Source organism: Panthera pardus, unplaced genomic scaffold (assembly GCF_024362965.1).
Source record: "Panthera pardus isolate Hobbes unplaced genomic scaffold, ASM2436296v1 HiC_scaffold_13, whole genome shotgun sequence".
NCBI classification, from domain to species: domain Eukaryota; kingdom Metazoa; phylum Chordata; class Mammalia; order Carnivora; family Felidae; genus Panthera; species Panthera pardus.
In genome coordinates this window covers 141,040,766-141,101,713 of record NW_026526688.1, presented here as the reverse complement: position 1 = coordinate 141,101,713, position 60,948 = coordinate 141,040,766, and the positions used below count along the sequence as shown (strand labels likewise).

The following is a 60,948-nucleotide window of genomic DNA, read 5'->3' as shown; positions in this document are numbered from 1 at the left end:
ATATTTCTACCTGTCCCCAGGAACTGAATATTGGATGTAGGAGCTTCTCTAGTTGTCCTTGTTCCATTTGACAAAGCTTGGCCGTGTTGGAAGCTCCCAACCTCTCCTCAACACCTCTCTGTACCCTGCTAAGATGGGGTAGGTTACTGTTCAGAATTATCCCCTGCCCACCCCATCCATCCCACCCAATAGAATTGGCCATCTTATTTGTCCAATAGGTTGTTAGAAGTCATGATACAAGCAAGGGCTTCAGAAGTGTCTGTGCAGTCGAGTGTGTCCTCTTGTACTCTGACATGGCCAAAAGACCTTCCTCCAGGAAGTTGTTCCCCTGCCCTAGCCTGGACCCAGAATGAACACAGGGAGCAGAGCCATCTCAGCCGTCCTGCAGTTCTGAGAAAATAAATGACTTCTTTTAAGCCCCTGAATTTCAGGATGGTTGGTTATATAGCATTATGGTGGTAGTAGCTGCTACATTTGCCCACCCTCTTATAATTTTTCACAATGTCCCATTTAAAAACTAATCTTTGAAGTAATCTAGTCTGTAATGCTATTCACACCTTCTCCCAGGAACCTCCTGCTCCTTGTACCCAACATTCTAGTGTTTTCTCTCTTTCCTTTCCTCATTTCATTTTCAAATGATAATGTCATCAACCCAAACACCTGTGAACAAGAAGCTATGTACAATAATGTTCACCAAAGAATTATTCATGGTAGAAAAATATTGAAACAATGTAATGTCCATCCTCAGAAGAATGATGAATCAACCATGATAAAGTCATAAAATGAAATACCATACACCAGTTAAAATGAATGCCTAGCTACTAGAGTAGCTAGCCTTGAACGAAAGAGCCAGTGGAAGTATATACATCACCATATCATTTATTTAAGTTGAAAAGCCTGCTATATAGTGTTCTATAATACTTACAGCTATATCAACATTTTGAAACAAGTATAACAACATGCAAAAAAATAATAACAGTTTATTGTTGGGTTATCTCTGGAGAAAGAGGGAGGCAAATGGATCGGAAGGAGCACAAAAGGAACATCAATTGTATCCACTTATCTTTTAAAATATCTCAAAAACATTCTCAATGAATACAACATAACGTTTAAGCTTTGATAAATCTGGGTGATGAGTACACAGGTAGTCAATATTATTATAATATAATTTATTCTTGTTGGTATCTTTAAAATATTTCACAATTAAAAATTTTATATAGTAATTTTTTAAGTTTATTTTCAGAGAGAGAGAGAGAGAGAGAGAGAGAGAGAGAGAGAACGAGTGGGGGAGGGGCAGAGAGAGAGAAAATCCCAAGCAGAATCTGCATTGTCAGCGCAGAGTTCGACATGAGCTCAAACTCACGAACCATGAGATCATGACCCAAGCTGAAATCAAGAGTGAGCTCCTTAACTGACTAAGCCACCTGGATGCCCCTATATAGTAACTTTTTCAGAGGAAACTATGGGAGTTGTTGTAAGCTGCTTGCTACGGTCTGAATGTTGGGTTCCTCTCAAAACTAGTACGTCAAAATCCAACCTCCCAAAGCAATGGAATTAGGAGGTGGGACCTTTGGGGTGATTAGGTCATGAGGGCAGAGCTGTCATTCATGGGATTTGTGCCCTATATTTGTGCCCCAGAGAGCTCTCTTGCCCTTTTGGCCATGTGAGGCACAACAAGAAGACAACTGTCTACAAACTAGGAAGGGGGCCCTCACCAGACATGAAACCTGCCAGAGCCTTGGTCTTGGACTTCCCAGCCTCCAGAACTGTGAGAAATAAGTATCTTTGTTTTTATAAGCCACACAGTATATGGTAGCCTGTTATAGCAGCCCGAACAGACTAAGATACTGCTCTTCTTGACTGTTCCTACCTCAGGCTGTTCCCGGCCCTCTTGGTCATTGTCTAATGCTGCCTCTTGAACAAATCCCAGAATTGGCTCCACCCTAGCGTGGCACCTGCTTCTCCCTGGGAAAGGGTGCCTGTTCTACCCTGACCTCCATCCTTGGCTTTTGCCCTCAGGCCTTTGCTGTAAAGTCCTGCTCTTTCAGGGGCGTTTCACTAAAGGCAAAGAGACTAAAGACTGTGAAATCCCACTGGGAAGAGCCAAAACCGCCACACTGCCCTCATTCCACCTCTCATTAACTTCATTTGAAGTCCAAATGGCAGAGGATCTAGAGTCTCCCTGTAGGATTTTAATTTTCTCTTCTCTCTTTTGATTCACAGTTTATGGAACCTGCATAACTGCCTTTTTAGAGGATGAGTTGGATCCCTAGACCAGTCTCCCTCGAACACGTTCAGTGCTTCCCCACTACTAAGTTGTGCCCAAACACTCGAAGTGTGTCATTCAAGATTCAGCCCTGCCCAGAGGAAAGGTACATAAGCACTGAGGCCAGCGCTGAGTCCCAGTTATGACACTTTTTACTCCAGTGGCTCTGGATAAATCACTTGGCTTTTCTAAGCTTCAGTTGCCTCTGTTGCAAATTGTGATAAAAATAGCACCTCCTAGAGTTGCCTTGAAATAAAAGAGGAGTTGCCATCAGGCACTTAGTCCAATGCCTGATACCCAATCAACCGGTAGCTTCTAGTGTTCTGTACTACATTCTTCAACACCCAACTCACGATTCCCTCAATTCAACCAGGGCCTTCATTTTTAGCCTCCTTTGTTTGTTTTGTTGTTCCTAATGCCTAGAATGCCCTTCTACCTTCCTATCTCCCAAGTCTGTGTTTCTAATCCTCATACTAGAGAGCCAATAAGCTTAGCAGAGGGATAATACAATTCCCCGGGTTCAAAAATGAAGTTCTATCGTTTCCTCCTTGTGTGACTTGCTTAAATCACTTAATCTCTCTGTCTAGGTTTCCTCATTTATAAAATGGGGGACAGTAACAGTACAGGTATCTCCTGATTTTCCAAAGTTCCTGTGAGGCCACTTCGCTTTCACCAAATACCGACATCCTTAGTACCTGTTTTTCCTAACTGAAAAGAAAGGGAAAAAGGCAAAACCAAAAACAGGGGCAGAATCTGGGAGCACTCAAAAGCTTTTCCATATAAATTAATGGTGATGGCTTCTTCACTTCCTGCCATTTTGGCTTAGGGAGGGTTTCGCAGGAACACTACTTCCAAATACCTGGGAAACCGGTATCTACCCTATAGGGCCGTTGAAAGATTGGTATTAGGGCATCCTCCTAAAGAATTTAGAACAGTGCCCGGCCAAAGTCCATGCTAGAGAAATGTTATGGGCTGGCACTGGTGTGGAGTGTTCGCCCTCCGTTCCAGGCCTGAGCTTCTTGGGAGCCGGGACAGTGTAATCTTTGAATCCACGCGCCTCGAACGAAATAAGCACTGCAATCAATCTGCAGAGTTTAACGCAAGAGAAGGGGACGTGGAAACCGAGGAAACGGGTCTCTGTGTGAGGGTGTTGGGAGACGAGGGCGGGAAAGCGTGGCCACCCCGGAAAGCGGAGAGCTGCGGCGCCACGGTGCAGAGGTGGAGCCCCGGCGGCCGCGGGGCGCGGCTGGCTTTTCCCAGGGCCTCCGGCGGCGGTCAGGTGGGGCCCGGAGGCCGGGGGAGGGGCGGGAGGAAGGGGTGCGGTCGCGGTCGCAGACCCAGCGGACGCGGAGCACCGGCGGCCGGGCGCACTCCCTCTCGCGGTTCTCCCGCACCCCGGGTCCCCGCGGCCCCGCTTCAGGTAAGTTCAGCCTCCCCGCGCGTCGCGCGCGGCTGCTCGGCAGCTGGGAGATGTGGGCGCGGGGGCCGATTCCCCGCGAGCGCAGCCCACGCCGCATACCAGCGGGCCGCGGGGGTGCGGGGCCTGAGAGGCTTCAGGGAAGAGAGTCCACGACTCCCATTTCAAATTGGAGGAAACTGAGGCCCAGAGGAGCAACCATGGGGGTGTCCCGGGGAGTCACCCAGCTGTGGTGAGGGCGGGGCGCAAACCGACCCCCAGCTGGCCCTGCGCCCTGGACCCTTCAGGTTCCATCACAGCTAGCAGCTTACGGATCCAGCTGGCCATCTCGGCCTCCCAAGTCCCAAACGTGTTGGGGACAGAAAAAGAGCAGGGAGTCACAAATGTCCTGTGGGTCCCTGGGGGCTCAGGAGGGGCTGGCTCGAGCTCCATTCTGAGGACTTGGAACCCCACCCATCCCTGTGAGCAGTTTCTCCTCTTTAAGTTAAGCCATTTATCCTACTACACTTAATTATTTTTAGGTGGTAGAAGAAAAGTACATTTAGCTATTAAGTATTGGGAATCGGAGGAATTTGCTTTTCCTTGAAAAGACTCACCTTTTTCTTTGATTGCAACAGAGTCCATTTCACGGCTCATGAATCATCTTGCTGGCATTTAACTCGGCAGGTGGGGAATCTGACTCCTAGATTGCAAATGACCGTATATAGGAAACTGTGGTTTGTGCAAGGTCCCAGGGGCTCTGGGTCCCTGATGGCTCCTCTGGCTGCTGATAAGGAGTTACATACACAGCCAGACTTAAATTCTTTCCCAGGATTTGTGTTCTACACAAGTCTACCATCAGGGAGAGCTACATTTACAACTTGTTTTATCAACATCGTAAAAACTGTAACTCATTATAATGTTATTCTGCAAAGATATTACCATTGGCTTCATGAAGGCAGAAAATTTCAGACTGATGAGAAAGGGAATTTAAAGATGTAAAGAAAACCAGAATCTTGTTCTCAGAGCTATGGTGGTTGTGTAGAGCAATCTGTTGAGAAATAGGAATTGGGGATGAAGTAGAGGAAATGAGGGAGGTACTCTAATCCCTTTCTGAAAAGCATCATTAAAGTTCTGTTGTTAGGTCACATGGCCTCCAGTATGGAGTGATTTCTTAAAACTTCAATCAGTAATAATTGTTAATAATTTACAATTCCCAGATTGTACTGGATCAACACATATTGAACATCAGCTTTGACAGTGTTTGGGATAGGCACTTGGGGAAGGCAGAAGCATGGAAGTTAACTTCATACCTTTGGAGTGTCACTGTCTAGATTGAGGAGGGGAACACTCACTTGCTGTGTGACTGGACCATTGTTGTACCTTCTCTGTGCCCCAGCTTCTTTAAATGCAAAGTGGATAGTATTAATGACACATAGCTCCTTAGATTATTGAGGTTTATATTAAATCATTCATTCATTCATTCAATAAGTGCTTTTTGGGGGTGCCCGGGTGGCTCAGTCGGTTAAGTGTCCAACTTCAGTTCAGGTCATTATCTCGTGGTTCGTGGGTTTGAGCCCCACATCAGGCTCTGTGCTGAATGCTTGCTCGGAGCCTGGAGCCTGCTTCAGATTCTGCTCTCTCTGTCCCTCCTCTGCTTGTGCTCTGTCTCATTCTGTCTCTCAAAAATAAATAAATGTAAATTAAAAAAAAAAAAAGTACTTTTTTAGTGCCATCCATGCCCCAGGGAACAAATATGACAAAAAGCCTTGCAGAACTGACCTAGTGCTTTTTATATTACCTGGCACATAGTAAGAACTCAAAATGCTAGCTGATATTATAATACATATTACTTCATTCTGTGCTAGCAGCCCTCCTCTTTTTACAGATGAGGAAACTGAAGCTCAAAGAAATTGAGTTTTAAGATACAAAATCAGGGGATGCCTGGGTGGCTTAAGTTAAGCATCCAACTCTTGTTCTCAGCTCAGGTCTTGATCTCAGGGTCGTGAGTTCAAGCCCCATGTTGGGCTCCATGCTGGGCATTGAGCCTACTTAAAAAAAAAAAAAAAAAAAAAGAGGCAAAATCAGAACTAGGACACCTTGTATCCACTGTGTATACAGAGGGATGCAGTGTTAGACCTGGTAAGTAGAGGGCCCATTGCCCTAGGCTACAGAGCGCCTGAGAAAATCAGGCTAAATATTTCCAGGAACTAATAGTGTTGATTTCCTATGAACTTTGTTCTGGAGCTATCTTTAAATTTTTAGATTATTTTGTTCCCAGGATCAGTGGGAGCAACTTGTATTTCTAAATCAACCATGGAGATATACCAGCATGTTTGAATAATGTCTACATATGAAAAGTGCATGGGTTCCCAAACAGGGCTCCACCAAAGAATTGCCCTTTTCACCTCTGGGCCCTACCAGGAACCAGACTGCCTTCTTAAAGAGCAGGCATGTCTGTTTATAACAGGCTGTAGGCTTGGAGCCTTGTAAAATGTAAATGGAGATATCACAATCAAGCACGAAGAATCAAAGTGAAGCCAGCTAGAATTTGTTGACCATTTCTTTTTCTGCTGCTGTTCCTTATGATGGTATGGATTCTGGTTAAAAGAACTCAGCAATCAACATAGTTCTATTGGATTTTTAAATGAGTCAAGAATTTGCTTTCCAGGAAACATATGTATAAACCTCTCAAGTGTAGAGATTTTCTTTTTTCTGGCTTGTTTTGACCCCTACCCAGATCCAGCACAATCCCTTGTATATAGTAGGTGCTCAGCAAATGTTTGTTTAGCAAATAAGGTACTTGATGCTAGAGACACATCATCTTACTGAGATGGTTTCTCTTTGAATGTTGACTTCTGGTTTGCGGATTAAAGATTAAGGGTTATTCTGAGATTATTGTGTTCTGAATCCCAGATTTATTCTGTTTAGTAATTTTTTTTCTTTTAATAGTTTAGTGTGATCTCAATTCAAGCAAAAGTGGGATATCATGGCCTCTATCTGGGTAAGTAAAAACCAAGCCCTCATAACTTATCCTAGTCAAATCAAAATAGAGAAAGTCAAGTCAAAATATTAGTAAAAATGTTTTGAAAGTTGATAAAATGTTCATTGGAAAATATAACATGCCAAAAAAGCTAGAGGATGTCTAAAAATAATAAAATATAAAAATGTATTTGTAGAAGTACATAATTAAAATTATTTTTGATGATACCAAATTAGAGATCAATAACAGTAGATTTCATCTGTGATTTGGGAATTTATTATATGGTAAATATAATGGTTCATATCAGAGAGGAAAAGATAGCTTATTCAATACATAATGTTAGGAAAAGTTCTAGCCATTTGGGAAAACAGTAAATCTGTATTCCTTCTCCCTTCTTACATTAAAAAGAATTTCAGATGGATAAAACACTGAAATGAAAGAGACAAGATATGGGTGAATTTTAAAAATAATCTTGGAGGGCCATCTGGGTGGCTCAGTCAATTAACGTGTGACTCTTCATGTTGGCTCAGGTCATGATCTCAAGGTTTGTGAGATTGAGCCCCGTGTTGGCAACACAGAGCCTGCTTGGGATTCGCCCTCTTTCCCTCTCTCTCTCTGCCCCTCCCCTGTGTGTGTGATCTCTCTCTTACTCAAAGTACATACACATTTAATAAATAAGTAAATAAAAATAAAAATAATCTTGGAGTAGGAAAGGCAGTTACAACTATGACACAAACCAAAAGCCTAAAAGAAATACATTGATCTACTTAACTGCATGTAAACTTATGGTTTACATGCAAACAACACTATTAATAGAGTCAGAAGACAACCACAGGGGAATAATATTTACAGGATAACAGACAAAAAACTTATTTCCTTAACATAACAATTACTTGAATAGGGGTGCCTGGGTGACTCAGTCAGTTGAGTGTCTGACTTTGGCTCAGATCATGATCTCATGGTTCGTGGGTTCGAGCCCAACGTTGTTGGGCTCTGTGCTGACAGCTCAGAGCCTGGAGCATGCTTCCGATTCTGTGTCTCCTTCTCTCTCTTCCCCTCCCCTGCTCGAGCTCTGTCTCTGTCTCTCAAAAATAAATAAATGTTTAAAAAATTGTTTAATTACTTGAAAAAATCAATAAAAAAAACTCAATGGAAAAATTTGTAAGGGACATGAATAGGACATGAAAAGAATTACAGATGTAATACACGAAAATATATGAAAAGATGCTATCTCTCACTAGGAAATAAAGAAATGTAAACAACACAATGAGAAACCATCTCTACCTAAGTATTGGTAGAGGCGAGGAAAACATATAGTAAGACCAATGTCGGAGAGTATGTCGATAAGACAAGTACTCTCATACTCTGATCATGGGAGATTAAACCTGGCACACTTTTCGATGGTATTTTGGTGATATCTATCAGTGTTTAAATGCACACCCTCTTTAACCCAGTTATTCCACTTCTGGGTACTTATCCTATAGATATACTTACATAAGGCTGAAAAAAATACAGGCTAAAAGACATTCATTTGTATTCATGAAAATATGCAGGCAGCATAAATGGCCATGGGGTATGAAGTGAGTAAGTGACTCATTTGTAACTTACAGCCATTTTTAGGTGATCATTAAAAAGAATGGGAAAAAAGGGGGTCCGGTCTTTATATATTGACGTAAGAAAATGTCCAAAGAGGAGTGCCTGGGTTATTCAGTTGGCTGAGTGTCAGACTCTTGATTTTGGCTCAGGTCTCGATCCCAGTGTCGTAGGATCAAGCCCTGCATCAGGCTCTGCCACTGACAGCGTGGAGCCTACTTGGGATTCTCTTTCTGTCTTTCTCTCTTATGGGGCGTCTGTGTGGCTCTGTTGGTTACTCTTGATTTCGACTCAGGCCATGATCTCATGGTTTGCGGGATCAAGCTTCGTGTTGTCATGCTCTGTGCTGACAGCACATGGAGCCTTCTTGGGACTGTCTCTCTCCCTCTCTCTCTGCCCCTACCCCCCTCTCAAAATGAATAAATAAACATTAGAAAATTCTTTCTCTCTCAAAATAAATATTCACACACAAAAAAATTCTCTCTCCTTCTGCCCCTCTTGCCCACTCACCCTCTCTCTCTGAAGTGAAAAAAAAAAAAAATTAAAACATAATCAATGAAAAATAATCAATTTGCAGAATATGTCTACAGAATGATTCTGTTTATAAGAAAGAAAAAAGAAAAAATATCCATGAAGACTGAATTACATGAAAACTTTTTAGAAAGGCAGAATTGTGAGCAAGGGCACATTTATTTTTTAGTGCATCACCTTCCATGCTCTAAGTTTTTTGTGAATCATGAACATACATTATATTTCATGAGTGAGGGGCAGAAAGGCCTAAAGAATAGCTTGTATGGAGATGTACCAGCCCTAAGCATGGGTGGTGCTGGGCGGAGGTGTGCTGCTGCAAGATTTGCTTGGCCCCAAGTTATTCCCTTACCATGGCCAGGAGGCCAATCAGTCCTCTTTCCAGGTCTGAAATTCCTGCTGCTATTGTGAACACTTGGTAGAATCAGATGGGGAACAAAAAACAAAAACAAAAACAAAAAAATCTCCCTCTAGTCCTTGTCCGTTAGTAATTCAACCTGAGATTAGTTGGTCAGGCTCTCTAATTAGTGGGTCCGCTGAGACCTTCAAAGTCATGGCTCATTTCTGAAGGGCTGGGAGAAACCCAAATGTGTGAGAGAGGGTGTATTTGTGTTCTATTGCCACCATAACCAATTACCATAAATTTAACAACTTAACACAACACCCATTTTTTTTAATCTCACGGTTCCTGTGTGTTAGAAGCCTAAACTTGGTCTCATGGCACTAAAATCAAGGAGTTGGCAGGGCTGTGTTCCTTTCTGCAAACTCTGGGAAGCATCCATCTCTGAGCTTATTTAAGTTGTTGGCGAAATTTACTTCTATTGACAAATGAATGGGTGAATTAAATGTGGTACGCTGTCCCCCTTTTTCGCAATTTCACTTTACATGGTTTCAGCTACCCACAGTCAACCACAGCCCACAAGCAGAACGTCCTCCTTCTGACAAATTGTCAGAAAGTGAATAGTAGTGGAATACTTTCTTTCACTAGTTTCTAGATCTCAGCGCCTACATCATTCACCTCAGTTCATCTCATCACAAAGGCGTTTTATCCTCTCACAGCATCACAAGAAAGGTGAGTACAGTTAAGATATTTTGAGAGAGAGAGAGACCATATTCATATAACTTTTATCACAGTATATTGTTACAATTTTTTATTAGTTGTTGTTAAGTTCTTATTGTGCCCAATTTATAAATTTAACTTTATCATAGCTATACATGTATAGGGGAAAATAGTATACATAGGATTCAGTATTATCTGCAATTTTAGGCATCCACTGGGGGTCTTAGAATGCCTCCCAATGGATGGTGGGGAGGTGGCTACTGTATATCCATACAGTGGGGTATTATTCAGCCTTAAAAAGGAAGGGAATTGTGATACATGCTACAACATGGATGAACCTTGAGAACATTATGCTAAGTGAAATATACCAGTAATAAAAAGACAAAATACTATGATTCCATTTCTGTGAGGCATCTGAAGTAGTCAAATTGATAGAGACCAAAAACAGAGTTGTGGTTGGACCACATAGAGACCAAAAACTCCAGTTGTTGGGCTGGAGAGGATTTGCTGCTTGATGGGTATGGAGTTTCCATTCTGCACAGTGAAAAAGTTCTGGAGGTCTGTTTCACAACCGTGTGAATATTCTCACCACCACTGAACTGTACACTTAAAAATCATTAAGGTGGTAAATTTTATGTTTTACCATAGTAAAAAAAAAAAACAAACCCTCAGATTTTTGTAAATATTCTTATCACTAACTTTTATATGTTCTGTTTTTCCCCCTTACACACAAAAGCACATTAAACACCTAAAAACAAATAAGCAATCAAGTCCATGCTTTTCTCCTAAACTACAGATCAGTTTGCAGTTACCAGTGGATGGTGAGTTTATTGGAGTGTTATGATCAAGAGGGAAGACTTTGGTTGCTATTTTAGTACATTGCCATGGAAGATGAAAGACTAGCTGGTTTCCTGGGTCTATAAATTTGAGGTGTGTTGCAACCATCCATTGTGTCAGATGAGTCAACAATCTATGTTGCATTACTATTTCCTTTGGAACTGTTGCATATCTCTGTTCAGACATGTGTTCTCCTACTTAAAACCCAAGGAAAGGGCCTGATACTGTAACAGTTTGTACTCTTTGGACCCAGGGTCCCTTGTCTTCTGTTGCCTTTAGGTCATAGCAAGCATTCAGGCAACCACAAATTAGAACTAGTCTTAGGAACATGACTTTGTGTGTGTGTGTGTGTGTGTGTGTGTGTGTGTGTGTGTGTGTTTGATACCTTCATTGCTTTGGGGGTGGTGGGCAGGTGATCAGGAGCTCTTGGGGGGGGGGGGCGGGCCAACTGCCTCTTCACCACAGGCTTCTGGCTGTGCACGATTGCATTGGCTCTGCCAGTGGCAGCCATGCGCACATCGGGGCGGTACTTGTTTTTGAGGACCACGTATCTGATGCTGCTGAGGGTTGCCTGGGCATTCTTGTTAATGGGCTGCACGTAGGAGGTGTCAGGTTTTTGCTGGTTGGATCCCCGCTTCATGACTACCACTAGACCTTTGCCATCCGCTGCGGGTCAACACCCACAGTCTTGCTGTGAATCACCCCATTGTAGAGGAAGGAATTGTGAGCCTTCAGGTTATGGGCCTCATGCTATGTGTCTGCTCACTCCTCTTCATCAGGAAGCTGGAGCAGTTCGGCACCACTATCCATTGAAAGTGGGCGGACAGGGCAGCAGAGTCGGAAAGAGCCGGAACATGACTTTATGAAGATGTCATAGCAGTATATTTCCTATACATGCCTTCTACAGTGCTGACGCTCTCGAGCAGATATTCTGGGGTTTTTGCTCCTTGGTCAATTCCTAACTTATTTTTACAGAATAATGAATGCAATCTGCTATTTGTTTGAATCTTCTGCTATTTGTTTGAATCCTCAAATTAGCATTTTTATTATGCTGCTAATTTTTTTCTAAACTCATAACCACCGTAATCCTTATGAGCTAGTATAACATCTTAACTTGCTGTACATTCTCCCTTCCCCAGTCCAAACTCTACTTTATAAATGAGGAAAACATGGAACCACTGAGGAACCAAGGGATAAAAGGTATTTTACAAAAATGTAACTTCACATAAATGTGATGCCTGCAAACTTTGTCTTGAAGAAGTTCATCAAAAGGCAGTTAAACAAAGCAGCAAGTACCTGCCACATTGGGCTCTACTGGGAACAGAAGGAAGACAGTCCAGCCACAATCCCAGCTCTTCTCTCACATAACCCTTTAATGGGTTAAGAAGTGGGCCCTTGACTATGACCTTGAGCAAGTTACTCTCAGTCTCTTGCTATCTCTGTTACCTCACCTGTAAAATGGGTATAACAGTAGTACCAACATCATTTAGTGCTTGTAAGCATTAACCCAGTTCATGTAAAATTGCACTAGCCGTGCCTGGCATGTAGTGAGCCCTCAGTAAACGTTAGTTGTAATCATTATCATTCCAACGTATTATTTTTTAAAAATCATCTTCCTAGCTAATTAGTATCCCTGCAACTGTTTTTGTGAAGGAGTTTCTGGGGCCTGATTTTATGACAGATCAACAGCATCCTCTTCCCCACTGGAATGATTCTCTCTGAGCCATCTGAAAACAGATGGATTTTCCTCAAATAGATTCTTTCTGACCACTCCTATTTTGAAGATTATTTTTAGAGCAGTTTTAAGTTCATAGCAAAATTGAGGCAAGGGTAAAGAGATTTCCCATATACCCCCTGCTCAGACACATGTGTAGGGTCCTCCATTATCCACATCCCCCACCAGAGCGGTACATTTGTTGCAACTGATGAACCTACATTGACTCATCAGAATCACCAGAGTCCACAATTTACGTTACAGTTCACTCTTGGTGTTGTACATTCTGTGCCTTTGGATATTTGTATGCATTTAAAGATATGAATGCTCTGTTCCCACTCCAACTGTGTATACTGCAGAACAGTGCTGACGTTCACTACCTGGAGTTAAACTCCAGGTTTAAGAGCCCTGCCCTCACTTCAGACACCAGCTGCATGCCTCAGAGCTACCTGCTCTTCTGACCTATACATTCAGGGATTTCTGTGACCCTCTAGCTTTCAGTAATCATCTAGAACAACTCACAGAGTTCACTGAAAGTGCTGTATTTGTGATTACAGGGTTTTTTTTTTTTTTTTTTTTTTTTAATGTTTATTTATTTTTGAGGGAGAGAGAGAGAGAGAGCATGAGCGGAAGCGGAGAAGGGGCAGAGAGACACACACAGAACCCAAAGCAGGCTCCAGGCTCTGAGCTGAAGTCAGATGCTTAACCAAGTGAGCCACACAGGCACCCCATTACAGTTTTATTAGAAAGCCTGCCTACACATAGAGACATAGAGCAAGGTCTGGAAAGGCCCTGCGTCCGTGGAGTCAGGACGCATCACCCTCCCTTGCACATCGTGTGTCCACCAGCCAGGGATCTCCAGAGTTTTCACTGGGATTTCATGACATAGGTGTGATTGATTGAATCACAGGCCATGGGACTGAAATTAATCTCCAGTCTCCTTCCCCTCCCAAACTGCCATCCTACAGCTATCTAGAGGCTTACCCTGAGTCACCTTGTTAGCATAATAAAGACACTCCTCTCTCAGGAAATCCCAATGGCTTTGAAGCTCTATGCCAGGAACCCAGGAAAAAGACCAGAGATATTCTTTGTTAAATGAGTATCTATATATGTATATATACATATATCTATCTATATCTATCTATATATGTATATATTATCATACATATATAACTCACATCAAGGCTGCACAGAATTTCCAAAATATCATATTCCTTTATTGTTTACTAAAATTATATTAACAATAAGGTACTGGTTACCTTGTGCTGATCAGAACTTCTGCTTGGAAGTTACTATCTTTAATAATAAGGAACACAGGGGAAAATGAGTACATGTTTTGTAATAAATACAGATTAGCAGGCAAAATCACTCAAAGCATGAGGTCCATGGAGAAGAAATACTTAAAGGGATTCTTGATGGTGGAAAGGTTGGGGAAGGCTTATGTAGGGTGGAAACTTACTAATAGGAAAAATTAATCCCTGACAATGTGTTCTTGTGAGGAAGAGAGCACAACTTTTCTTCCCCACCCAACCCTTCCTCTTTCCCCGGGAACAATATTGGTGCAGTTTGACACATGAGGACACAATGGTTACATTTCCTCTGTGTAACCCGGAGTAATGACACCAACAGTAGGGATGCCTAGGAGAGGTGCCGTGTGCTACTTTGAGAGAGAATTAGGGAAAGTGATGCCTTTCTCTTCCTTTCCCATGGATGACACCAGCCCCAGGCTGTTGATGCTACTGGTCCTGGGTACAGAGAGTTGGTGAGAGCCCTGTCCAGTTCATATATCTAATTTTGGTGGGGACATCCCACCTGACCTTTCTTTCCTGGTGTGTTTTCTCTTCCTAACCACACAAATCTAAAACATGTGTGGGGAGAACACCTGTGTGACACACATGTGGTTGTGTTGAATTTCTCCTCTGATCTGCCTGCCTACTGCATCTCAGGGCTGGAGGATCTGGCTCTAAAACTGTTTTCATTGAACTAGACTCACATCCCAAGGAGATGGGCATCATGCCTGATTAGGTGCTCTTCAACACGACTGCAACTTCCTGTCTGGTGTGTGTTTTAAGCCATGTTCCCTAAAGCTTCTTTGGATAAATATTGGCACTCAGACAGTTGCAAAAATGGTCCTCTGCAGGAAGTTAATGAAAAACAGGTAAGACCTGGATTTCAAATCAAAACATTAGAGCCTTGTTTCAGGACAGAGTCTGGAAAGAAACACTGTCTAATCTGAGTGAGAAGAGAGAGGATTCACTGGCAATGAATGGACTGAGCATTAAAGAGCTGTCCTTTGCCACCCCCTGGCCCCAGGTCACCCGTGAAGGCCCCTTTTTCACACTTAATCATAATAAAAAGTGTAATTTGCCAAATCTATGAGTCGCTATTGGAGAAGCCTGCTAAATCACAGGCAAAGAGGAAAATAAAAAGTTTTAGATTGAGAGCAAGCAATTTGAAGGGAAGAAGGTATAATTTGATTCTCTTGAAAACCTGTGTTTTGATGCATGTGGAGTAGTTAGAAAGCACAAGCATTTTAGAGTACAGAGCAAGAAGATAATACAGACGGAGAGGTCTCACGTGCATTAGAAGAGAATAAGTCAAAAGAGCAGAAAATTCTCAATCTGTCCCTTCCTCCATTATCAGATTTTGCTCCTTTGGTTTCTAACCATTTGTGTTGGAGTAAATACTTCACCTGGGTTCTGAAGGCATGTTTAAATAGGCGTAGTGACAGTTCCGTCTGAACAGCATGTACAAAGCTGAAGAATGCATTAGTCAGATTTTTGAGGTATGACATGGAGCTCTGAAAAGGCACATAGTGGCATTTGAGAGTTATCAAAGAAAGCAAGACTTAGGATAAGAAGACATTTTTAATTCACGTATTCATTTAACAAATATTTGCTAAGCATCCACTATGTGCCAGATACTTTTTTAGGCTCTGAAAATACAGAGAAAGAGAAATTTAAAAAACATGGAGCTTATGTGCCTCTGATTTTTATTAGGGAAGGTAGCTAATAAACTAAGAAGTAAATGTGTATTATATAAAGTCAGTTTTAAGTACTCTGGAGGAAAGCAAAGGTGGATAATGACAGTGATTGAGAGTGTGCTTTTTCTGCTCAGATATGTGAGCAGAAGTCAACATGGAGTGAGAGAGTGGGTCGGGAGAATATCTTGGGGAAGAGCATCCAGCAGAAGGAACAGCAGGTATAAAGTCTGAGATGAGATGTATCACCCCCTGAGGTGACAGGAGGGGAACAAGGAGTTTTGGGGAGGCATGACACTTCTGTTTTGGGGATCCTGCAAGGACCACAGAGAATCTCAGTAGTCCCAATAGCCTTTGTATAAACTCTTCAAGGAATTTCCATTATGTAGGTTTACTTTGCATTAGGAAGAGTTCTTAGATCTGTAGCAACTTGTTAGGATTGTCACTTCCCAAACACACACTTGTACAAAACTCATAAAATAATGCATGTAGCCATCGTGTTATGTGGGCATTAATGACCTTGGCCACAGACACAAGAAATGTTCTTTCTGTAATATTACAAACAGTAAACGTCCCTGATCTCGGTCCCTCATGGGTGGATTTCCATTCCCATAGAAGTGATGTGGGAGCAGACTGGGTGTCACCATTACATTCCCAACATCCTGCCAAACCAGTGCCATTTTCTAGCGAGGTACCCATTTTAGAAGATGTAGATGATGCAAGATTCCCCAATCCAATAAGTCAGCTTCCCTGTGTCTTCCAGAATCTTCCAGAGTTATAGGGTAGGTCCCTTTAACAGAAGTGTCTCTCCTGGAGGATGAAGTTGGATATGTACTTCATCTAACTGAGGATGTGGCCAACATAGCCATACTAGTCTTCCACTCTCTGTGGCTCTTGGCCAAGCAGAGTTTGGTCAAGAACTGTTAGCTAAGTTAAGTTAAACCTGACTGTGGATTAAAAATGTAATCTTCAAATACTGCTACTAAATAACTCAAAAGAAGATGAATATAAATTATTTATAATCCACTTCAAATAACGAAAATTATTCTGAGAAAGAAGTTTGTGTTGATAAAGACTTTTGGGAGGCTCAGTGTTTCAGACTCAATCCAGTTAGTTAGGTTTGCTGCCTTCACCAAAGAACCCCTGAGTGCTTGGAGAGACAGTTAGAAAGACATAACAGAGTCACTGGAAACATCCCTGGTTCACCAGGCTTCCACCCTGGCTTCTGGAACCAGCTTGGAAAGATCTGGAATAGCCTGTGGTACTGAAAGTAGCCACTGAAATATTTCTAACATATTCCAGATTTCCTAGGATACAATGGTCACTTTGATCTCTGAACTACTGATGTTTGAAGGAAGCAATTTCATCAGGCAGCCAATTGTGTTGTGTACATCTTGGAGAAATTCCACACCTTGGGATGTCATCATCTTGCTTCCATTTTCTTCCAGCAAACTCATTCATAGTTATTTATTAAGCCCCTATCTGAAGACTGGTACTGGGCTAGAGCTGGATACAGTGTAGTGAGTAAAACAAAAGGTCTCTGCCCCTTGGAATTTTATGTCAGAGGAGATAGAGGTGCAGATATAAACGGTGAGAGATAATACTGAAAGCTGAGTGCCCTAAGCGGGGAGGGTTGCTGAGATGGAGACCAACAGGAGAGGACCCACTCAGGTCAGGTGGCCAAAGCTGGCTTGTCAGAGAAGATAGCCTTTAAGCAGAGGAATGAAGGCAGAAGAACATTCCAGATAAAGGGGATAGCACAAACAAAGACAGTAAGATGAAGAAGAATTCAACACATGTCAGCTGGGCTCTCAGAGAACTGAGGTGTGCTGGACAAAGGGGAGAGTAGCTCTGGGTGGTAAGGATGAAGAGGGGAGTTGGGTCAAGCCACGCAGAGCCATGGGGATGACTGACACAGAGCCCTTGGCTGCTTGTGGGAGGTGGTAGGAGGTGGGCAATGGAAGGAAGGGAGACCGCTGCAGATGTCCATGTCCAGGGCAATGGTGATGGTGACTTGGACAACAGTAGGGGCAAGGAAGATGGGGAGAAGTACACAGGAGATGATCTTTTTGAGAGAGTCTAAATACAGTAGGCTTTGCTGATGGATTGCATTTGCAAGGAAAGACAGATACATCAAAGGAGACTCAGGTTTGTGGAGGTTGGTGGTACCATTTAAAGGGACGGGTACTGAGAAAGAAGGGCAAATTAGGGACGAGCTCAGAGACTACAGTTGGATTGCCTGGGTTCAAATCCTGGCTGTGCCACAGGCAAGCCAAATGACCTTGGAGGAGGAGTCTCTTCTCTGTGTCTTCTCCTCTCTAAAGTAGGGATCATAATAGTCCCAAGTGCATAGGGTGGCTTTGAGGATTAGATGAGCATATATGGGTAAAGCAGAAGTAAGTACAATGTAATTGCTATGTGGGGAAAGAAATCATCTTGAGAGAAAATAATGAATTGATATGTGAGACATAAAAGCAGACACATCAAGTACACATTGAATATATAAGACCAGTGTTCAAAATAGAAGTCTGGGCTGGATTTATAATTGTGGGAGTTGTTTGCATGCAGCAGAGGGCACTGGTGGGAATAACCCACAGCAGGATTAGAGGAAAAGAAAAGAGATTTTCCATTTTACAAGTACCTAATTTATAGAGGTTAGGCAAAGAGGAAACCTGACAAAGAATAAATGCAAGCTGGAGGGGCAAGAAGAAACCCCAGGGATGGGTCCCAGGAGCCAAAAGAAGGCAGAGGTCTGGCTGGGTTGACCATGTTTGACACATGCTTCTGAGAGGTCAAGGTGTCTTCTGATGATAAACTGTGTTTCATGGAAAGCATAACACAAATAGTTTGTCCCTATCTTTCCTCATTTCTGAATCACACATCTTCTACTCCAGCCCAACACCCTCCTCTGTTACAGCTTTCCAGTGCTCTTGCTCTGAGACTCCCCTGATGAAATCATTGTGTTTAAAACAAGAAAAGAAGGCAAGTATGGATCTTTCCTCAGTTGAGTGAGACAAGTAGAAATGCATACATGTCCTCTGGACCTCTTGGACGCATTTCAGACGAAGCTATGATGTCACTGGCTTCTCTCAATCACTGGAGGCCGCCAATCCCTGCTTCTCCCACCCCCTGCTTCTCTCTGCTGCCTCTGGGTGGGAAACACTCCAGCAGTGGTGATGAGGAGCCTGTTGTTTACAGGGATCCCTGCTGTATTCATTTCCTGGGGCTGTTAACAAAGTTTCACAAACTGGGTGTTTTAAAACAAGAGAAGTGTATTTGCTCACAGTTCTGGGGCAAATCAGGGTGTCCATAATGCCATGCTTTCTCTGAAACCTGAAAGAGGATCCCTCCTTGCCTCTTCCAGTGCCTGGTGGTTTGTTGGCAATCTTTGGCGTTCCTTGGCTTTCAGCTGCACAGCCCCAGTCTCTGCCTTCACGGTCACATCACCTCCGACATGTCTCTGTCTTCACAGGGTTGTCTTCTAAGGACACCTGTCATATTAAAGTAGGGGCCCACCCTACTCCAGTATGACCTCATCTTAACTAATGACATTTTAGTCAGCTTATATCCAAATAAGGTCACATTGTGAAGTATTGTGCACTCGGCCCGACACATCTTTTTGGAGGGACACGATTCAACCCATAATACTTGCCTCCCTTGACCATATTTCATCTCAGGGCCCTTTACAATCAGCTTTCTTTGCTTTTGAAAACCAGCTTTTACTAGAAAAATTGAGTGAGAACCCCACATTTTCCAAGTCATGATTGCTTTATTTATTTATTTTTTTAGTCTACTCCACCTTTCTTTCTCTCATAAATCTTCATGACCCCACAGACTGTTTTGACATTGAGCGAAGAGTGATCATTTCTCCCCAGCTTTTCAAGAGTTCCTGAGTCCTGGAAGTTTATATGAGGCATTTATTTGAAAGTTTAATTTTAGGATATGGCCTTTACAGGACTTTATGAAGTGATGAGTGATTTGGCTCTACCTCACCCTCAAAATGTACCTTGTAACAGCAGCTGTTCTCGCTCTGAAGCATTTGGCTTTAAATATGTTTCCTGTCAACAGGATTGCTGCCTTGTGTTTTTCTCTTTCATTCATCCTTCTGAATATACATGTTAAACTTCTTGCAAACCCAATACACTGGGTTTGAAGAAATAGGTACAACCGGGTTTCATGGTCAAGGACAGACTGACCTCTCTCAGGGCAGTTGGGGGCGGGGGGCTGGTGAGGGGAGGTGCCAGCAGACAGCTCTCCAGACCCAGCTTGGCCACACCAATGGCTTCAAAGAATCAGGCACTCTAGTGACCTCCAAAGGATAGTTCTAGAAGATCAGACAAGATGATACTGACATGAAGAAGACAGTTTAAACGAGATGCAGCCTAGCCTGGTAATCAGGAGCAGAAGCTGATGAGACTGTCCACTTCCTGGCTGGGTGAACTTGGACAAGTTACTCAACTATCGGTTTTTGCATTATCCGTAAATAGTATGTACTACACCTGCCTTACAAGCTAATTGTGAAAATTGAATGAGCTAATGCAGGAAATGTGCTTAGCACAGGACTGGCACACAGTAGCAGCAATTGTTATTAATGTCAAGACCTCCTGTTATTTTCCCCCCTTTATTTAGACATTCCTTACTTTAATTTATTTTCCAACTGCTTTCAAGATCATTTCCCCTTTGGGGGAATCCGAAGGTCAAATTTGAGAAAAGGGAAGAAACTAAATGTATTTAAAGAATGCGGAAATCTGATAAAACATTTTTTTTTTTTTATAAATAAAAAGACTTTGCTAAGTATCCGTGTCCTACACTAGCATGACACTTGGCTAGGGTGTCAGGGTTAGTGGAAATAAATGAAGTCAAGCCTTGAGTAGTAGTTTAAATATTAAGGAATTAAGCCTGCAAGGAAGCAGGCAATGCAAATAGTTTCGGTTGTCTGTAAAAATGCCAGCATTCCTGAAACAGTGAGCTCATCATCAAATTCTTCTTCCACCTCCCAGAAGAGAATCTATGGCTTGTTTACTCCTTTTGCTTTGGTTTTCTGGGCAGCTGAGAATGAAATAGAGCAGTGGTTCTCAAACTTTAGCATGCGTTAGAATCATCTGGAAGGCTTGTTAAAACACAGATCCCGAGTTAAAACACAGCCCCAGGGCTGACTCAGTGACTAAGGCTGATTCAGTAAGTTGATTCAGTAAGACTGGAATGGGGCCTGATAATCCGCATTTCTTTTTTTTTTTTTTTTAATTTTTTTTTTTAACGTTTATTTATTTTTGAGACAGAGAGAGACAGAGCATGAACAGGGGAGGGGCAGAGAGAGAGGGAGACACAGAATCTGAAACAGGCTCCAGGCTCTGAGCTGTCAGCACAGAGCCCAACACAAGGCTCGAACCCACGGACCGTGAGATCATGACCTGAGCTGAAGTCGGATGCCCAACCGACCAAGCCACCCAGGCGCCCCGATAATCCGCATTTCAAACAAGTTCCCAAGTGGTGCAGATGTGGCTGATCTAGTACCTACACTTTGAGAACAGCTAATGTGGAATACTGTGATACATTGAGATATGGTGGAGAGCACAGGGCATTTTAGACACGAAAGCAGGCAGATTCAAATTCTCCAGCTGTCCTTAGCAGCAATTATGTTAAGCAAATAACTTCTCTGAAATCAAGTTTCTTCCATTTTTAAATGGAAATACTGTAATAAAATCTACCTTGTTAAGGTCATTGTAAGACTGAAATAAATTGTAAAGCACTTTGTTCATGGACTGGCATGTGCTGGTTTAAAAGATTCTATTAATTTATTTTACTGTACAATTTTTTTCATAAGTCATGTAAATATTCTCGAATGTTCCGGGCAACCAAGTCTATCAAATGAATAATACTGCTTATTTAAATAACTGAGGCATTCTGAAAAATTTCACAAAGCTTCCACTTTAGAATTTCTATGCCATTTTTCAATCTGGTGTGTGTGTATGTGTGTGTGAATGTGAGTGTGTTTGTGTGTGTGTGTGTCTTTTTTTTAATTAAACAAGCAGTTCCTCCCCATTTAATTCTTACTAGGTGGCAAATTACAGAACAGACTGAGAATTCCAGCCTTCTCTGATTTTGCGCGTTGGAATTTCAGCATAATTTGATGTGTAGGTAGTAGAGGACAGTGAAAAGGTCAAGGCTAGAGTGCAAACCTTGAGTTTTCATGAACAATTAGAATCTGGTTGCAGTTTTGCCTTCTAGTTTTCAGAAGCAGACACGCGTGGTACAAAACCACCAGGGAACTTCTTAAACGCGTAGAGTCTACCTTAACACCTCATTCCTATATGGTTCAGAATGTCTAATGAGGGACCTGGTCAAATGCATTTTAAAGAATCACCCCAGGTAATACAGACATTACATTTCCAGAAAGACTAGGAGTAGGCTGGAATGGTCATGACTGCATTCAAATTCAGGTTCTGCTGCTTAATTAGCTGTGTGAGTTTGAGCAAATTCGCCAATCTTCTTAATGTCTTTTTTTTTTTTTTTTTTTGAGAGAAAGAGGTTGAGGTGAGGGGGGTTAGAGAGAGAAGCTTTTCTTGTTGTTAAAATTTATTTATTTTTGAGAGGCAGAGAGACAGAGCATGAGTGGGAGAGGGGCAGAGAGAGAGAGGAAGACACAGAATCTGAAGCAGGCTCCAGGCTCTGAGCTGTCAGCACAGAGCCTGATGTGGGGCTCGAACTCACGACCCATGAGATCATGACCTGAGCCAAAGTCAGACGTTTAACCGACTGAGCCACTCAGGCACCCCAAGAAAGAATCTGTTTTTTTTTTTTAATTTTTGTTAATGTTTATTTATTTTAGAGACAGAGTGTGAGCGGGGGAGGGGCAGAGAGAGAGGGAGACACAGAATCTGAAGCAGGTTCCAGGCTCTGAGCTGTCAGCACAGAGCCTAACGCAGGGCTTGAACTCATGCCATGAGATCATGACCTGAGCTGAAGTCAGACGCTTAACCGACTGAGCCACCCAGGTGCCCCGGGAGAGAGAGAGAGAGGGAGAGAGAGAGAGAGAGAGAGAGAGAGAGAGAGAGAGAGAGAGAGAGAATCTTAAGTAGGCTCCAGGCTCAGTATGGAGCCTGACTCAGGGCTTGATCCCATGACCCTAGGATCATGACCTGAGCCAAAATCAAGTCTTAGATGCTCAACCCCTCCAATCTTCTTAAACATTGGTATCTTATATGTGAAATGGGTCATTCTTACTCATTTATCAGAGCTGTTGTGCAGGTCATATTAACATATCTATTAGGTGCCTAGCACAGTGCTGGGTGTGAAGCACTCAAATGCTCCAATATTGTGGTAGATCTTCTAAAATGCCAGATATTTAGATAAGATCAACACAAAAGTTCCTAGATGGATAGAACTGAAATGAAGCCAGTTGGCTCTGTGAGTCCATAAAATATTTACTAAGCCTTGGAGAAATGATTCTCCAAAGATTATATTGAAGTGACTGATTTCTTACAGGTGCCATTAGATCAGACGCATTCACAACTAGTTTCTAACCTGTTATAAACACTCTTTTAGAATTAGAATTCCTTATTTTGGATGATCGTATTGAAACAAATTGTTCAACCTAATGTACTGAATCAGTGGCTTCTCATTTTTTACTGTGCCAGAACATTAATTTTCCATTCACTTTAATGTGGCAAGATAATGTCCAATTGTGAAAATATTAAACACTTCAGGAGAGCCTAAATGAAGCCATGTTAGCACAAGACAACAGAACCAATATTATTCAGTAACAGGATAGGAAAATCAACTTAGAAAGAAAACATTATTACTGTAAAGACACGTTTTTATTCCAAGAGTTAGTAAATAACATATAAATACATGTTTACTTGGATTTTTCTCAACATCTTTGTGGCTGTTGTACAGTCTCTTAAGCAGTTTTAAGATATTTTATCCTTTCTGTAAAATGGTCTTTCCCAGTTTACTGATGTATTTCTAATTTGTGTGTTTAAAATTAGTATCATGGCATTTTTCATTTCCATGCTATTCCTGAAGGTTTATGTTAATGGCTTTCAGAGTTTATCAGCCGCAATCCTTTAAACAAAGCTTAAGAACACACAGTCCTAATGGGGTTTTCATTTGTGGATCCTTTAGTGTAAGGTTCCCCAAGGACAGTGGTCAGCATTAATGAAAACATCTTGAAGTCTGTAAACCACAGTTACTTCTGTGTTAGATGTAGTGAAAAGCCTTGAGCTATCACTTGAAAACAAAGAGGATGCAGGAAATTCTCTCTCATTGCTTTCACGCAGTTGCCACTTTATAGCAAATATTTTTCAGAGTCACCAGGATTAACATAATTTATTGTTCTAGAGAACAAATGTTGTATATTTCTAATTTGTTACACCAGAGGGGAAAAATGAAAGGCCTCTTTGTATATGTAGCAAATGTCACATTGCCTGCCTGTCTGGGGATGGGAGAGTCTCCTGAACCACTCCTGAAGAGAAAGGAAGTTGCTGCAAATTATGGGTTTGTTATGCTTCCAACGTGCATGTGGGAATGTACATAATACAAACAAAGAGGTCATTTTGAATTAGTGGCACTTCGAAATATTTCCTTCCAGGTTGGACACCGAGGGACAATGCAAGATTATCCGGGCTTCAGCCCATCAGTGGATGCTGAAGCGATTCGCAAGGCAATCAGAGGAATTGGTCAGTACTGCTTTGTAATTCCTCTCTTTATGTTGAAGCAAATCAAGAAAGTTACAATTTAAGTGCATTGGTTCAGGGGTGCCTGGGTGGCTTAGTCAGTTAAGTGTCTGACTCTTGATTTTGGCTCAGGTCATGATCTCACGGTTTGTGAGTTCCAGCCCCACATCTGGCTCTGTGCTAACAGTGCAAAGCCTCTCTTGGAGTTCTCTCTCTCCCTCTTTCTGTCCTTACCCCACTTGTGCTCTCTCTTTCTCTCAAAATAAATAAATAAACTAAAAAAATATTTTTTAATATTTAAAAAAATAAAATAAAAAATAAAAGTGCATGATTCAATTTGCCCAAGTTGGGTTACTTGACTATAGAAATTGTAAGGACTGGAGCGCCTGGGTGGCTCGGTTGGTTAAGCGTCCGACCAGCTCAGGTCATGATCTCGTGGGCTTGTGAGTTCAAGCCCTGCATCAGGCTCTGTGCTGACAGCTCGGAGGCTGAAGCCTGCTTCAGATTCTATGTCTCGCTCTCTCTCTGCCCCTCCCCTGCTCAGGCTCTGTCTCTGTCTCAAAAATAAATAAACAGTAAAAAAAAAAAAAAAAAAAAAAAAAAATTTAAAATCATAAGGACTTTTAAAAAATGTGAAATAATAAGGAAAAATGTATGGGACACCCAGTTTTATTAAATCTTAATATTTGCCATATTTACTTAATAGGAAACACTACCATCACCATGGACCAACAAGAATGGTCATCATAATGAATCATTACAGATACCATCCCTGCTGATTCTTCCTGGATCTCTTTCCTCCTCAATCCCCTTTCCACACTGATTTGTAATGCCACTTCTGTCTTGTAAGTTTCTCTATTTTTCTGCTCATTTTTCTCACCATCATAAACTAGAGTGTATTCTCGTGAAACTTAATTCTGTAACTACATGTGTATGTATGTATTGTTTTCTATGGTCTCAAACAGTATAAATTGGAACCATGTTGTGTATTATATGTACATTCTTCTGCAACTTCTTTTTGTCTGTTAACATTTTTTTAAATTTTTTAAAAATGTTTATTCCTTTTTGAGACAGAAAGAGAGCGCAAGCAGAGGAGGGACAGAGGGAGAGGGAGACACAGAATCTGAAACAGGCTCCAGGCTCTGAGCTGTCAGCACAGAGCCCGACGCGGGGCTCAAACCCATGAACTGTGAGATCATGACCTGGGCCAAAGTCTGATGCTTAACCAACTGAGCCACCCAGGCACCCCTCTTAATATTATGTTTTTGAGATTTATCCATGTTGATATGTTTAGCTCTGCTTCATTAACTTTACTTGCATAGTAGTCTATTGAATTATTAGATCATAAGATGGGATATTGATGGAACATGTAAACGGCCTACAATTCTTTTCTATTACAGTATAAAAATGCTGAATTGAATATTCCTGTGTACGTCTTGTGCACATTTGCTAGCATTTCTCTAGAACATAACAAATGGAATTCAGAGTTGAAGATGTTCATCTTCAAATTAACTAGAAATTTTGCCAAACTGCTCTCTAAAATAATATGCAAATTAACATTCCTAACTAGCAGTACATGAGACTTAGTCCTGCTCCATATTCTCACCAGTACTTGCTAAGGTCACACTGTTCTGTTTTCCCAACTGAGTGGCTCTAAAATTGTATCTCACTCTGCATGTATGTTTGCTTCCTCTCTTCCCCATCCCCCAAGACTGATATGATTGAGTCTCCTTTCTTGTTCATTTGCTTCTTCTTTCTTGAATTATTTCTTCATATCTATTACCCATTTTTTCAGTTGGATTGTCTTCTTCATGACTGGCAAAATTTTTTCTTTTTTATAAATTCTGGATATAAACTTTTTTTTAAAATTACAATCCATGAAAATATCTTCTTCCAGTCTGTGATTTTCTTTTAACGTTGGTTATAGTAATTTATATTGCATAGAAATTTTAAATTTTAGTGAAATCAAGTTTACCAGTATGTTTTTATGATATACTTATTACTGTGCCTTTTCTGTAACGGGCTCATAAAGATATTCTCCTGTGTTTTCTCTCCAAAGTTTTACAGTCTTATTTTTCACATTGGGATGTTCAATCTACCTGGACTTAACGTTTGTGTATTTAAAGGTATCTAATTTTATTTTATCTCGAGTGGCTAGTTCATTGTCCCAGCACAATTTATTGAAGAATACATCCTTTCCACACTGATTTGTAATGCCACTAGTGTCTTGTAAGTTTCTCTTTTTTTCTGCTCTCTGCTATGCTCCATTGGTCTGTTTGCCTATCCCTGTCTCAATATCACATTGTCATAGTTATTATTATAATTTTGTAATTAGTATCTAATAGGGCAAAAGCTTTTCTTGGCCCAATTCCCTCCCCTCTGAATTTTAGGGTCAGTTTGTTAGGTTCCATGAAATATACTGTTAGGTTTTTTTTATTGGTGTAATATTATCTCATTTCTGTCTGTTTGGCTTTACATTTTCTTTCTGTTTCTAAATGACAGTCATTTCTTCCTTTCTCTCTGTGCTTTCCCTGTTTATGCTCGATGTTGAGTAGACTGTTCCATGAGGTTAATGTCAAATTGAACAAATTAATAGTCTTTAAATTCTATTGCTTGTCTTTTCTTTTCTTAATATCATGTTTCTTTACAAATTTTTGCATTTGGGGTTGCAGAAGCAGAACCATTACCTATGTGTTCTCAGTCCAGAATCAGGTATCCTAATGGCATTTGCATTAGACATGTGTCTGATCCCGTCTCTGAACTAGGAGGCAGCTGTTTTACTTTCCTGTCTTGAGCATATGCAAAAGCAAGAGATGAAAAACCTCCTAGCATACAAACTACACACAACTGCGAGCAGTAGCTTTGTCTGGAGTCTAGGGCCATAAGGCGTAGAGATGCAAAGAAGGGGTAGAAAATTAGAACAGAGATGGGAGGCAGAAGCTAGACCCTAAAGAGCAGGTGCGTGAGCTACGGGGCTTGAGCTTCATCCTGAAGGTTACAGAGAACCATTAGGATTTCAACCGAGGGATTGACATGATCAGGTCCATTTTAAAGAATTTACTGAGGCAGGGTGCCTGGGTGGCTCAGTCACTTGAGCGTCCGACTTCAGCTCAGGTCATGATCTCACAGTCCGTGAGTTCGAGCCCCGCATCGGGCTCTGTGCTGACAGCTCAGAGCCTGGAGCCTACTTTGGGTTCTGTGTCTTCCTCTCTCTCTCTCCCTGCCCCTCCCCTGCTCATGCTCTGTCTCTCTCTGTCTCAAAAATAAATAAAAACATTACAAAAAAAATTTTTTTAAGAATTTACTAAGGCAGTAACTACAGTATGAATTGGAAGGGGGTCAAGTCAGGAGGCTATTGACGTTTCTAGATAAAACATGATGCATGCACAAGGGCCAAGGAGAGGGAAAATTCAAGAGATGCTGATGATTGCTACCCTGTAGGGAGTAAAGAAAAGAAAAGGGTAGACCACTAGGGTCTTTGGTTGGGTGACTGTATCCATAGTGATGCCATTGATGAGGGTGCATAGAATGAAACACAAGTTAGAGAGGAAAGAGAATGAATTCAACCTGGAGCATCTGAGATACTTGTGCAGTTGGGGGTGGCTAGTCGTGCCCCAACACAGATGCCATTACAGGTCCAAATCGATCATCAGACTCACAGGACACAACTAGGCTTTAATTGAGTTCCATGTTTACTTAATGCCATAGAAGAATCCAGGGCCAGAGATGTGGTGGGACAGCATCTTTCCCTGGGAGGCCCAGCCACTAACCAAGTACATGGTTTGTTTGCCCCATCCTTGATGTATATAGAGTGTGTACCATGGCCACTGGCATATATAGCCAAGGAGCATGTGGGTCACCTCAACACTGAGAAGTTGAGCCTTAAGTTCCAACTGATTTTTTATACCATGAATCACATAGGCCCAAGGCACATAAGCCAACTCAGAGCTCCCCAACCCAGGGGTAGTCCTCACTGCAAATGAGGTGGACACAACTCCCCATGTTACTTCATACTTTAATTACCAAGAAAATAGTGACCTTGAGGACATTCTCAAACAGGCCAGCATCAGCCCTTTACTTACAACAGGTGCTTAAGTCTATGGGTCTGGTATGTCTGAAAGTGGTACAACTCAGAGAGGGAAATATATGTTTTGGGGTCAGAGATTTGGTTTTACATTCTTGCTACTAAAAAGCTGCATGACTTTGGCAAATGAGATAACTTTTCTAAATATTGTGTTTTCATCTTTGGAACAGCTGAATCCTACCTACCGCCCAGAGCTTCAGTGAATATTATGACCATGAATAAAAGGTATCTAGAATATGGCAGGTTCTCAATACATGTCAGTTCCTTTTTTTTAGAGAAAAATATTTGACATCAAGTAGGGAGATAAGAGAGAGATAAAAGGTGATAGGACAGCAACTGAACCTCATAAGGGGGGAAAAAACCCTAGTTCAAAAGCAACACATTCCTCGCACTACTCCCTCGGTCTGATATACAGGGAGGAATATTTGGACAATAATTGTTGTCTTTCCCCCAAACTCCCCTAAATTAATTTTCTTTTCCAAAAGCCTGGCAAAGAAATGCAGATTCCAACCTGGTAAGAACCTGGAAATTAAAAATTAAAATGCCTTCCTCTCTGCATTTGTTTCAAACCATTGATCATTTCTCCTTTGTTCATAACAGATATTAGGCATCCTTGGGTTGATGGTGAGTAATATTCTTTTTGTTTCGTTTAGGAACCGATGAGGAAACCCTCATCAGCATTCTGACTGAAAGGACAAATGCACAGCGGCAGCTGATTGTTCAGGCGTATCAAGCAGCATATGGAAAGGTATGATTTGATTAACATGACAACTAGTAAAGAGCTAATCACTATGGATCAGGGATGCTCCCACGTGATTATGCCTGCAGATCTTTTGTTTCAGCCCAAGTGTAACAGAAAGTACCCTGTGTATCCAGTCACAGGTAGGAGTCCTGGTTTTGCTCTTAACTGGCTGAATGGCTTTGCATATGTTATTTGCTCTTTCTGGACCTCAATTTTTCCACCTGCTGAATAAGGAGGGTTGCCTTAGACAAGTAACGTTAAACCAGGAATGATTCTGCTCCCCAAAAGATATTTGGCAATGTCTTGAGACATTTTGATGATCACACCCGGTGGGAGAGAAAGGGATGTTTCTGGAATGTGGTGGGTGGAGGTCAGGGATGCCACTAAAGATCCTGCAATGCACAAGACAGCCCCCATAGGTAAGAATTATCTGACCAGTGCTCACGTCGACAGCACATATACTAAAATTGGAACGATACAGAGAAGATTAACTTGGTCCCTGTGCAAGGATGATGTGCAAATTCGTGAAGCGTTCCATATTTTTGTTTGTGAGTTCGAACCCTGCTTCTAGTTCTGTGCTGACAGGGCAGAGGCTGCTTGGGATTCTCTGTCTCCCTTCTCTCGGCCCCTCCCCCAGTTGTGTGCTCTGTCTCTCTCTCTCTCTCTCAAAATAAAGACATAAATTTTTCAAAAAAAAAAAAAAAAAGGATTATCTGATCAATTATCTGGTAGATCCTGTCTTCGATGATCTTTAATTTGTCTTCCAACTTTAAAATATTTTTGTAATTGTAGATTTAATTCATTCAGCAAATGAAAACTTACTTGTATACAAGAACATTTTGTGTCTTTTCCACACAGTGTATTTGTTCAATGATAAACTACGATGTGTCAGGAGTGGGATATTTCTCTGTGTCAGGAGATATCCTTGTCTTTGGAGACTCACTGATCTAAAAAGCAGATCCCTCTTTTTCTTATGAGGTTAAAATTTTATTAGAAAAATTAGAAGTAGGGGCGCCTGGGTGGCCCAGTTGGTTAAGCGTCTGACTTTGGCTCAGGTCATGATCTCACGGTTTGTGGGTTTGAGCCCCACATCCGACTCTGTGCTGACAGCTCAGAGCCTGGAGCCTGCTTTGGATTCTGTGTCTCCCTCTCTCTTTGTGCCTCCCCTACTCAAGCTCTGTCTCCCTCTGTCTCTCAAAAATAAATAAACATTGAAAAAAAATTTTTTTAAAGAAAGAAAAATAAGTGAATAAAATAAATTCGGATCTTGGTAAGTGCTATGAAAGAATTAAAATGGGATGGTGTGGTAGAGAGTGACTGGTGAATGGCTCCTTGAAATAGGGTGGTGAAGACATATCAGTGACAGGGTGTTACCTTACTCTCAGCTGAAAGTAAACAGTACTAAGGATTCTGGTTTTTTGTTTCTGTCTTTGCTTTTGTTTTTTTATTTGCTTGATCTGGGGAAGAGCATTACAGTCAGAAGGCCCAGCAAATGCAAAAGCCCTGAGGCAAAAACAAGCCGGGAATATTTAAGAAACAAAAAGACTTCCAATATGGCAGAAGTGTGGAGAATAGAGGGAGCAGATGGGAAAGATGCCATGGGTGGGGGGAGATTTCAAATATGCTGGGCCTTGCCGTCTTGCTACAGAGTTTAGGTTTTACTCTAAGAACAACAGAGAATCATTGAAAGTCTGTAAGCAAGAGAATACTGTAAACTAATTTATATTTTCAAAAGATCATTTTAGCTTCTGTGGCTAACAAACTGTGGTGGGAAAAGAGTGGTAACAGAGCAGTCAGCCTGCTGAGTCCAGGTGAGGACTGAGGGTGTATAGTGACCATCCACAGGCAGCTCAGGCATCACCTCCTGGCAGTGTTTTCCACACCCCCGGACTCTATGAAGACACCCTTCGTAATGTTTAACCTTCACACTTTATCAGATACTTAACATATTATACTGAAATTTTATCTTCAAATATTTCTGGTTTTCCTATTAGAGTATAATATCCTAGGAGTAAAGATTTTTAACTCACCTTTAAAAGCCTACCACAGAGCAGGTGCCCAGTAAATGTCTGTCAAATTTAATGAATTGCCAAGCTTCTCAAAAAGGCAAAACACTCACGTATAGGGAACATGAATGATCCATTGGCCTTTCAGTATTTCCAAAATATGGAGGAAGGAAGGATGGAGGTGAAGGGTGACCCCATTTCTCACAGTGGGATGGAATGAGAGCATGTGAAGGAGGATTCAGTTGGGAAGTCCTGGGTTGAGGACAGATGGTAATAACAGTTTAGCATTTAGAGAGGAAACACCCTGTGGCGATTAAAGTGGAGCTAGTGACCCTTGGCTCTCTCCCATTTGTTTTGCCTGTTCCCCACCCACTAGGCCCCCCAGTGGCATGGTAGATGTTGGTATGTATCTACATTGTCATAGCAGTCTGGGAGGCTGCCAGCCTCTGTCTCAGAGCTGAAAATAATCAGCAGCAAGAAAATAATAATTCAATAACACTCCTTTGAATATTGAAAATAAAAACCATATTACCTGCCTTCAAGCAGGGAAGATGGACTGTACTTACGTAATAAGTGAAAACAGTGCCAAGGGACAATACTAAGTAATAGGTGCCCCATTACATTCAGGGTTTTCCCTGCTGTTGCCAGGAAACTGCTTTTGATGGCTTGTGGTTCCACACTCTTAGCAGAGGCAAGTGACCACCACTGTCCTCTGTTCCCTTTTCTCTCCAGAGTTCTTTAGCGGTCACTGAGAAACAAGGAATCGAGCAACTACCCATGAATCTGGGTGTGAATTACAGAGCTCCTCTTCCTCTTCTTCCCCCCACCCCAACCCAAGTATTGAGAGCATCTTTGGTGTGGGAAATGCATTGTGATACACAGTTCCTATCAGTGGCACTCATGTAACCCTTTCCATTGGCTTTCCTTCAGAAAACCTATAAAACAGAACATGTTGGAAGCAGTCACAAAATGCAGATTAAATCCTTAGAAATAGTTCACCATTTCCTTTTATTCCCTGTGAATTGGCATGTTTTTGTTTGAATTGATACATATGTTTATCTTTCACTATGTGACTCTAAAGAAAGAGAAAGGAAAAGTATTTCACACTTTCTTCTTTGGGGTTCTTTATCTTAGGAACTGAAAGATGACTTGAAGGGTGATCTCTCTGGCCACTTTAAGGAACTCATGGTGGCCCTTGTGACTCCTCCAGCCATGTTTGATGCGAAGCAGCTGAAGAAATCCATGAAGGTATGAGCCCAGTCTGAGCCATTTCCACCTGAGATTTGACTAGGTCATCAAGAGTAGTGACTTTCTTCCAGTGCACACTTGAGACATGGGTGTAAAAAGGACAGATTGGATGTCATTTTGATGCTATACTATCCGAGTGGTAAAACAATACTGAAATGGGGAACGGTTGTGGAACCTTGTGCCCACATGTTCTTGGGCTGAAAGGATATTGTCATATCCTAATTCTGTTTCCATGGTTTTTGACCCAAAGAGTCAAATTCTCTACTTTGTTGTCATTGAGAGTAAATGGCACCATCATCAACCCCATTGCTTAGGTCAGAAACCCAAAAGAATCTTTGATACTTTGCTTTGCCTCACTCTTCAAAGCTCCCAAATCTGTCTGCAAGTCCATCTATCAGAAATGTGTGCAGGGCGCCTGGGTGGCTCAGTTGGTTAAGCGTCCAACTCTTGGTTCAGCTCAGGTCATGATCTCATGATTCATGAGTTTGAGCCCCATGTCAGGTCCTGCCCTGACAGTGAAGAGCCTGCTTGGGATTCTCTCTCCTTCTCTCCCTGCCCCACCCTAGCTCACATGCTTGTTCACGTGCTTGCATGCACGTGCACACTCTCTCAAAATAAAAAAAAAGAAAGAAAGAAAGAAATGTGTGCATGTCTCTCAGGATTCATTGCTACCATTCTACTTCAACCACCACCATCTCTTGACTGGACCATATCAATAGCTTTCTAGTTGGTCCTTTTGCCTCTATTTTTGCCCACTTGAAATCCATTCACCACAGAATAGCCAAAATTATTTTTATAAAGTCATTTTTGGAATCATATTATACTATTCACCTGCATAAATCTCCAATGGCTTTGAATACTTAAAATCCAAACTTCTTACTATGACCTTCATCACCCATCACAGTCTGGCTCCTATCTCTTGACTTCTTAAAAATTCTATCTGTGCTGGTCAGGGTTGCCCAGAGAAGCAGAAGCAGTAGGCAGGAGATATATATTACTAGATTTATTGCAAGGAATTGGTTACATAATGATGGAACTGGCTGGGCAGATCCAAAATCCGTAGGGCAGGCTGGAACTCTAAGCACAAGCTGGAGCTGTTGCCTGCAGATGGAATTTCTTCTTCTTCAGAGAAGCCTCAGCTCTGCTCTGAAAGCCTTTCAACTAAGTTGGGTCCACCTGAAATATCTAAGATGATCTCCTTTACTTAAAGACACTCAATAATGGACTTTAGTTATGTCTACAGAATACCTTCACAGCAAACCTAGATTTGTGTTTGATTGAATTAACTGAGGACTGTAGCCTGGCCAGGTTGATAAAGTTCCATAAAACTGCCCATCACACCCTTTCCTCCCTCTCCCCCGATTCAGTACTATAGCTACACCGGCCTTCTCTCTGCTGCTTGAACATTCTAAGCTTATTCCTACCTTGAGGTCTTTATACATGATGTTCTTTCCATCTGGAATGTTTCCCTCCACATATTTTCTATCAATTCACTCAGTTTAATTTTCTTAATTGCACCTAATACCATCTAAAATTATGTCGTTTATTTTTTGCTATTTGTTTATTTTTTTTTCCATCCAATTAAAAGGTATATCTCCATCATAACAGGGAACCTCATCAGTTTTGGTCTGCATCTTCTGAAATGAAGTAGGTGCTCAATGCATTTGTTGAGAGGAAGGAAGGAGTCTATATCTGAGGCATAAGCTGTATTCTGCCTCCTTATCAGAGATAGGAGATATTTTTCTTTTCTGTGGAAGATGTATGGGCACCCAAGAAGCAGATGCCAAGATGGGATGAGACACACAAGAGATTTCCTGGGGAAAATCTTTTTTTTTTTTTAATGCTTATTCATTTTTTGAGAGATAGAGAGAGACAGAGCATGAGTGGGGCAGGGGCAGAGAGAAATGGAAACACAGAATCTGAAGCAGGCTCCAGGCTCTGAGCTGCCAGCACAGAGCCCGATGCAAGGCTTGAATTCATTAACTGCAGGATCATGACTGAGCCGAAGTTGGCCACTTAACTGATTGAGCCACCCAGCACCCCCCTCCCTGGGGGAGATCTTATGAGGGATAAAGAAGTGTCAGAGCAGGGTAAGTTGGGTGAAGCTTCAGATGGCAATACAGGGCTTACACACATGACAGAGGGACAGAAGTAGGCTCAGATAGCAGGAGCCTCCGTGCACAGGGCAGCTCAAAGAAAACCATGGCAGGCCGATGGGGAGCTCCAAAGCAAAGACTGCCCTTTGGAGAAGTCCTACACCGGGCAGAAATGGCCCAGCTCCAGTACCCCTTCCATGTTCAGTCACTTGCTGAGACAGCTTGGAGGGAGAATAGCCTTTTTGTGAACCACGTGGCAGATCCAGAGCTATGGCAGTTGGAGGCTATCAACCAACTATGTTCTTTGCAGCAGACTCTCTTAAAATGAAGTCTGAGTGGTGCATTTCTATGGCTGCCACATGGGGGGCAGTTTAACAGGTACAATAATAAGGATTAGATTCACCAATAAAGATGCAAAAAATTTCTCTCTTATGCAAAAGAAATCCAAAGTAAGCAGTCCAGAGCTGGGTGTCATGGCACTATCATTATCAGGCACTCAGGCTCCTTCTATCTTGAGGTTTGTCCATCTTCAGCCTGTAGATTACACTTTTTGGCTAAAGATGGCAACTCAAGATCCAGGCAATATGTCTTTACCCCAGTCAGCTAAAAAGAATAAGAGACAAAGAAGGGTTCATTCCCTCTCTTTAAGGATTCTCAGAAATCGTATGTGGTATTTACATATATTCTATCGCTCATAATTTAGTCATATGAACAAACCTAGCTCTAAGGGAGGCTAGGGAGTAATATAGTATCTATTTGGGTAGCTATGTGCTAAGTTATAAATTAAGGGTTTTATTATAAGCAAAGAGGGTAAAAGAGATGGGGTCCATTCAGTTTTGCCGTGAACCTAAAACTGATCTAAAAAATAGTCTGTTTTTAAATTAATTAATTAATTAATTAATTAAAATGGAGAGATGTTGAGGGCAGCTAGGAATCTGTGCCACAGAGGGACAGAATTCAGCCTCTTTTCGTAAGCTGCATCAACATTATTTGATCAAGTGCTAGTGTAAATGGCTTTTCATAGAGTCACAGTGTGATTCAGTGACCTCAGTATAAATCAAGGCTCAGGGTAACTAGTCCCCAAGTCAACTAGGCCCATGACACACATTACTGAGCCTTTAAAAATCTCCCTATATGAAGATGATACCTGCTGACCATCTAGTGCAATGGTAGAAGGATGAACCCATTCAAAAGAATTGCAGAGCCCTTAATAAACATAATGGTGTGTTCAAATGCTCACTTCTGATCTTGAATGGCATAGGCTTTTCCCTTTGTGCTATTTATTTCTGCAATTATTCAATTTATTCTTTACACTAGAGTAGGACATTTTCTTGAAAATGTTGGTGTCAGTTTAGATGATTTGTGTTATTTTTGTACTAAAGTATGTGGAAAAATTAGAAAACTATAGCAATATGCAACCTTATGTGGATTTACTAAAACTTCTTTTCATCTGTATAAAACAAGATATCAAGCCTGAAATGCATGAAATTAAGTGTTTTAAGTATTCTAAAAATAGATTTCTTTTTTCTTTTTAGGGTGTCGGAACAAGCGAGCATGCATTGATTGAAATCCTCACCACCAGAACAAGCAGGCAGATGAAGGAGATCTCCCAAGCCTACTATACAGGTAGTCTTATTTTCTGCTTACTTTTCCCACTGTCCACACACATATGAGCCAATGTTGCTTTTCCGAGACACCCACCACGCTCTTCTTCGCAAGGCATTTGGGGAAGGCAAGACATAAAAAGGAGGATACATTCTAAAATGGGCTAAATGTGGATTTTCAGAGAAATTTTGAATATGACCCAAGCTAGAAACTGCTGCATAACAATGGCATTGACATTTCTCATTTATAACATTACAGCTATAGGGGATTTTGCCCTTGGCAATCACTATTTATTGAACCAACTATTTTCATCAATGTAAGATTTCATCAAATCATGGTATATTAATATTATATATTAAAAACCGCTCAGATTAGCCTCATGATTTTTGGTGTGGAAAATGAGACGAACCATTTAGAGAATGTGTTGAGCATGTGGATTCAGTATAATTGGCTCAAGTCCTAATAATCTGTCAGCTGTGACACAGACTACCGAGGGTTAATTCTGACAGACTACCGAGGGTTAGCATGACTACACAAGTTAAAGCACAGCCCCCACAGGACTACCCTCACTTCAGACACCAGCCACAAGCTGAGTGCTCCCAGGCCGTGTGCCCTTCTGACCAAACGGCTACACATTTAGGGGTTCCCACTACTTCCTCGGGTTCAATAGCTCACTAAAATGACTCACAGAACTTAAGAAAGCATTATACAGTCAACCCCTGAACAACGTGAGGGTTAGGGGCACCGACCCCCAGCACAGTTCAAAATCCATGTATAACTTTTGACTCCCTCAAAACCTAACTGCTAATAGCCTGCTGTTGACCAGAAGCCTTACTGGTAACATAAACAGTCAATTAACACATACTTTGTATGTTGTATGTATTATATACTGTGTTCTTATAATAAAGTAAGCTGGAGTTAAGAAAATGGTTTTAAGAAAATCACAAGGAGGGGCATTTGGGAAGCTCAGGAGGTTGAGCGTCCGAATTTGGCTCAGGTCATGATCTCATGGTTTGTGAATTTGAGCCCCACCTTGGGCTTACTGCTGTCAGCGCAGTGCCCACTAAAGATCCTCTGTCCCCCTCTGTCTCTGCCCCTCCTCTGCTCACGTTTTCTCTCTCTCGCTCTCAAGAATGAATAAACATTGAAACAAACAAACAAAAAAGGGAAATCGTAAGGAAGAAAAAATACATTTACAAAATTGTACTGCATTTGTTGAAAACACCCACATATAGGTAGACTGTGCAGCTCACACCCATGTTGTTCACGGGTCAGTTGTACTTACAATTATAATTCTACTTGAAAGAGTAGAAATGAGGACCAGCCAAGTGAAGACATTCAGAGGAGACGTCTGAGAGGGTCCCAAACACAAAGCTTCCGTGTTCTCTGGATGTATCTCCTTCCCGGCACATCGATATGTAATTACCAACCAGGGAAACTCCTTGGATCTTTGGTATCCAGCTTTTATTAAGGATTCATTACATAGGCATGACTGGTTGCATAACTGGCCACACGATTGAACTCCATCTCCAGTCCCCCTCCTTTCACTGCAGGTCAGGCTGACATCCTCTGGCTCAAAGCCCCAACCCTTCTAAATCACATGGTTGGTCTTTCTGGTGGGACCAGCCCCTACCCTGAGTTGTCTTGTTAGCATAAATTCAGCTGTGGTTTGTGGGCACCTGCCACGAATAACAGACATTCCTATTATTTGGGAAATTCCAAGGATTTAAAAGTTACCAGCTAGGAACCAGAACAAAGACCAGCCCAAATTCTGTATTATACAACAGCCCCCTGTAGCCCCCTCCAAGTACCCCAAGGGAGCCACAGTTTCTATGTTTCTGTATCAGAGAGGTTCTGCAGTAGAAGTCCAGAGAAGGGATATACTGGCTCTTAGATGGGTGTCAGATAGGTCACTTTGAGAAATTCTCATTAGAACGTAAATACCTTCACTTAGCTTAATGACAGGTAAGTGACTGTTTTACTCATGTGCTCATAAGGGCTCCATTCAAACGGAATCAGCACTAGGCATTTTAACAGAATTTAACATAGAGAATTGTTTAAACACTTTTTTTGGAGGACTGAAAAAGCTAAAAGGGAACACAGGGATGATACAGAGGTATAAACAAACCCCAGGGCTGGAACAACAAGGGAAAGAAGTTGGAGTTTTCAGGAACTAGAAGCTCAGGGGAGGGGTATCACCTGGCCAGTGTTGGTGCCTCAGGGGCTCAGTGGAGAGATTTAAGGAACCAGAGTTCCGATCTCTGCAAAAGGGCTGCATCTGGCTGGAGCTGGCACCCTCCATGCTAAGTGACTTTTTCTAGGCGCCTGGAGCCAACCGCTGCTGCCAGGATTAAAGACCTTCACTGGTTTGCACTGACATGAGTAGCAAACAACTAACCTGTTCTGCTCTCCCCTGCCTTCCAGTCTCCCTCTACCCACCCCCTTCCCCAGTGGTGGACCTAACAGGGAGTTGGGGCAGGGGAGAGGGGTACACAAGAGAAGTATAATTTGCAGTGTCCCAATCCCAGCTCCAGAAAGTAAGGTATAGAAGGTTGAATTTGGAGTAGATGAGATAATTGCTTAATAATAGCCATAAACAGGTACATTGTAGGTGTTTAAAATATTTGGTTCTCTGAGTTCAATGAGATTTGCATATAAAAAAGTCATCAGAGCCAGAGACTGTATCCCAAGGTGACTTGTTACTTCTGGGTATTTCTTAGAAGAGTTACTACTCCATGAGTTGACTTGCCACTTGATGGATTTCTGGGGTCCAGCGTCTATGTATAAACAACCCTAAGACGTAAGCTCTATGAGGGCAGGAACTTTGTCTGGTTTTGTTCACTGCTGTAGCTCCAGTGGCCAGAACAATGGGAAATAAATTCAAATATGCATTGAATGAATATCCTCAAGATTGAGATTGTCGTCTTAAGAGCCAAGTGAAAGTTCTAGCTTTTAGGATTGTTGTTTTGCATGTATGAACTGTGGTAGTAGTTCAAAGTTATCAGAGGCCCCTATATCTCTGTGAGATAAGCTCTCTAAGGCTATAAGGAATGGGACAGCATTTAGGTTACCTTGATTAATAGGGATTAATGATACATAAGAAGTAAAAGAAGAAAACAGTCTTAATCATGTGTAGCTAAGCTTTACGGAGATGAGATTCAGGACACAGCATTAACCTGGAGACTCAGCCCTCTTGTCCCTCCCTCAATATCAGGCATTCATTGCTCCCTGTGCTAATGTTTCTGGTACAGTAACTCTTTTCCCTTTCTGCTTCTACTGTTCTCGAGAGCACCAAGTAACTTCTCTCCCCTTACCACATGGTGTTTGTCTACATAGGCTTTTATTTGCTGCATGGTTTATGGTTTTTCTTGACTTCCGTTTTGTGCCTTATTCCTTAGGGTCTTTCCACCTCTCTGTTGTTGTACTGTCTTTGACTCTTTTTCTGTACAGCTCACTCCCTAAGAGAAGATTCAATGGGCTAAAAGGAAAGCTGAGAATGTAGTCTTTAAGTTGTGTGAATTATGTCCTGTTCAAGGTCCATGTTCTAGTACTGAAGAAGAAGGAAATAGTAATTGGAGGGCAAACTAGCAGCTTGCCCACACTAGCTTTTCCATTATCCATATTTTAATGCCACTGTCAGATAAAATGGACCATGATTTGACCTAAAAAGGCAATTCTTTCTGTTCTTACACATCTGCCACCACACACAACATGGTAATAGTTATGAGAAGAATGTGTCCGTATCAGAAGAGAACCAGCAAGATGAAAAAAAGAGGTAAGATTTATTTTATCAGGTACTCACTCCTTGGCAAAGTTGACATTTAAGCTTTTCTCTGTTTTGTAATAATGTTTTTCAGTTTGTCAAGGTTTAATTTATTCTTATTTGGTTTCAGTATATAAGAAGAGTCTTGGAGATGACATTAGTTCGGAAACATCTGGAGATTTCCGGAAAGCTCTATTGACTTTGGCAGATGTAAGTTTTTATTTTTTCTTAACTGCCCGATAGGCTGCATGCTTAATGATAATTTCTAGGGAGTTTAAAAATAACCAAACTAAGACAATGAGATTGCAATTCTCCTTATGAAATAATACATTCGTTTTACATTTTCATTTCTGGACTCCAAAGAATATTTATTTCTTTTGTTGGTATTTAAATTAAGTAGGAAGCATGATACAGAAAAATTTTCTTCAGAAATGGGTGTATCAGCCTCTGGATTAAAAACAAACAAACAAAAAGACTTGCAATGGGTTGCCTGGATGGCTCAGTTGGTGAAGCCTCCGACTTTGGCTCAGGTCATGATCTCACAGTTCGTAGGTTTGAGCCCCACGTTGGGCTCTGTGCTGATAGCTCAGAGCCTGGAACCTGCTTTGGATTCTGTGTATCCTTCTCTCTCTGCCCCTCCCCCACTTGTGCTCTGTCTCTCTCTCTCTCAAAAATAAATTTTAAAAAATTAAAGATTTTTTTGAAAGTCTTAAAAAAAGACTTGTGAAAACAAAAACAAAAACACGATTGCTGCAACTTTATGGTTGCCGCCTTTGGAAGAGTTGCTAAACCATTCGTCAGCGTGTGACCAAATGAGCCCACATCTAGCTCTCTCTTCTTAGGAGGCTCATGACTTTATAATAAAGGTGGTAAGGTCAAGGGTGAGATATAACCACATGTGTGTACATGAGAGGAGGTAATTTAAGCCATATCTCACTGGCCCCTTTCGGCTGATTTACACAGCTCTTTACATGTGACGAAGTCCCAACGCTGGTCTCAGCCTGCGGGTAGAAATAGTACTTGTCGAAGTGAGGCATTATGCCACAAGAAAACAGTTTATCCTAATTATGGTTTCAGTTACTTCCAATGGTGAAAACCTTAAAGGTCGACCCGACAAAGCCAAATTGATGAGGCATTGCTGCAAACATGCACTCGCACAGGTTTGTGTGCAAGAGCACACACGTGTTTGTGCACGCACAGGAGCACACAACCTCCACAAGAGGCAATTGCAGAGTAGGACTTCAGGCCAGGTGTTTAGACTCAAACTGCCCTGGACTCTCACGCTCCTTGGCTGCCTAGTAGCTTTATTTAGACAAGTTACTTTAAGCCTTAAAACTTCTGTTTTCACATCTGTAAAACTAAAATAACAAGAGTACCAACCTCGGGGGCTGTTGTGAAGATAAAGAGAGAGAGCGCCTGTGTGTAAAGTACATAGCACCTGAAAAGTGATTGAGACGTGGTGGCGGTGGCTTATTAGCAGTAGTACCATTGACAGTCAGCATTTTTTTTTTTTAAGTTTATTTATTTATTTTGAGAGCAAGAAAGAGAGCAGAGGAGGGGCAGAGAGAGAGAATCCCAAGCAGGCTCTGCACTGTCAGCGCAGAGCCTGATGCAGGGCTTGAACTCACAAGCTGAGATCGTGATCTGAGCCGAAGTCAAGAGTCACAAACTCAACCAGATGCCCCGATAGTCAGCATTTTTTTTTCCTGGAGCAGAGTGCGCAATTAAACGGAATAAAAAGACAAACTAACAGCGGAGTGGCAGCAGCACTGAAAAGGAAAATGAAAGAAACCACGTGGAAATCAGACAAACACACAAGGACCTAATGTCTGCAAATGGGAATAAATGTGCTTTAAAAATATTACAGCCAAACATGCCATTCACCTACAATTCTCAAAATAATTCCGGCAATCCTCTTTCCTATCTCCCCTCTTTCTGTAGTGTGCTGAGTTTCTCTGCACAAGCACACATGCACTTAGCCACAGAGCCCTCAGTGTTAGAGTTCAAGGGTTTTGTCTTTTTAATAGACTTTATTTGTCAGAGAAATGTTAGACTTCCAGAAAAATGGAGCAGAAAGTACAGAGTTCCCTTATGCCCCTCACAGTTTCCCCTGCTATTAATATCTTGCATGGTGTAGTATATTGTAATTGGTGATTGAATACTGCTACATTATTATTATTATTGTTATTATTAACTAGAGTCCATAGTGGACATTAAGATTCACTCATGGGTTTGGACAAATAGATGATGTCATGTATCCACCGTTACAGTATCACACAGAATAGTTTTACTGCCCTAAAATTCCTACACTCCAGCTCTTCATCCTTCTCCTCCTCCCTTCAAAACCCTGCCTAACACTGGTCTTTTTACTGTCTCTATTGTTTTGCCTTTTCCAGCATGACATATGATGGGAACCACACAGTATGTTGTCTCTTCAGACTGACTTCTTACATTTAGTAATATGCTAAGTGTCTTTCATGGCTTGATAACTCTTTTCCTTTTTATCGCCGAATACTGTTCCATTGTGTGGATATATGACAGTTTGTTTCACCCGTTGAAGGGCATCTTGGTTTCTTCCAAGTTTGGACAATTAGGTATAGAAACTTCTGCAAACATCCATGTACAGGTTTTTGTGTGGACTTCAATTTGGTCAGTGTCAAGGAGCACAGTGTCTGGATTATGGTTAAAGTGTGATTGGTTTTGTGAGACATGTCCAGACTGTCAAAGTGGCTGTATCGATTTGCATTCCCACAAGCAAGGAATGACAGTTCCTGTTGTTCCAAATCCTTTGGTGTTGTCAGTGTTTTGGATTTTAGCCATTTTCTAATAGGTATGTAGTGGTATCTCATTTATTTTTTTATTTTCTATTCCCTAATGGCCTATGATATTGAGCATCTTTTCATGTGCTTTCTTGCCAACTGTATTTCTGATATCTGGGCAGATCTCTTGCCCATTTTAAAAGTAGGTTTTCATTATTTTATGTGAGTGTCTAGAGCTCTTTATGTTTTCTGGATGTAAATCCTGTACTAGATGTGTGTTTGTAAATATTTTTCCCAGTCTGTGGCTTGTGTTTTCATTCCCTTAAAATCTTTGAGTTTTCAGAAGAGGAAAACGAGGCTCAGAAAATTGTGTGATTTGCTACAAATATCATGGCTGATGAGTAGCAGAGCCACAACGGGAGCCCCGAGTGCCTGATTCCTCTGTGTTTCCTGGCCTCTGCTGGAGAAAAAAATCTCTAAAACATCCTGTTGATTGGAATACCGAGTCTTAGAGTCTTCTTTATTTAAAAGGATTACCTTTGTTTGCATCTTCCCTGTTTAGGGCAGAAGAGATGAAAGTCTAAGAGTGGATGAGCAGCTGGCCAAAAAGGATGCCCAGGTCAGTAATAGAGCAAAGAAAACATCTCCTGTAACCTTTTTCCCCCTTGACTGCCTTTTTATTCATTTGGCATCACCGGCTGTCTTCTCCTGTCCTCTCTGAAGGAGAAGCCTGAAGGCTGGGCATCACCCACCCTAGCCCTCTGCCTTCCCCAGTGGGTGGGTATTATTCTTCTGGCTCCAGCCACCCTCTTAGATTCCTAGTTTGCTAACAGTGGAACGGTGAGAGACTTGGAAAAGAGGTTATCTCCCTGAACTCTACAACCAAGGACCTCCTCTTGTCATTCCATACCCTCTGAGAAGGAGGAGGAGGAGGAGGAGGAGGAGGGGAGGGAGAGAGAGAGAGAGAGAGAGAGAGAGAGAGAGATTGTGTCCATAATAACATTCTAGGTCTTCCTTTTTATCCAATAGATTCTCTATAATGCTGGGGAGAACAGATGGGGTACAGATGAAGATAAATTCACCGAGATCCTGTGTTTAAGGAGTTTTCCTCAACTGAAACTGAGTATGCACTCACATTACAATCCTTTTTGCTTTGTGTTGTATTTGCAAATGTTTTTTGGCTTAATATACAAAGTTATGTAAAATGAAGTTAAAAATAGCAAAGTCTATTCCATTTGCATGTATAAACACTTCAGGAAAAAAAAAAAAACATGGGGGAGCTGTGTTCCAACTCAAGATACAACTGACACTGCTCTTGTCTTCCCCTCCAGGTTGAGTACATCACTCACTAGTGACAGGTAACAGATGGGAGAAGATGGCAAGGAGAAAGAAAGGGGGAGCCCTCTGGGGTGAGAGGAGAGAGGAGTATTCTAATGGTATTCAGGAAGCTGAGGCAATGCTTCCAACCCAATTAGCCACTTCCCTAGTTAGCCACTTTCCAGCAAAACCAGGCATTGTGGGTGAGAGTATCTTAATGCATTAATGAGAATGAATATTCAGCTTTTTCTGATATAAAGCAAATTGGGGAAAGGGGAGCATAGTTTTTTTGCTTAGGCCGACTATTACATGGAACTGCTAAGCACCCACCTCCTCATTCATGTATCTCCCTGAACCACCTGGAAGCAACAGCACCCAGAAGCCCAGAACTCCATTCGCTGTGAATAGCTGAGTGTGGCTCCCAGGTGTCGGTCAATAGAGCAACCGCAGCACATGACTAGGCTTATGCTGAGTTTATGGAAAAATGAGGAAGCATAAGGATATTACTGTGACTTTTTAATTCTGAAATTGCCCTTCCTTGATTTTGGCATTAAAATTTCACTTATTTTATAAAATAATGGTAATAGTGTATTGTAGTTCCTTTATTAATATCTTTATTTGAAACATAAAAACCAAACAATCCTAGATTTCTCTCCAAAATTTTTTTTTTTCAAAATTTACTTGGCTTGCAAAGTATGCCTACATACTTAGGGACGTATGTGTGGGTTTTGCTTTGGGGCAAAAACGGATCAAGAAATCTGAATGCCTTCTGGTAAGTGTGAGTAGGCCATGCTGCCTTTGGGGTGACTTACTCAGCAGAAAGAAATCTTCATAATTAAGATTTCATTAGCAGATAAAACATATTTGACTAATGACCACACTGTTGTTCCCAGGTGCTGCTATAATTTAAAAGTAGCCCATTGCCCTAGATAAATCATTTTTCATTTAACCTTTCAGGTGATTTTAAATTCCATCAGCCTGGGAAGGGGGAGGAGAGAAGACAGAATGAGATCATTGAAGAAAATGGCCAATGAAGTTTAGGTTTTATTGCAGATGATTCTTTTTTAATTTTTTTGTTAACATTTATTTATTTTTGAGAGACAGAGAGAGACAGAACACGAGTGGGGAGGGGTGGGGGGGGTGGACACAGAATTTGAAGTAGGCTCTAGGCTCTGAGCTGTCAGTACAGAGCCCGACATGAGGCTAGAACTCATGGACCGTGAGATCATGACCTGAGCTGAAGTGGGACGCTTAACCGACTGAGCCACCCAGGCGCCCCAACTGCAGATGATTTTTTTTAAAAGAAACAACAAAAACTTCCATGTTCAAGTTTTGATGGTTTGAAGAAGGAGTTTTTGAGTTTGACATTTAACAACTTGATTTGCCGCATATCAAATAAAAAAACCAGAATATATTCGAGTGTGGTCAACTGGGATGCTTTAAATATTTTTATGGTGTTGCTTTCTAGCATTTGATGAATATAGAAATATTAGCCAGAAGGACATTGAGGACAGCATAAAAGGAGAATTATCTGGGCATTTTGAAGACTTACTGTTGGCCATAGGTAAGCCCTTGAGTGTTTGTAAACTGAGTTACTTTGCACTTGTTTTAAATTGATGTGAAGATTAGCTCCTTTCCTGTAAGAATCCTGAGTGATGCATCTTTATGCTCCCATATCCCCTAGCACAGTCCATGGTACACACGATATGCTCAACAAATATTGTTAAATGGATGCATGAAGCAGTTATCTTTTTAGGTTTTACTTTGTCTTTTAATTTTGTATTGGTTTGTCACCACGCTTGGGTTGTAAACTCCCTGAAAGATGAAAATATTACATTTATATTGCCATTTTTATTGGGGCTTGTTGAAAGACTGAGCAACTAAGCCAATTTAGTGATTCATCATATTTGGTTATTTTTGGAAGATATCAATGGCTTCCCAAAACTGAGCCCCGGTCAGAGCTATAGGTCTTCTCCCTCTTGGCCATGCCAACCAGGAGTATCAAACAGAAGGTCAGTCACAGACCAAATCTGTTCCTAGAGACATGTGAATTAAGGAGCAGACGCAAAACACTGTTACATAAGTGGATGAGTCTTCTCAATGAGGTCTCTGCCTCGTTGTTATTTATCAGCAGTTAAAGATGCTAGAAGCAGAGCAAAGGTACACCCTAGGGAGTTAGCGGTGTAAGCGTAGGTGTTGCTGTGTCTGGGAGTTGGAGATGAGTCGGCTGCTGTGGGAGTTTCTCTGGCAGGTAATTTTATTTTCCTCATGACTAAAGGTAATTACTGTGCTAATGTTCTGTGCAAATATGACGTGATAAGCCTCTGAAATTCAGGTGAAGCATTCCCCTCTTCATTCTCAATAAAAGCCAGTGGTGACGAGGGGGTAGAGTGGTATGGTTACTCAAAGAATCTTTTTAAAAAATATATTACCACAGATTGACTCAGTTTCCATTAAATGAAACTGAACATTACTTTGCTTTTTTATAACAGTCCGTTGTGCCAGAAGCATGCCTGCCTTTTTAGCTGAAAGACTGCATCAAGCTTTAAAGGTTTGTCTGGAAATTTCATATACATTCTTATTCTCCCTCAAGAAGAATATGAAAAGTATTGCATAATATTGATGGAATTTCATGTTTCTTTTCTCCTTTGATGAGTTCTTTTTTGTAGCTAAATTGTCTACTAATTTGTCTCATAGGTAGAGAGTATCCTAATCCTTATAGAGACAGGTACAGTGACGTGTTGACTAAATCGTTTCCTCCACTTCACAGTATATTCAGGCAGTAAAAGTTGTTTCAGAACACCAAGACTCAAGCCTGACCCATTAGATCCAGTGGCCTCTCAAACTGCCTTTCTTAAACTAAACCAAGCTGAGTCAGTAGCCTTTCGTGCCATAGAAACCCTGGGTTTCCTTGTCTATTTACCGCTGATAGATGGTGAGGTCTCTGAGTACAGGCATTTTTCTTGCTCTCTTCTATCTTCAGACCTTTGCACTGAGCCTGGAACTTTAGAAGATGCTTACTTCAGGGTCTTCACTGGAAATTTCCTATAAAGGTCCACATGTGCCTTAAAAGTTATGTTCAGAGTGAACACGCCAAGTCCCTCACCTCACCCCCCACCCAAAGGTGCTTCCTGTCCTGTGTTCAGTCACCTCAGTGGATAGCCCCAACAGGAACCAGCCTTGCCCTACTTTCTGAAGTTATACCATTCACCCTATCTTTGTCCCCCATGCCTCAGCCACCTTGGCCTTCTTTCTGTCCTTGACTATGCCAAATGTCTTCCCCCATCAGAGTCTTTGAGTTTGTTGCCCTCTCTCCCTGGAATGTACCTTCTCCAGATCTACCTCTGGCTGGCTCCTTCTCACCTTTCAGGTCACCTCCTGAGAGAGATCTTTCCTGACTAAACAGGTCAGTTTGCTTCCTTTCAGTCACACCCCATTATGTAATTCTTACTACTATTTACATAAACATGTTAATTTTCTTTACTGTCCATCTCCATCCATTAGAATGTAAACTCCATGCAAATAGAGATATAATCTGTGCTGTTCACTACCGTATGCACAGTACATGGAGCAACGTCTGATATGTAGTAGATGTTCAGTAACTGTTTGTTGAATGAATGAAGAAATGAATAGTGTCAATATCCACCTAACTGCTCAGCAAGAAATTTTACACTTTTCTCCCTCCTTCATTCTCCCCAAATGATACATCCCTAAATTTTGTCAATATACCCTTGTAAGCACCCCTTAAATCTACACATTTTCTCCATTCCTACCACCATTATTCTAGGTCAGGCCATCATGAGCTCTCTTCTTGTTACACAGTCACCCCTGGATGGGTCCCAAAGCTTGTAGTCGCATTCTGTTCTCTGTATCCCACTCTTGCCCTGCAATCCCATCTGCATGCTTCTGTCAAAGGGATTTCCTGAAACATAAATCTGATCTGCTTTCAACACTGTCATGTTCAACAGATTGCAGTTGTTCTCCACATTTGGGGTAAAGTCAGAATTTCATTCGTGGTTTACAAGGTCCAGCCTTTTCAGACACATTTCTTGCTATTATTCTTCCCCATTATTTATGCATCCTTGAATGTGGCATTCTTTCTTGGCCTGAACCTTCATGCATGCTGTCTCCTCTCTTGGAACATTTTTCCCCCTCTCTATGTGAGCCCTACCTTCTTTTCATCTGGCTGATTATTTAGGCCCCAGCTCAAATACCCGTTTCCCAGATAGACTTTTCCTAATTCTTGATCTATTTTAGGCTCTCCTTACATATGCTCCCATAGTACCCAATATTTCCCATATGTTGGATTATATTGTAATGGCTTGTTTTCTTGCCTGTATCCTTTACAAAATTGAAAGCTTAAAAAGGGTATCTCGTTTTTGTTTTTGACATTTTGCATGGTGATGGCACACAGTAAATGCTCAATAAATATTTCTTGAATATATGAATGATAAAATTTGATGACAAACGAGTGGAGAAGAGTCACTGTGGTTGAATATTTTGTGCAGCATTATCTATTTCCTGTAAGTATAGATCTATGTATTGTTTTGCGGCCAGTGAGATTTGTATTGTGGACACCTGTATTTCTTAACAGGGTGTTGGAACTGATGAGTTTACTCTGAACCGAATAATGGTTTCCAGATCGGAAATTGACCTTTTGGACATTCGAGCAGAGTTTAAGAAGCATTATGGGTATTCCCTATATTCAGCAATTAAAGTAAGTCTCCTCTCGAAAGTAGTAAAACACATATTGCCTTTTTCTACTCATCTTCTTTCCTGCATACTCTGTAAACATAGAGATATGTGACTCAGTTTTCTTACTCCCTGTCAATGCATGAATGTGTTTTCTGAGTTTAAAATAGTGATAGCATAGGAGCGCCTGGGTGTCTCAGTTGGTTGAGTGTCCGACTTCGGCTCAGGTCATGATCTCATGGCTTGTGAGTTCAAGCCCCGCATCGGACTCTGTGCTGACAGCCCTGAGCCTGGAGCCTGCTCCAGATTCTGTGTCTCCCTCTGTCTGCCCCTCCCCCACTCACGCTCTGTCTCTCTCTCTCTCAAAAATGAATAAATGTTAAATGAGCACTGGGTGTTGTATGTAAGTGACGAACCACGGGAATCTACCCCCAAAACCAAAAGCACACTGTACACACTATGTTAGCCAATTTGACAACAAATTATATTAAAAAAATAAAAATAAATAAAGTGTACAACTTGAGGAATTGGAAAAAAAATTTTTAATAGTGATGGCATAAATAAACAAATGAATGAACAAATAAATAAATACATAAATAATAGTGATAACAAAATGTCTCCCAAAGATAGTGATTATTTTTCAGCTCCAAAATCCCAGGCACATAACAGACACTCAACATTTTCTTTTAGGTTTAGTGGCCATTAATTGTCCTTCTTCTTTGAATTATATATGCAAATCAGTTACCTATATTTTATATTGTATTCTTATTTATTTATAGTCTTATTTATTTCAATTTTTCTTTATGACAATAGAAGGAAATAAAAATACATGTTTTAAAGTTCCTATTTTTAATGGAAGTATAGTTGGCATACAATGTCCCGTTAGTTTCAGGTGTGCGGCATAGTTAAATCTCCTCTTGTTTTACTCAAAACATAAAGAGCATGGTTCTGCACTGTGGAACTCTTTTCATTTCAGTTTATAGGAAGTTTTCTCATTCTTTTTAACAACTGCACATCATTCCATTGCTTATGTATTCGCACCCACCATATCAATAGATGTTTCCAGTTTCTTGCTGCTACAAACAATTGAATGATGTTGTGCTATGCATGCCCAATGTCATGAGGTGCAAGTGTATCTAAGGGATACAGTCCCATACGCCAGTAGGATTGCTGAGGCAGATGTAAATACATTAGTAATCTTGGTAAACGTTACCAGTGCACTTCCCTTTGCACATAATGTAGTCAACTCGATTCATTCACCAAAACGAATCCTATTTTTCTTTCAGCCAGAGCTTTTGTTTTTACGCTAAACCTTTGCAGAAGGTGCTGCATGCTGAAGTGGAAATTGAGGAACTTATTCAACAAGGCATCTCTCAGACTGTGCCTGGGGCTTAGCACAGATTTCATCAGTTCACACTCAATGCAATTTGAATCGATTCTGACACATCACAATAGTTTCAATCAACACAGGAAGATTTAATAATGTTAACCATATTGTACTTACTAAGGCAGAAAAGTAGACTCATACATTTTATAAAGATTGCCAGTAACAAGGTTGAAACATAAAGAAGGCCTTCAGTTCACCCTCAGCAAACTGGAAAATTAAATTAACCATTAGTTCTCCCTCCCGCAGTAGTCTGGCTAATTGAGGCTTATTATATTAGGAAATATCTAAACTATGCCTGCCTTGATAGAAAAGAAAAATCCCTGGCTAAAGAATTCAGTTTGTAATTTAAAATTACATAAGGTTTCTTCATTTCTATCACCTAAGGTACATTTTTTTAAATGAAATGTTGGGTTGGATCAGGGAAAAAAATAGAGAGCTTAATTAAACTATTTCAATAATCAATAAGTATAAAACAAATTACAAAGGAGACCAAAGACCTACCTCCCCCAAAATCCCAGGCTCGGATAGACTCACAGGTGAACTTCACCAAACTTTCAAGGAACAACTCTTATACAAGTTGTACCAGAAAACAGGAAAGGTGAAAGCTGCCTAATTCATTTTATGAATTTAGTATAATCTTGATTCCAAAGATATAGGATAAAGAAAATTACAAATTCATGTCACTTATGAACATAGATAGCAAAGAGTAAAATATTGACTGAATGTATCAGTTTAAATTTTTTTTTAACGTTTATTTATTATTGAAAGAGAGAGTCAGAGCCTGAGCAGGGGAGGGGCAGAAAGAGGGGGAGACATAGAATCTGAAGCAGGCTGCAAGCTCTGAGCTGTCAGCACAGAGCCTGAAGCGGGGCTCAAACTCACAAACTGCAAGATCATGACCTGACCTGAAGTGGGACGCTTAACCAACTCAGCCACCCAGGGTCCCCCGAATGTATCAGTTTATCAAAAAAAATAACGCATCAAAATCAAGTGAGGTTTAATCCAGGAATGAAAGAATGGCTCAACATCAGAAAATTAATATGATTGCCCACATTGCACACATATAAAAGATAATTATATAATTATTTCAATATTTTCAGAAAAAGCTTTTGAAAAGGGCCAATACCTATTTATGATAAAAACATTTACCAGGGGCGCCTGGGTGGCTCAGTCGGTTAAGCGTCCGACTTCAGCTCAGGTCACGATCTCGCGGTCCGTGAGTTCGAGCCCCACGTAGGGCTCTGGGCTGATGGCTCAGAGCCTGGAGACTGCTTCTGATTCTGTGCCTCCCTCTCTCTGCCCCTCCCCCATTCACGCTCTGTCTCTCTCTCTGTCTCAAAAATAAATAAACTTAAAAAAAAAATTTAAAAAAAAAAAAAAAAACATTTACCAAATTAAGAATAGAAGCAAACCTCCTTAAATTGATAAAGCTTACATACCAACATATTATAACAAATACATATTTATACTCGGTGGAGAAACTTTAGATGCAATTCCTTTAAGATAAGGATCAGAACAATAATATTCCCTACATACTAATACATACCACGCTACTACTACCATTAATATGCCTTAATGCTATCTTACAGAGGACTAGGGGTCCTGGACAGTATTGGAAAGGAAGAAAAAAATATGTGTAAAGATTCAAAGGGAAGTGTTGAAGCTTCCGTTATTTTCAGTAGATACAATCATCTTTCTAGAAAAAATCAACAGGAATTATAAATTATTATCAGTAATAAAAATTCCACAGTGTTGCCAGTTAAAGATCAACCTGTAAAAATTAATAGTCCTTCTTAGACTATATAATCAGAATTAAGCTACCATTCATAATAGAAACAAAAACTATATAACTCTATGGAGAAAACTTTAAGACTGTTCTAAAGAGCATAAAATATGTCAGTAAATGGAGAGCTGGTTCATATCACTTGAGTAATATGATAGGATATTGTAAAGATGTCAGTAATTCCTCAAAGTAAGCCATATAAATCAAATGCAATTTCAATCAATATTCCAGCTAGATTTCTTTGAGGAACTTGGTTAACTTACTCTAATATTTATGTGAAGGAATAAAGATTCATGATTAATCAACCTTGAATAAGAGTAAAGGGGCACCTGGGTGACTCAGTCGGTTAAGCATCCCACTTTGGCTCAGGTCATGATCTCACAGTTCATGGGTTCAAGCCCCACGTTGGGCTCTACGCTGATAGCTGAGAGCCTGGAACCTGCTTCTGATTCTGTGTTTCCCTCTGTCTCTCTGCTCCTCCCCTGCTTGTGTTCTCTTTCGCAAAAATAAATAAATAAACTTAAAAAAAAATAAGAGTAAAGATAGGGAAAGGGCTAGTCCTATTAGAGACTGACATGGTACAAAGCCATTATTGTTTTAAGTGTAGTTTTGGAGTAAGAACAGACAAATTAAGCAATGGAACAGAATGGAGACCTTAGAGACAAATTCAATTGTTTGTGGAAACTCATAGGATAGAGGGAACACCATAAATCAGTAGGGAAGGGACAGATAATTTAGTAAAAATGTATTTGGGAAATCTGGTCGATTCTACAGTGAAAAATAAAACTGGATCCTGCCCAACCCCATATCATTGGTAAACTGCAGATGAACTAAAAACCCAAAGATAAAAGATAAAATTAGAAAGTTAATCCAAGAAAATACAAGAGTTACCTTTGTGACCCAGGAGCAAGGAAAGAATTTTTAAATAAAACTTCAGAAGCACAAATCACATTGCAAAAATGACAAACAAAAGAAAATGTGTTATTAAGTATACTATTAAGTATAACATTATTATTAAGTAATCTCGTTACATTTTCAATACTGACACATAGGATTTTTTTGATGTTTAAATTTCTATAATTCTAAATTATAGAATTAAATTAAATTAAATTAAATTTCTATAATTCTAAATTTCTATAATTGCATATCACCCGACTTTTGGTTCTGCCTCCTCTTCCTTCTGCCTATAGTTTGGACATTTTTCTGCTCATTACACCTTTCTGGTGTTGGTGATTGGTGGGGGAGAGAAGGAGAGAGAGAGAGAGAGAGTAGGAAACACAAATGTGTCCCTCTCATTACTTAGTAGTAAGACATTAATACAAAATTTGGATAAAATTACATTAATAAGATTTCACTGAGCAACAAACTAAGTAGCTATTTAATAAATAGTACAATTCCAAGGTCTTAATGGAAATCATAGTAGCCATCCTCAACACATAGTCTATGTGGAGATTTGAGGTGACCATAAGTAAGATAATTAGAAGAATATACTATAAACAACATACAATTAAATTAAATACTGTGGTACAGAGGAGAGCAACACAGGAATTCAGAGTAAAGAAGTTTGGGGTTAGATAGGGAATGTTTCTTGGGGAACTGGGTCTTGAGCCTACCTTTGAGGTTTAATAAGCTTGTGTTGAGTGCCTCCTGTGGGCCAGGTGCTATGCTGCTCAACAGGGACTCAGGTGAATGCTCTAGAAATGTATGTATGGTTAGGAGTAGGAGGGACAGAAGCAGTAAGGCACTTGATTGATGAGGCGATCTACCTTGGGGAATACTGAAAAACAAAATCCAACTGGCAAGATGAATTCAGATGAAAGAGAGTTTTGAGGTCACAGAATTTGTATTTCATTCATCCACTAGAGATATTTACTAAATGCATATTATGTACCTGGATCAGAGTTACAATTACAAGCAAAGAAAAAAAAAGTTTCCCCGTCCTTATGGAATTACAAATAAATGTAAAGTTACAACTATGTCAAATGTAAAGGAAAGAGATACAGTGCTGTCAGACCATAGGATAGGGATAGGAAAAGCTTCCGTGAAGAAGTTATGATTGAGTTCTAAAAATGAGTAGACAAAGGTTGTGGGGTTGGAGAATCAGTAAAGCATTTCAACAAAAGGAAAAGGAATTACAAGGGGAAAGACCTCATGGTAAAGAAACATAATGAGAAATAAGGCTGAAGGGACCAGATCACCCAGGACCATTTGTCAACCTTTGAAGATTTTGTCTTGAGCCCAAGAACCTTGAAGAGTTTTCCACTTAAGTGCATAGTGTCATGATCAGAAGTACATTTTGAAAAGATGCCTGTGATCACAGACAATGCATTGGAGAGAAGAAGGAAGAGATTTGGGGGTGTTGAGTTCTTTTATTAGTCATATTGGAGCTGCTACAACTGGGGATTGCAAAGTAATAATGCAAAGAGATCAAAGAGCAAAGGCTCAAAAGATATTTAGGAATTAAAACTTAGGGGACTTGTTGTGTTACCTTGGTAGAAGGAACAACAAAGAAAAGGTGTCAAGGATGACTTCCAGGTTTCTAACTTGGGAACAGATAGTGATGCCATTCCCTGCACGAAGGTCAGGCTTTAGGTGTGTTTGTTTGTTTGTTTGTTTGTTTTTGTTTTTTTACTTTTCTTTTTTGGGAATGGGGGAGAAGTTCATGAGTTTGGTTTTACACGTGTTGAGTTAGAGATGTCTTCGAAACATGGAAGTGGAATTGTCATGTCAGGAGCTAGTGGTATAAGATATATTTTCAGAGTCAGTTATGTTACTGAATAGTTGGACGTGAATGAAAATCCTCTAAGGAGAAAATATAGGTAAGAGTATAGAAGAGAAGAAATATAAAAGAGAAAAAAGCTTAGAATTGAGAACAGTAAGAATTAACAGTGGGAGAATACAGGTGATGAATCTAGAGCCAAGGAAACTAGTGACAAGAGATGGGAGCCTAAAGCAGATTTGTCATGGTCAGAATGGAAAAAGGAATAACGTAAAAACCACTGCAAAGAAATAATTGGCAGGATGGATTAAATGTAGAGAATAAAAGATGGGATCAAAGTTGGGAGAAGAAAGAATCAGTGGTACCACTGTTAAAATACACCAACACAGACATTTAACTTCTTAAGAGCAATTAATATGGCCTAATTCGGAAGACATAAATTATGTTCAAAGGCTTTGAAAATACATTAACTTTTTTGTGGTTGTAAAATTTCTAGAATAGCCATTTGACTAGAAGGCATAAAGGTATAGAGGTAGAAGAAAGGATGAACATTTGTTTAGTACTGAGAATGGATCTGCATTTTATGTTAAGCTACTTGGACGTATTTTCTTTTTCTTAAATTTTTTTTTAATGTTTATTTATTTTTGAGACAGAGAGAGAGTGAGAGACAGAGTGCGAGCAGGGGAGGGGCAGACAAGGAGGGAGACACAGAATCTGAAGCAGGCTCCAGGCTCTGAGCTGTCAGCACAGAGCCCGACGCGGGGCTCAAACCCATGAACGACCATGACCTGAGCCGATGTCAGACACCCGACTGAGCCACCCAGGCACCTGTAACTACTTGGATGTATTTTCTTGTCTAACTGATAGAACCGCTAATAATTGTTTACAACTTGGTCGGAGATGGTAAAGGGAGCTGTTTTAACACCCAGTGAGAGCACTGTTGGTTTATCTGCAGTTCCAGAGATTATTACATCTGGCAGAGCAAAACTTGGAAAGCCCAACAGAGGAAGAACCACAGTCTATATAAAATAAGAGAATGTGTATTAACGCCTATTGTGTCTCATTGTGAAAGCAACACATAACCTCTAAATAACCTTTCTTCATTGTGTCTTTTGCATTACTGCTTACTCTAATATTTATCCTGGTGTGAAACTTGGGTGTAAGAAGTGCTCACTGTTTGAGTTGCCTTGAATAAAATGAGAATAGTGTGAGGATTTTAAACAGTCTAGATTAAAAGCCAAGTTTTACCTCCAATGCTATGCAAAAGTTTTACCTGTTTTGCCTAGCAAACATGGCATCTTTGTACACAAGCCTGAATCTCACATGTTGTCTGTCTAAACAAAGATCTTTTTCGGCTAGCCTAGGGGAAAGGAACTGAGAAGTATGCACTTTGGGAATGTCAGGCAATGTAGTATGGTGTTAAGGGGCCAGGCCCTACCTGTTCATTAGTCTCTATATGATTTCCTAACCTCTGTTTTTCTCATTTTATCTGTCTATTAAATGGACATACTTAGGCTACCTACTGCATAGGGTCATAAGGGTTATAAGGTTAAAGTAGTTAACCCTTCCAAGAGCAAGTGTTTGATGAATATTAATATGTTATTAAGATTATCATTTTTAAAGTTTTGTTAGAAACGTAATATTATGTAATGTTACATAATCGATGCAATCTTATTTTTCAAATCCAAATTGAAATTTAACTGCCATGAATCAGGAAGAATTTAAACATTATATATTGTAAAGAAGATGCTAGGCTGGAACATAAGCACACTCAGGTATGAATGAATAACAGAATTACAGATGGATTTCACAAAATAGGACAAGTCATGAGTCTCACCCCACTGAATCACCCAGGACTGTGGGATTTCATTCGTTTTGGTCCCCTCATTATTTATGCTATATCTGTCCTTCTCTCCATCGGTCCTGTTCCTGACAGTCAGATACTTCTGGAAACTATGAAACCACGCTCTTGAAGATCTGTGGAAGAGATGACTGAGTGAAGAACGCAATCTCCGAAGGCCGCTGCTCCCACAACGGGCCTTTCCAACAGCTCTTACTCCTTTCTCAGAGTTTTGAAAACCCCAAGCAAGCGTAAACAGCAACCTGTTTTCCTAACACACACTTCCATCGTTCCATAATAACGACAAAAAGTGATTCTAGCAGAGCATCTCAGCATCATGTAGGAATTCATAAATGAAATTTTTAAGTGGTATTAAGGATCTACTAATACAAGATAAATTATATTTCAGCTTAGGAAGTGAGAACCTTTGCAGAATTCTAACACATTGAATGTGTAAGCAGCATTAATAAAAGCTGTTGCCTTTGTTAAAGGTAATTTGTCTGTTTTTTAGCCCATACCAACATTGTCTTGCTGGTCGCTAACAATTAATGATATTTTAAAACGCATTTTTGTTATAAAAGCTATTGCTGCTTTACTTTATGTATTACCTTATTAATCGCATTTATCTTTAAGAAAGGAATAAAATGAATGTAATCCTGGCCTCCTCTTTCTAGTTGTGATCAAGCTATAGGAGTGGCAGTGCATGATAAGTTATTTCAGCCCCCGGAAAACATCTGCTGAACTATTAATCTAACCACTTCCTGTCAAAATGGCAAGCATGAATTGTGGTTGTTTCATGCTAAATACTACTTTCCCAGAATGGCTGTGTAGAATCAATTCTTTAAAGTTTCTTTTCCTCTAAAATAAGTTGGCAAAACTATGCATTTAAAGAAAATCCTTCATGTTATCTTTGAAAGGGACCTAATATCAAATACCTTGACTAATATGAAATATATGAGGTAAAACTTTCCAGTTGGAGTTATCAGTCTGGACTTGAATAGAAATGATAAATGTATGAGAACTAAAAATAGGGATGTGTGAATCCAGAGCTTTTAATCAATGCATTCCACTGGCAAACATTCTGAGAACTTTCAGAAGGAGAGCAAATTATTTCTTGTTCTGGGATTTCCAGACTGCATACAGGAAAAAAGCACAAAGATTTAGAGTCAGGCACACCTGCCAGTTTTGACTTCCTGCCCTACCGCTTACTAGTTCTGTGACCCTGAAAACTTCTAAACCCTGCTAAACCGAAGTTTTCTCATCTGTAAAATGGTGATAATTATAGCACCTACCTTTCTCATAGGGTGTTTAAAAGATTAAGAAAGATAATGCCTTTGAAGCACTTAGCCCTATGGTTAAGTGCTCAATTACCAAGTTATTATTATTATTACCAAGCAACATCAAAACGACCATGACAGCGTTGCAGCGTTCTTCAACAGACTTCGGTTTATCTACCACGTGCCAAGCTCTGTGCTAAGTAGGTATTGGATGCACCAAGGGGACTGAGACTCATTTCCTTTCGCCAAGGACCTTAAAATCTGTTCAGGGAGCATGGCGTGTGCATATAATCACAACACAAATGTACCACGTGCATTGAGGGAAATAACATTGTGTAAGAAACGGAAGTGGTATGGAGGCTGGATCAGTAATTCAGCCTATCGAAGGTTACAAACTCCACCAGTAAAGAAGAAGAAGAGAGGCTCTCCAGATAGCTGAGAGCACTTGCAAAGTCACAGAGTTATGAACTAGCACAATGTGTGCACAGCGCTACCCAAAGGTTATGTATGGAGGCTTAAAAAACAAGGTGGGGTTATGGTGACCGGTGATAGGCAGGGGCCAGATCACAACTGTCTCATGCTAAAGAGTCTCAAGCAAGGGAGAGTCATGGATGGAAGGAGCATTCCAGGAAGATTTCAATCGGGGAAATGATGTCAAATTTTTGCTCAAGGGAGAAGGATGTTTGGGAGAAGAAAGCTAGAGGCAGGAGCTCCCTTGGCAAGTTCTCTAATCAAGTCTCGAAGTATCAGCCTGAGCTAAGATAATGGCAAGGGAGGACAAAAACCCATGAACACACTTAAGAAATGTTTAAAAGATAAAACTAATAGAATATGGTAATCAAGGTAGTTAGGTGTCAAGTTTGCTCCATGATTTTGGCTTGATTTAGTGAATGAGTGTCTCACCAAGCAGTAAATCATTACTAATACTCATTGAGTACTTACTATGTATCAGGCACTATGTTAAACAGTTTTGTTTATGTCAAATCATTAATCCTGAAGGAACTTTACAATGTAGACACTAAATCACAGATACAGGAATGGAACCTTAGAGAAATTAAGGAGCTTGACCATTGGAAGAGCCAGGATTTAAATCCAGCAGCCAACTCCAGTGTCCAGGCTCTTAGCTGCTAATTGCCTTAGAATTTATCCTGCCTTGGGTTCACTGTTCCTTTCAACCCTGCAATGTAAGTTATTTGAATGCAGGGGTTTTTGTCTGTTGCATTCACTGCAATATTCCTAATTCTTAGAACATGCTTGGCACATAAAAGGCACATGATAAATCTTTATTGGGTGAATGAAGTTCTTTTTCCCCTACGCCTTTGACCTATATAAGTGAATTTAGGGCAGTTTTTTAAACATTTGTAGGTATACCTGAATCTCCGCTTCCCAGGCTTGGGAAAAGAAACTAACATCACTACACTAAAGGTAGACTTGGAGAAAAGTTCAGAAATTTTACCCATATGCAGAGCACTTCTTCCACACTACCCATCACTGTAGAAAGGAATATATTATGAAGCTGGCCAGGGTATTGGGACTTCTGGAGAAGCAACAAGTTCAAACACCTGTAGGCTCTCCTTTACTTAACATCAAGCTAAATTCCTGAAATGGCGTTACAAGATTTTAATCTTGGTCACATTCTCCAAACTCATGGAGAAGTAATCCCTACCCCCTTTGGATTTTGATACTAACTGTTCCCTTTTCCTCTGGAAAAATGGTTTGCTTCACTAGCACTCTCCCACATACATTTTCTTTCCTTCTTTCCTGCCTTCCTTCCTTCCTCCTTCCTTGTCTGTTTCCTTTGTCCTTCTCTCCCATTCATTCTTCTCTCTCTTTATTGATCTCTGTAATGTAATAAGCATTTTGGAAAGCACTCTCCAACATGAATACTAGGACCTTAAACTACTACCAACCACATGACCTTCCTCTGCCATCCTCCCTCCATCTCCCCACCTGACCTTTCATTTCAAATTACATGTTCATTGTCCCCTTGCTTTCTTTTTATATCATTTTTCATTCAATTTGTTTTTCTTTACTAATTAAGCCTCTGGGACTTCTTTTTTTCATTTAACATTATTTTGTAAAATGATATCCATATCATTGCATGTCATGTATTTTATTTATGTTGACTGTCACGTATCATTCCACTGTGTAAAGTCATCATTCTAGGAGGCCACAAAGTTGCCCTCAAGGAAGTAAGGAAAGCATAATTTCATCTGGCTCCCTACCCCTTGTGCTTAAAAAAAAAAAAAATTAACATTCATTTATATTTGAGAGACAGAGTATAAGTGGAGGAGGGGCAGAGACAGAGGGAGACACAGAATTCAAAGCAGGCTCCAGGCTCTGGGCTGTCAACACAGAGCCCAACTCAGGGCTTGAACCCACAAACTATGAGATCATGACCTGAGCTGAAGTCTGATGCTTAAGTGACTAAGCTACCCAGGTGCACCACCCTCCCCTCCCTGCCCCAGGCTTCTTTGAAGCTATAGTGCCTCACTATGGCCACAGAGGTAGCTTTCATCTCCAGTCATGAAACTAGGAACAACCTGGATTTTTCTCTTTAATGGGTGCCGATCACCAATTTCCAACGTTGGGCGGGGGTTCCAACAAGCAATGCTCCACCACCAGCTGGATGTCATACAATTCAACTCAGTTCTATCAGCATCTACCTGGATTTAGCATTAGGTCTCATAGGTTAAGGGCTAGTCCCACAAGACTGCCCCCTGCCAACTTCAGATGCCAATCTCAAGTCCAGGTTGTCATCTGTGCTTCTGACCCACTGCCTATATGGATCGGAGGTTCCTTGGGTGTGATTAATTTGCTAGACAGGCTCCCCGAACTCAGGGAAACATTTGTTTACACTTACCAGCTTATTACAAAGGCATATAATAAAGGATGCAGATGAACTCTAAATGGAATAAATGCATAGGGCAAGGTGTGTGGGAAGGGGCGAGGAGCTTCCCTGCCCCCTCCTGGGGCACCTGTCTCCCAGCACCATCACATGTTCACCAACCTGGAAGCTCTCTGAGCTCCATACAGTTGGGGTATTTATGGAGACTTCATCATGCAGGCATGATCAATCATTAATTCCGTTTTCAGCCTTTCTCCCTTCTCAAGAGAGTGGGAGGCAGGGGTGAACATTTTCAGCTTCTAATCACGGTTTGGTCTTTCTGGTGACCAGCCCTCATCCAGGAACCATCTGGAACCCTTCCAGAGTCTCCTCCTCATTAGCAAAGACCAAATATTAAAGTAAAAGACTTATCACTTATTGATAAGTCAATAAGTGATAAGAGTAAATAAGAGTCAATAAGAGTAAAAGTACTCTTATCACTTAGGAAATTACAAGGGTTTTAAGAGCTCTGTGCCAGGAGCCAGAGATAAAGACCAATATATTTTTTTTCTATTATCTCATACTCTTCCTTTCCCAGGGATTGACTGCATACTCTGTTACGACAAAGAACAACCACGAACCCATTGTAAATGCCAGTGTGTGTTCTATATCTCTAAATCCCTAGCCCAGTTCCCTATTCATAGTTGGTACATAATAAATTTTAATGACAATGATTTGTAAAGTGGGGTAATAGACCTTTTCTGCCAGTTG

At 40.8% G+C, this 60,948-nt stretch overlaps 1 protein-coding gene, 1 non-coding gene and 1 pseudogene across 5 annotated transcripts; 2 read left to right on the top strand and 1 right to left on the bottom strand.

Annotated features, from left to right (window-relative positions):
* Nucleotides 1-3,239: 3,239 nt before the first annotated feature.
* ANXA3 (annexin A3) lies at nt 3,240-56,732 on the top strand. 4 transcript variants are annotated; one of them, XM_053901466.1, is made up of 14 exons: nt 3,240-3,405; nt 6,615-6,666; nt 9,755-9,838; nt 23,948-24,035; nt 28,770-28,864; nt 31,999-32,112; nt 35,744-35,834; nt 39,707-39,786; nt 42,898-42,954; nt 43,365-43,458; nt 45,121-45,216; nt 46,145-46,203; nt 48,247-48,369; nt 56,170-56,732. In XM_053901466.1, the coding sequence occupies exons 2-14, from the start codon at nt 6,652-6,654 to the stop codon at nt 56,227-56,229; spliced, it is 1,056 nt and encodes a 351-aa protein (XP_053757441.1). In that variant the 5' UTR covers nt 3,240-3,405; nt 6,615-6,651; the 3' UTR covers nt 56,230-56,732. The 4 variants fall into 4 exon arrangements, with proteins under 4 accessions (XP_053757441.1, XP_053757443.1, XP_053757440.1 ...); XM_053901465.1 differs by lacking the exon at nt 3,240-3,405 and adding an exon at nt 3,495-3,686; XM_053901468.1 differs by lacking the exon at nt 9,755-9,838 and having other exon boundaries at nt 3,246-3,405.
* LOC128776699 (60S ribosomal protein L28-like) lies at nt 10,944-14,389 on the bottom strand (annotated as a pseudogene).
* LOC128776736 (U6 spliceosomal RNA) lies at nt 29,296-29,402 on the top strand. The gene has a single exon (XR_008421914.1). It is a non-coding gene; the product is annotated as a U6 spliceosomal RNA (small nuclear RNA).
* Nucleotides 56,733-60,948: the final 4,216 nt, after the last annotated feature.

Bases quoted from the DNA above. Each gene is read 5' to 3' on its own strand.
- ANXA3 (XM_053901466.1), top strand. The intron at 28,865-31,998 runs GTATGATTTGAT...TCTTTATCTTAG, and splicing joins ATCAAGCAGCATATGGAAAG to GAACTGAAAGATGACTTGAA. The intron at 43,459-45,120 runs GTATGCACTCAC...GTTGCTTTCTAG, and splicing joins TTTTCCTCAACTGAAACTGA to CATTTGATGAATATAGAAAT.